The sequence below is a fragment of the Quercus robur genome, chromosome 5 (assembly GCF_932294415.1).
Source record: "Quercus robur chromosome 5, dhQueRobu3.1, whole genome shotgun sequence".
NCBI lineage: Eukaryota > Viridiplantae > Streptophyta > Magnoliopsida > Fagales > Fagaceae > Quercus > Quercus robur.
This window is the reverse complement of record NC_065538.1, coordinates 10,067,540-10,139,628: the sequence shown is the minus strand read 5'-3', so window position 1 is coordinate 10,139,628 and position 72,089 is coordinate 10,067,540. Positions and strand designations below refer to the sequence as shown.

Genomic DNA, 72,089 nt, shown 5'->3' with positions numbered 1-72,089 from the left:
CATCGGGCATCCTTGGATCTTTTTCTTTGAAATTCCTGCGGCTTACAAGGCGCTCAACGGAATGAGGTTTACAGAAGTACCTATATCCACCAGGGCCCTCTTGATGGGGATTTGATTTATAGATGCTGCTAAATAGAGAGGCCTCCTATGATCTGGGTGCCCCACTTCCATATCTTCACTGCTAAACGTGATTTCTATTGATTCCTACAGGAGGGCCCTGTCTTCTGGCATCTCTGCTGACAGGCATTCCACCCTTGCCCCGGAGGCGATGCTTACCAAAGCCTCCGTGGCTATTTTTCTTTCTTTTGCTGTAAGTCCCAACTGGTCAAATAGATTTTTAAACTTGGCACTCTGCTAAAGAGTGGTAATTGCCGCGGCAGGCAGGGCCAAGTTTTATTCCTCGTCTTCTCCCGGGTCTGCACATATCACCATTGCTGCTACACCCTTTCCCTTGTGGTTTGGGAGTGGGTTTCTTTGGACTTCCTGCTGGGTCAACTCTAATGTGCCTTCTTTAATCTTGCGATGCACTAGCCTGCGGAGCGCCCAGCATTCTGCGGTGGGATGTTGTACATATTTGTGCAAGCGGCAGAAGCGATGATCCCTCCTTTCTTCCTCCGTAGGCTCTCTAGAAACCTGGTTGGGTTTAAAGATCCCATCCACTATCCATTTGTCAAGTAGCACATCCAGCTCCTTAGGAGTACTCGGTAAGGGTGGGGGCATATCATACTCCCTCCCCTCTGTTTTCCTTCTCTGGTTTCCAGTGGACACTGCCATAGCCTGCGGTGCGTTTCTCTTGTCTGAACTGGGTTTCACGAACTGAGCCGTCTTTCTAGTTTTCTGCAATAGCTGTGCATACTGGGAAATCTCCAGATTCTCCAGGACAGCTCTGAACTCCCAAATCATATTGGTCATGCACATTTCTACTAACGTCCTTTCTTCACAGTGGTCATAGCAATCAAGTGCTATGTCCTTGAACCGTTTGATGTATTCCATCAGATCCTCTCTATTCCTTTACTTGGTCGCTTGCAGAGTTGCAAGCGTTACCGTTTCTTCCCCGTGAAAGTATTTAGTGCAAAATACATCCACCATGTCATCCCAGGTTGGGATTGATCCTGGTTTTAAGCCAAAGTACCAGGTGTATGCCCGGTCGCACAGTGACTTTGAAAACTCCCGCAGACATAAGTCTTCGTCTGCTGCGTAAGGGCCAAGGGTGTCAATAAATTTGCTCACGTGCTCTACTGCACTTCCCTTCCTGCCATTGTACTGGGCGAAGGCCCTTGGTTCATACCTCTCGGGATACAGTTTGCTGAGTACTTTTAGAGGATAGGGAGGTCTTCGTGTGTAAAACCTCTCCTTTTGTGCTCTGGCTCTCTCTTGCTCCAAGAGAGCCGCTACCTCAGCCATGGTAATGAAACGCTGTTCTGCGTTTCGTGGGACACCTCCTGCCAATGTCTCTTCTCTGTCTACCACATAATCCAGGTCGTGCTGGCTGCCTTTCTCTTTTGTTTTGTCTGCCTTCAGTTGACGAATCTCTTCCATCATTTGTTGCTGCGAGTGTTGTAATGATTGCAATACTTCGATGAAGGTGATGACATTGTCCGCGGGGACTCTTGTCTGAGGCTGAGGATCAGCCCCCGTTCTGTTGGCACCTTTTGTTTGGTTAAGTTGCTGTTGGTAAGGCGTTGTTGGCCTGGATTCTGCTTGTGAAGGTACGGCACTTATATTCCATGTCGTCCTGGACTTTGGTGGCATCGTTTGCGAGGGGCTCTACTTTCTTTTCTTTTCCTTTGCCCTTGTCTGCTTCCCAACTCCCTAGTGAAGTTGCCAATTTAATGTAGGGGCCTTTTTTGTGTATGGTGTGTTGGGCTGGGTTGCCTCCTGCAGTAATGGGCCATAATGTTTCTGAGTAAGGGAGTTGGGGCCGGTCCAATTGTGACTCAACTTGGGCCGGTTTGTGTACAAACTTATGCCTCGTCTGCCAGGAGTAAGCTTATGGCAAGCAGAACTGTTTCAGACGAGTTACGGCAGACATATATAATAATAATAACCAAAACAGAATATTCTGTCTATTTAAATAAATAGCTATGTAATCCCTACTTATAATGCACGATTACAATTATGATAATGTTATTGCACAGAGGAAAAGTAAAGGGGAAAGAAAATAACATAAACTAATCCAGAAGGGGCATAAATCAAGTTTTTTAATTTAGTTTGCCGAAGCAAGGCCAAAGAGGGGAGAATGCTTCTTCTCAATGCAAATAATCTCCCAGGAAAAAGATCCTACTGTGGGGATTAATGGCTTTGAGGGAGTCGGACTTGAATGGTTATTGCCTAAAAAAAAGGAGTCCTTGTTTACGTTTTGGAAGAGAGCAAGATTTGAAGGGGGAGAGAGGGAAACCGATTTACCGGTGCATGCCTACTATATTACCTCTCATTCTTCCTTAATTTTCTCTCTTTTCTTCTCTGTTTTCTTTCTTCTCTTTTTTTTCTCTTCTTTTTACTATGTTTTTCTTTCTACTTCGTAAATGCTCTGTTTTCGATCCCTTTTTTCAAGGCATGGCAAGGGCCCTTTTATAGTGCCTGCCGTGACCAATGTTTTACCGTTTTGCCCCTTAACCGCCTTTGGCTGGTCTGGGCGTACTTACCGACCACTAAGTCTGTGTGACATTCACTCTTGCCAAACAAAGGTACGTTTGTTTCGTTCCTCAGTCTACCGTAACACTTCGTTCCTGCCACGGTATAAATGTTCTCTCTTTCTACTCTCAAGGCATGCACACAATGGTTCCCCCTCAAACTTGCCTCTTTTGGGTGGTCTGTCATCCCAGCAGGACGTACCTCCCAAAAGGGCTTGAGCATGAGCCGCAAAATAGATCTTTTCTCCTCTCCCCACCACCAAACCATACCCCTTTTACCTCTTACCTCTGGCCCATGGCCCCACCACGTCCTATATTGGCTGGGTATAGGCTGGTGGTGCCTGGGCCTTGCGCGTGCTTCCCTTTCAGATATGTCCAAGAGTCTGCCTGCTACTCATGCGTCTGCTGTGATATGGAGGCTCTCCGTCTGTATTTTCTGACCTTTCATATGGGCTTTTCTTTGGTTTCCCTCTCCATTCAGGAGCTGGGCTTTGTATAATGATGGGCCTTACATTTCTTTGACCCACTCTTGATTTTCCTGCAACGTTGAACTGTTATTCTTGCCGTAATAACTTAATCCTGCTGTACCTCTTTTTGGGCTAGCCGTTTATCCCTTTTCTCAATGGCTTGTCATGGGCACTGTTTTGCTTTTACTCATGGGCTCCTATGTCCCTTTGGGCTTTCCTTTGGGCATCCACGGCCCGATTGCTTTCTTTGGGCTTCCTTGGCCCGTTTGCTAATTCTACACTCCCATGAGCTTTTTACTAACTTCATTGGGCTTCCCCGACCCAATAACCTTATTCTTATCTTTGGGGTTCATGGACCTGCCATAAACCCCTTACTTTCTTAGTTTGCATTGCCTTGGGCCTGCGGTGGCCCTTTCTCACTTTTCTACTTCATACACTGCCCATAGGATGCTATTTCTTTCTTTCCTGGCTTCTTTGAGCCCGCTTGCCACTTTAAGACCCATTTATTTATTTGTTGAGCCTGTGATCCATTATTCCTGCCGCTTGGGCCTAATGGGTTTTTGCTATCTATTTTGTCAATTCTTTGTTGCCCTCATTATTGGGCTTTTTTCTATTTGCCTGGGCTTCTACAAATGGCCCTCAACATGAAGAGGATGAAGATGATTGAAACATAAGGAAATCCCTCATCTCTCTCCTTAATTCTCAAATCTCTTAAGTCTCTGCCACCATTGGGTTTGTATTTGATTTTGATTTTGGGTTTGGGTTATGGGTTTTCAGTTAATGGTTTAATTTTGAGTTGATTTTCTGTGGATTTTGGGTTTGATTTTGAGTTGATTTTGTTTTGGGTTGATTTTGAGTCGAGTTTGGGTTGAGTTTTCTAATGGGATTTGAGTTGATTTTAAGTTGTTTTGTGTTGATTTTGAGTTATTTTTGGTTTGATTTTGTTGATTTTGTGTTTGGATTATCAAATGTTGAAATGGGTTGTGGCGGTAGACCGGTGATAGCTGGGTGGTATTATGTTTGTAGCAGCACGGAGAGGGCAGACCAGAGAGAAGAGATGAGAGGCGTGAGTGAGCTTTATTGAAAGGTAATTTGGTAATTGCATGAAGAGTCCAACGGATAGCTGAGAACACGCATGAAATTTTTCTAAAATGGACCTCCAGAGCTCCATAACGGTTTGCGCATTCTCAACCTTCGCCAAAATGCAACTTTTTGCAAAAAGTTGCGTTTTATGCTGAACCAAACGGGCTTTCCACTCCAGCTTTCTTCAAAACGGGCTTTTTGGGTCCAAAACGTTGAAACAAACGGGCACTGAGATCTCGCCAGGGCCTGGCTGAGGTTTTTCATCATAATTGATATTTCTTAATTTGATATATTTTTATATGTTATGCAAAATTTTCCATCATAAGTGATATCTTTAAAATTTCCTCCCTTTTCATATACATTTTTAATAATATCTATATAATCATTTGTGTCAAACCTATATTTCAATTTTTTTTTTAATAATTAGGCTGATATATCTTGATATTTGAACAAATGACCAATATTTTAAGATTGTGAGATCTTGTGAGATTTAAAACCATCTACCCAAGTTTTATTCAACCTAAAGTGAACCATATTATTGATGGTCTAAGTTTAGGATTGTAAATGAATCAAGTTGTCCAAATAGCTCAGGCTTGCCTTGGGGGTAAGAAAAAAAATTGTTTATATTTGTTTAGTTAGCAAATAACACAAACTCAAGCTTAGGTTTAGGCTCAACTATTAAACAAGCTAAATTCAAACTTAATTATGCAATTATTAACAAGTTTGTGAGTATGAGACTCAATTAAAGTATATATAATATTATGTGTTTATATCTTTAAATGTTTAAATATATTTATATGGACTTGAGATTTGATTTTGTGAGTTTGTGTGAGAGACTACACCCCTGGCCCGTTTTTATGATGTCGGGCTAAACCCACGTGAATGGGTGGAGTCGTGTTATTACTTCTCAAAATGGAGGTTCGACTAGTTATATTTTCCCCTTTAGATTAAGGGTTTTACAATGGAGTCGCCACTTATTTAATTATTGGAATAAATAAGAAAACCAAAATTGAAAAATTCCTCATTTTATTAATTTGTAATTGAATTTACATTGATCATAGGAAAATTACATGACTTTGGTCCTAGATACAATCTAAGATAAAGTACATGGCTTTGTTTCCTAGTTACAATCTAAAAATCGAAAATTATATGGATAAGCATTTGGTCTACTAACCTTTGATCTAAGCTTGGAAGCTATGTTACAAGGTGGGAAGGTGTTAGGCACTCACCTTGCCCAGTGAAACCGGTCTTCTAGACTACGGTGGCCAACATTCATATCACATCATCCAATATGTTATCAATCAATTTACATGTTAAATTTAATGTATGTGCATGTGATAAACCCTAATTTAATTTATTAAGCATGACATTTGGATTGAAAAATAAACTCTAGTGAATGTGTGTGGATGGTGATATCCTAGATTCAAGAATTTTAAAAAATTATTAAACAAACATCTTTTTCATGTTTTTTTGTGGATTTAAGATCGAAACTAGTGTTATACATGAACATGTGATGAACAACCAAGAACATATGAAGAACACATAAGAACATTTAAGAGCATTCAAACATATTTAAGAGAATTAAATAGTTACTATCATGCTTTAATCTTAAATTCTAATCATGGCAACACAAAAAAACAAGTTAGGGAAATGGATTATACCTTCATGCAAGATCCATATGGTGGAGGAGGAGACTCTTGGTAGAGGTTCTAAGGGTGGAGAAAAAGAAGAGTTAGGAGAGGAAGAGTGAGTCTTACTCAATACCTTGAATCTTAGGAAGACCAAGATATGACAAAACTACTTAACTTCACTAGCCCTCAAGAGAGGGAAGAGAGGAGTTTTTTTTTTTTTTTTTTTTTTTTTTTTTTTTTTTTTTTTTTTTTTTTTTTTTTTTTTTTCGTGTCTTGGAATGAAGGAGATTTGGGGTTTATATAGTAGTGGTAAAGAAAATATGAATGGAAGGCCATTTAATGAGGATTGACATAAAATCATGAACCTAGACCTCATTTTAGTCTTGGGAGAAATTTGGTGGATTAAATAGAAAGATTGGTGGGAGTGAGGAGCAAGCCAAAATTCGGTTTTCAGGTAGCTGCTGTAACAGACTGTAGAGCCAACTTCGAATAATCATATCTGACTCATTTTGATTGGAATTGTCTCATTCTTGTGCTCAAATTGAATCCCCGAATGTCTAGTTTCTGGGAAAATTAACGTCATTCACAGATTCAAAATATTCTGAGAGATATCGATGAAATGGTGAGCAGAGGTCATTTGTTAGAAAATGATTTCAACACAATTAACATTAATAGGTCCCAAATTAGCTCCCAATTAATATTAAATGGCTCCAATCACTCACATTTCAAACTTAATTGGTTCCAAATTTACCCTAATTAAAAGATAATTGCACAAATTACTCATTGAATAATTAATGTTTAACTATCTAGTTAATTAGATGTGTGCAACCCTACCATAAAATGTAGTCCTAACCAATCAAATTATGACACATCATCATTCTCAAATTGATTATACTTATAACCAATTGAAATAAATTTTTCATAATCACATATAGTCGGACTCAATTTGTGATAGTGCATCTCGGTCATTAGAACTTGATTTGATGATAACTTTCAATCTGATGGTCCGATTAAGGCTTATGACCAGTCGATTTGATCCTTACAACATCAAGATCATTTTGGTGAAATGAGATTAAGGATCTAGTGACTAGAATCAAGATGCATATTTTCAAGGTGAAATTATCCTTTTACCCTCTATGTGAGGTTAAATGCGGGTTGCAAAATGGGGTGTCAACAGTTTGTAAATAAGTTTATAAGATATCAAATTATTATTCATAATTTTTTGATGATATAGATAAACAATTTTATAGTAAAATTAATTACAATTGTAGGGATGTTAGGCCCAGTAGAATATATTGGGCTTGGGGCCCAATCCAAGGACATGAAGTAGTCCAAGAAGGGGTGAACATTATCAGAGGAGTCTGTGTTAGTAAGTGAGTAGGTTAATTTTGATCATAAGGGTCCATAAGAGCGGTCCGAGGATGAATGCCTCCTCGGCTAATCAGAGCCAAGGTCCGAGGTGGTGGTCTACCATCTAGGACAGTGTTCCAGGAGATTCTATTGATATGGATAAGCACCACAGAAGCACAGAATAGAAGGAAGTCCAAAAATATCTAAAGAGAAAGCTGTTATCACCGCATTTAATGCTCTGCACCTAACCAACTGGCCGCATTAATGTGGAGGTGATACTTGAACAGTAATTTTCAGTCTTACAGCTACTACTAGAAACTTCAGGAAGATGCTGATAGGACAAGGATCAATATTAGCAATCTACCCTACACGTGGAGGGTAAAGAGGAACGAATGAAGATAGTATAAAACAAAAAGAAGATCCTGAGAAGAGGAGATCGAGAAATTAAGAGAGAAACACTGTAGCAATCAAGAATTGAACTTGTAATCAAACTTGAGAAGAAATTTATAAGAACTGATCTCCTCGGATTGTGCCGAGGACGATTTTAAACCAGTCTATCTTCATTTTCTTGTCTTCTGGATTCACTTTAATTGTTGACTGACTCATTAAAACCCAATTTTCCAACCCACTCTCTACAAATTCATTGTATTGGGCTCTTTGAGTCTAAGTTCATCCATCCTTTGGGCTTGTTAGCCAAATTGTGTCCTTACAATTGATACCGTTTGTGGGAATTTTTGATGTTGTAGTGATTTTTACGTCCAACCATGGTAGGTTCAGGTCCGAATTTGGAGGAATCTATGGGGTTCCAACGTCAAGATCACTTTGTTAATCTTGAGCGCAGAAGGGACTAGGAGGTTAGTGTGCATACCACCTATACTAGCAGGAGCCAGTCTCGAAGCGAGAGCCACCTTTCTCATGAGGAAAATACCAAAGCCATGCAACTGGAGATTGATCACTTGAAGAGGAAGTTGCGCCACGAACGGCGAAGGCGAACTCCTTCCAATTCTGACTTCTTTTCTGACGATGATGAGGATAGTAGTTATAGACCCAGATCAAGGACTCCTCCTAGTGAGTCTTTCTCATATAATGAGGACTACCATCATGAGCGCAGAAACAAGAATCCATCTTCCAAAGGCTTGGGAAATGACGTGATGAGCAGAGCGCTCAACCAAATTTCGAGATCACCTTTCACATGCAGAGTTGAGGAAGGGAGACTTCCTCAGCAGTTCACCCAACCCACGTTCACCATGTACAATGGTCGAATAGACCCTGTGGAGCACGTGAGACACTTCAACTAGAGAATGGCTGTGCACTCCAAGAATGAGGCTTTAATGTGTAAGGTATTCTTGTCCAGCTTGGGGCCTATGGCAATAAGGTGGTTTGATGGCTTAGGTGCAAATTCTGTTAATTCCTTTAAGGAGCTCACCCGGGCATTTGGATCCCATTTTATTATGTGTAATAGGGTTCCTCGGCCCTTGAATTCCCTATTATCCATGTCCATGCGAGAAGGGGAGACCCTGAAAATGTACTCAGACAAATACTAAAAGATGTTCAATGAGATCGATAGGGACATTGATGACGTGGCTATAAGGACTTTTAAGGTCAGCCTGCTTGCCGAGCATGATTTGAGAAAGTCTTTGACCAAGAAGCTGGTAAGGAGTGTGCGTTGGCTTATAGATCGTATTGACGAATACAAGCGGGTTGAGGAAGACCAGCAGCAAAGGAAGGGAAAGGCTAAGGTTATCCCTCAGGATAAGAGGGATTTCAGGTCGGAAAGATATAATAATAACAGGCCTCGAAGGGATTTTGCTGGGCAATCTAGGCCTATGGCTCCTCAAGCAGTTAATATGGTGTTCCGAGAGCCAGTACATCAAGTTTTGGAGAAGATCAAGAATGAGTCATACTTCAAATAGCAAAATAAGATGTACTTCAAATAGCAAAATAAGATGGAAGGAGACCCCATGAGGCGCAACCAAAGTCTTCATTGCTAATACCACCAGGAGTAAGGGCATACCACTGAGGATTGCAAAACTCCGTGGAACCATCTAGAGCAACTAGTCAAAGATGGAAGATTACAACAGTTTTTGTATCAGCCTAATGGGCAAGGAAACCAGGCAAGGTCAGGGGCTCAAAGGAATGCTTCTTCAAGGCCCCTTTTGGGCATAATTAATGTCATCTTTGCTGCTCTTGGGAGAAATGGTTCTCATCCTTCCAGGGTGACGTCTGTAGCTCAGCTTCCCGCCGAGGACTCTAATTCTGAGCCAAAGAGGGCTAGAGTGGAGATCCGACCGGCGCTAAGTTTTTCAGACGAGGACAAAATTGGAACCATACAGCCATAAGATGATGCTTTAGTAGTCACCCTTAGGATATGAGAGTATGATGTGAAGAAGGTGCTGGTTGACCAGGACAGTGGTGTAGAGATTATGTACCCTAACCTGTATAAAGGGTTGAACTTGAAGTATGAGGATTTGATAACCTATGATTCACCTTTGGTAAGTTTTGATGGGAAAGTTGTCATCCTAAGGGGTCAGATTAGATTGCCCGTGCAAGAAGGTTCAGAGGTAGTGGAAATAGACTTCATTGTGGTGGATGCTTATTCCTCCTACATTGCCATTGTGGCAAGGCCCTAACTCCATGCCAGATGGGCCATTCAACTCTGCACTTGAAGGTGAAATACCCCTCGGGGGACCAAATTGAAGAGCTTGTGAGGAGTCAATCCATGGCTAGGTAATGTCTCATGGCAGTAATTATGCATCAGCTTAAAGTTAAGTCCTCGGCCTCTGCTGAGGGGGGCTCATAGCAATCAAGGGTTTCGGTCCTATCTATGGATGCGGTGTCGAAAGAGGCAAAGTGTGAGAGGTTAGAGGAAATTGCTATAGATGGTGATCTAGAGAAGTTTTTTCAAGTTCGAGCTCAGTTGCCTCCTCGAGAAAAAGAAGAACTATTAGCATTTCTAATGAGAAATATCGATGTGTTCACATGGAATGCTTATGAAGCTCCTGTGGTGGATCTAGACTTCATTTGCCATCATCTGAATGTCAACCTAGCTGTCCTCCCTAAGAAGCAACCACCTCAGCACTCATCTAAAAAGCATTCTAATGCTGTCAGGGATGAGGTGAATGAGCTTAAGCAGGCTGGGGCTATTAAGGAAGTTTTTTACCCTGAGTGGTTGGCCAATACAGTGGTAGTGAAGAAGAAGAATGGGAAGTAGCGGGTATGTGTGGATTTCACAGATCTGAATAAAACTTGCCCCAAGGACCTTTTTCCCATGCCTCGAATAGACCAGTTGGTGGATGCCACTGTGTGCCATCCTCAAATGAGCTTCCTAGACGCCTTTCAAGGGTACTATCAAATACCTTTAGCTTTGTGTGATCAGGTGAAGACAGCTTTTATCACCCCTACTAGGAATTACCACTACAACGTGATGTCATTTGGTCTAAAGAATGCAGGGTCTACTTATCAGAGGGTGATGATTAGGATGTTTGAATCACAATTAGTAAAAAACATTGAGATTTATATAGATGATATGATGGTTAAGAGTAGGTTGGAATCTGAGCATGTTAACAATCTCGGGAATATCTTTGAGATATTGAGGAGACACAAGCTGCGACTTAATACTTCTAAGTGCTCTTTTGGTGTCAGATCAGGGAAGTTCTTGGGGTACATGGTTACACACCACGGAATTGAAGTCAACCTTGACCAAATTAAAGCAATTAACAATTTACAACCACCTCGGAATCCCAAAGAGGTCCAGAAGTTGAAAGGGATGACTGTTGCTCTAAACCAATTCATCTCTCGATCAACAGACAGGTGTAGATCTTTCTTCTAGTTATTGAACAAGTGGAAAGGATTTAAATGGACCGAGGAGTATGTCCTAACCTTTCAATAGTTGAAGGAATACCTATCTTGGCCTCCCATTATGTCCAAGCCGGAAGTGGATGAGGTTTTGTTTTCTTACATCGCAGTGGCTTCCCATGCGGTGAGTTTTGTGCTAGTATGGGTTGATGGTGGTGTGCAGAGGCCAGTTTACTATGTGAGCAAATCACTGCATGAGGCTGAGGTGCGTTACCTATTGCTGGAAAAGGCCATTTTGGCAATGGTGCCTGCTATGCGTAAACTCCCCCTCTACTTCCAATCACACACAGTTGTTATCCTAACCCAACTCCTGCTTAAATCTCTACTTTGAAGTACTGATTACACAGGGAGGATTGCCAAGTGGGATACGATCCTAGGGGCTTTTGATATAAAGTACATGGCTTACACCTCAGTCAAGGGTTAGGTCCTTGCTGATCTGGTGGCTGAGTTTACTGAAACCCCATTTGAAGAAAAAGTTGAGAAACAGAACATGAATGGAAAATCAGTTCGCATGGTCTCCCTGCAAGAGCCTTTACCCTGGAGAGTAGACATTGATGGGGCAGCAAATCAAAGAGAATCTAGAATGGGGCTAGTTATAATTTCTCCTGAGAAGATCATTATTGAAAAATCCTTAAGGTTGGGCTTCTCGACCACCAATAATGAGGCTGAGTATGAGGCTCTATTGGTAGGAATGACTATGGTTCAGAGAATGGGTGGAAAGGCAGTGGATATGTTTTCAGATTCGAGATTGATTGTAGGCCAGGTAAGGGGAGAGTTGGAAGCCAGAGATCTCAGAATGCAAGAATATTTGAACTAGGTTAGACACTTACAGTCAGGACTTGAGTCTTTTAATTTATCATAAATCCCTAGAAGTAGAAATACATATGTCGACTCTCTTGTCACCTGGCAACCTCCTCGGCACAAAGTTTACCTCGGGTGATCCTTATGGAAGACTTGTGTAAACCTACTGAAGTAGGGAGAAGTGTTGTTCATATTCATTATATAAAGGTGGGTCTTAGCTGGATGGATTCTATTATGCTATTCCTTAAGGAAGACATCTTGCTTGAGAGTAAGTCCGAGGCTGATAAGGTACAGAGAAAGGCTCCTCGGTTTTGGTTGTCCGAGAACCAAAAGTTGTACAAGCGCTTTTTTTTTTTTTTTTTTTTTTTTTTGGACCATATTTGCTATGCATACACCTTGAAGTAGTTGAACTACTCTTGGAAGAGTTACATGAAAGGATTTGTGGAAGCCATACAAGAGACATATCTTTGTCTCATAGGGCCCTCACTCAGGGATATTGGTGGCTATATGTAGAGGGAATCACAAAAGTATGTGAAGAAATGCGACCAATACCAGAGATTTGCCCCAAACATTCACCAACCAGGAGGCGTCCTTAATCCTCTGTCCAGCCCTTAGCCTTTTGCTTAATGGGGCTTGGATATTATAGGGCCCTTTCCTAAGGTAGCAAGGAATAAAAAATGGTTGCTGGTTGGCATGGATTACTTCACCAAATGGGTTAAAGCTAAACCATTAGCAAATATCAGGGACATGGATGCCAAGAGATTCATCTAGAAAAATATCGTCACTCCGTTTGGAATCCCTTGTACACTTATCTTGGACAATGGTCTCCAGTTTGACAGCAAAGCCTTCAGGAGGTATTGCTATGACCTAGGCATAACAAATAGATATTCCACCCCGGCATATCCTCAGGAAAATGGACAGGCCAAGGCTGTCAATAAGGTCATAGTGAGTGGGCTAAAAAAGAAGCTGGATAACGCAAAGAGAAAATGGGTGGAAGAGTTGTCACACGTCCTTTCGACATATTGAACTACACCTCGTAAGTCCGCTGGGGAAACACCCTTTTCAATGACTTATGGGGCCAAGGCTGTGATTCCTCTGGAGACGGGATTTCCAACGTTGAGAACAAGCTCTTTTGCTCTTAGCAGCAATGATGGGCTATTGGAGAAGAGTTTAAATTTAATTGAAAAGCGAAGAGAAAATGCTATGGTTCAACTGACATACTATTAGCACAAGCTCAAGCAGGGGTACGACTCAAATGTAAGGTCAAGGCCACTAGCGCCTGGAGACCTGGTATTAAGAAAAGTTTTGGGTATTGACAAGAACCCAGCTTGGGGAAAGTTAGGGCCTAACTGGGAAGGCCCATATCACATCACATCAGTGGCTGGAATAGATGCATATTATCTTGAAGATCTGGATGAAAATGTTGTATCATGCCCCTAGAATGTAAACAACATGAAAAGGTATTATTATTAATGAAAGCTTTCTTTACCATATTTTGGGTTATTACATTATGCGTCATGCATTCTATCATTTTCCTAAGTGTCAAATAGAACCTTAGTCATGTTTGGTTCCTTGGACCATATACCTTGGGTAAATTGATACTTTAAACTATTTTCCTAAATATCAAACAGAACCTTGGTCATGTTTGGGTCCTCGGACCACATACCTTGGGTAAATTGATACTTTAAGTTATTTTTCTAAGTGTTAAACAGAATTTTAGCTATGCCTGGCTCCTCAGACCACATGCTTTGGGTAAATTAATACTTCCTGACATCTATTTAAGTGTCAAACAGAACCTTGGTTATGTCTGGCTCCTTGAACCATGTACCTTGGGTAAATTGATACTTTAAGCTATTTTTCTAAATGTTAAACAGAACCTTAACTTAAGCTATTTTTCTAAATGTTAAACAGAACCTTAACTATGCCTGGCTCCTCGAACCACATGCTTTGGGTAAATTAATATTTCCTGACATCTATCTAAGTGTTAAACAGAACCTTAGCTATGCCTGGCTCCTCGGACCACATGTTTTGGGTAAATTAATATTTCCTATCATTTTCCTAAGTATCAAACAAAACATTGGTCATGCTTGGCTCCTCAGACCACATACCTTGGGTAAATTGATACTTTAAGCTATTTTTCTAAGTGTTAAACAGAACCTTAGCTATGCCTGGCTCCTCGGACCACATGCTTTGGGTAAATTATTACTTCCTAACATCTATCTAAGTGTTAAACAAAACCTTAATTATGCCTGGCTCCTCGTACCACATGCTTTGGGTAAATTAATACTTCCTATCATTTTCTTCCTAAGTATCAAACAGAACCTTGGTCATGCTTGACTCCTTAGACCATATACCTTGGATAAATTGATACTTTAAGCTATTTTCCTAAGTATTAAACAGAACCTTGGTCATGCCTGTCTCCTCGGACCACATACGTTGGGTAAATTGATACTTTAAACTATTTTTCTAAGTGTTAAACAGAACCCTAGTTATACTTGGTTCCTCGAACCACATGCATTGGGCAAGTTCATACTTTCTGTTATTTATCTAAGTATCAAGTAGAATCGGCCATGCTAAGTGGCAAAAATCTTTGTTATAATAACATGATCAAATGAACACTCATAAGCATCACTTAAAACATTTGAAAGTATGTCCATGATTCAGTTTGAAAATTGATTATCATCCTCAGTTCCTTAGACTTACTGATAAGTGGAAAACTAAGTCGAGCTTGATGTGAATAGATGCTCTACAATTATGTATGTTCTTGAGATTAAGGTTACACTTTGCTGGGATTATGGACTTAGCAGGTTTAACTTGTTTTGTTGCTAATCATGTGGGATGTGATAACTATGCTACCACTTTTGCAAATAAGTGAATGGGGTCGTGTCTCATTGTCATGGTCATTAAGTGTTAAATAAGATAGAAACTATATCAACACTTGTATGAGAATCATAGGAAGAAAGAAAATGTTCATAACTTTCATTAATTAGAGCCTTAGAAAGAGGCAGATTGGATACAAAGGGGTAACTTAATTACAAACTTTGAAAATAAAAACAGTAGTTAAGAAAGAAAAAGAAAAAGAAAAAAGAAGCTACTCTAAACTACTTTTTCTTTATTACAATCTTTTCCTTTGGTGGGGCCTTGGAAGATTAGGAGAAGGCTGCCTCTGAGGATCCTTGGTCTTTACCCTTGGGGTCACCTTTAGTAGGCATTGGAAGTGTTGCAAGAACAATTTCCATCCTGGGAGGTACCTCTTTCTCTTTGGAGGGATCCTGAGGAGCAATTGGGGGTTTGATGGCATTAGGGGCCACTCCCTTGGTTGTGTCTACCTCTTTTTCAGCAACCCCGAGCTGCTCGGCCTCTTTTGGAGGGTTGCCAGAGGGGAGAGGGACCTTTTCTAGGCTATCTTTCTCAAGCTCTGCCACCTCGGAAGGGGTGTCTGCCTTAGAGCTAGCAAAGGCTGGTGCACGGATGGCAGGGGGGTAGCATACAAACTCTGCCCTCCTAAGTTTGGAAGAGGCCTTAACCCCAGCTTGGTTAAGGGCCTCATTCCACACCTGGAGGCAATAATTTCTACATACCCCTGAGACCTCAACTCTAAGAGCCTCCTCGGTCTCTGCCACCCTTACATCATAGTTGTCCTGCTCGACTTGATCTCTGGCCTTCTCAGCCTCTTCCAACTTCTTCTTTAGGGCGATAATTTGCTCTTTAGAGGTGGCCAGCTGGTCCTTAGCCTAGCGAAGGAGCATTCGTTGACCTTCAGCCTGCCTCTCAACGCTGTCCAAGGTAGCTTTAGCACTTTTTCTATGCCTCTCCACCTCTATTAGCTTACTCTTGAGCTCTTGATTACTTTTTTCGGCCACGTGGAAGGCCTCTATGGCCACTATTCATCTCCCTTCTTCTTCCTTCATCTACCGATGGCAGAAATTTGTTATCTCCTCTGCTCGGAATGTGACTTGAATAGCTTGCCAAGGAAAGAAACACAGTAAAGGTGAAAAGAGGGAAATAGTAAAGGGAAGAAAGGGGAGGAAACTTGCAAAAAAAAAGGGGTTAATTGAAAGAATTACCATCATAAGGTCCCTCTTTAGACTAAGGAAGACCTCGTGCCTCCTTAGGGACCTTAGGTCGGCCATATCTTCAGGGAGTAGTAGTGCTTGCTCCACTGCGTCGGCCACATTACCGACCTTCCCTTGTTGGAAGTCCTTGATAGAGGCATTGGCGGGCAGAAGAGCTCCATCCAGCATCGAGGTGGGGGTTCAGGATGGAGATCCGACCTGGGAATCACTCCTTTTGTCAGCCCCCGTTTGCCCCACCTTAGCTTGTTTGGCCCCTTTTTAGGCCTCACCCTCTTAAGAAGGGTGGGCTTTTCCTCCTTCCATCACTTCCTTACCTTTCTGCTTCATTTTCCTTTTGAGGTCGGCGGGCTCAAGTCGAAGAGGTTGGGTGGGTGGAGGGGTGGGAAGCCTAGTCTGGGCTGTCTTCCCAAGTGCGTTTCCCCTTGGTTAGGACTCTAGTAGTTCTTATAGGGTGGACCTCGGCTTGTGTTGGATCCCCATATCATCTAGTATGGAAGTAACTCTTTCCTCCTTCCACCACCTCCTTACCCTTCTGCTCCCTTTTCCTTTTGAGGTAGGCGGGCTCAAGTCGGAGAGGTTGGGTGGGTGGAGGGGTGGGAAGCCTAGTCTGGGCTGCCTTCCCAGGCACGTTTCCCTTTGGTTCGGACTCCAGTAGTTCTTGCAGGGTGGACCTCGGCTTGCGTTGGATCCCCATATTGTTTAGTATGGAAGTAACTCCTCGGTGGTGACTGGATTAGGCCGGGAAAGGATGGTCGAGGTCACCAGTTGAGGCTTTTAGGGACAAAGGCTGATTAAAGACTTCGAACTTGTCCTTAGAGTCAGACACTTCAACGACCTCTTCTTCTTTTTCTTCTTCTTCCTTTGTGATGGCAGGATGAGAAGAAGTGGCCTCTTCAGTTGTATACTATGGTGGCAGGGCTACCTTTGGTATGCCTTCTGGTATAGGATCAGTGGTAAGCACGCCTTTTGGGATAGGACTGGTGGTGAGAAAGCCCGAAGTGGCAACACTGATTCGATGTAGGTGAGGGTCCTTTGCTTTGATGACGCACTTCGACACTTGGTAGCTCTTGGAGATGGGGGTGTAACCGAGAATTAAATGTGTTGCTCTTAGCTGACCGTCACTATGGATGAACACCTTGGCCTTTAGTATTTTGTCTAGGCTCATCTAATTGACAAGGTTGAAGTTGGGTACAACAGCGTTTTTATCTGCAAAACCATTGGGAAAAAACAGAAAAACATCGTTAGCAAAAAACAGAGCGATTTAAAGGAAAACTCATATACAAATACGAACAAAAGAAAAGGGGAAGGAAATCACTTTGAAATAATCAACCTAGACCTAAAGTCTCACTTGGTGTCCCCTCTTTCGTTGAGCAGGGGAGACCATCGTGCCACTCCCCTGAAACAATCAAGAAGTCCTTGTTTAGACCTTTGTTGGAATCAGGGAGGCATTGGATGAGCCTAACCTCAAGGTACCTAGACTTTAAGTAATAACCCTGCCCCTTTGGGTGGTGGAGGTTATAAACCCAATTAACATCATGGTGGGTAAGCCCTAAGCCCATTTTCTCATTAAGGGCGCCTATACTCCCTAAAATCCTAAACATGTTCGGGGCACATTGGGTGAGAGCTAACCTGTGAGTCCTAAAGTAATCCCTAATGACGGTGCCCATAGGGATTCTCATCCCTCCCTCTATAAAGGCAAGCATTGGGATTACCACCTCCCCCTCTTGCCTTTTCATGTGCCATTCCCCTTCCTTACAATACCTAATTGACACTCTTGGCGGAATCCTATACTGAGCTCTAAAGTTCTCTATACCTTTCTCGGAGTCTACCAGATAAACAAATCTACCCATATTTAGAGAAGGATTAGAGGTGCTAAGACAGTAAAGGAGAAACTGAGAAGGCTGAGGAGGAATAGACACAAAAAAAAAGAAAAAGAAAAAAAGAAAAAAAGAAAAGTAGCTAGAAAGAATAAATGGAAAGATTTATGAAGACTTACACGAAGAAGAGAACTCTCCTCGGACTGGCTCTTAGTAGGTGTGAGGGCACAAATGAAGTGGGTAAGTTTGCAAGTTCAGTGTATAAGCACAAAAGTGAGATGAATGATTGATTCGAGCAGTATTTATATCAAAAATAGAGTTACAAGCGGGAAAATTCCTACCCAAGTTCCAACAAAATCTCCAGCCGTTGGATTCGCATCGTGCTGTAGAATGTGGGGAACATGGAGCCGCAAAAATTTAATGAAAGCGCGTCTCAGATGCCAAAGCGTCAAGAGCGTGCGTTGGGCTACTAAAAAGGCATTTACGTAGACAGAGGTGATGTATGGTAAGAGCAGAATGGTTGTGGCGATATCGAAATCCGTTTTTTTGCTTGAGGAGCAAAATAGGGGAATTTCGAGGGGCTATTGTAGGGATGTTAGGCCTAGTAGAATATATTGGGCCTGGAGCCCAATCCGAGAATATGAAGTAGTCCGAGGAGGGGTAAACATTATCAAATGAGTCCGTGTTAGTAAGTGAGTAGGTTAATTTTGATTATAATGGTCCATAAGAGCGGTTCGAGGATGAATGCCTCCTCAGCTAATTAGAGCTGAGGTCCGAGATGGTGGTCTACTATCTCGGACAGCGTTCCAGGAGATTCTATTGATATGGACAAGCACCACAGAAGCACAGAATAGAGGGAAGTCCTAAATATCTAAAGAGAAAACTGCTATCACCGCATTTAATGCTTTGCACCTAACCAACTAGTCGCATTAATGTGAAGGTGATACCTAAACAGTAATTTTCAGTCTTACAGTTACTACTGAAACTTCAGGAAGGTGCTGATGGAACAGGGATCAATACTAGCAATCTGCCCTACATGTGGAGGGTAAAGAGGAAAGAATGAAGATAGTATAAAACAAAAAGAAGATCCTAAGGAAAGGAGATCGAGAAATTGAGAGAGAAACACTGTAGTAATCAAGAATTGAACTTGTAATCAAACTTGAGAAGAAATATGTAAGAACTGATCTCCTTGGATTGTGCCGAGGACGATTTCATTTAGTTTAAACTAGTCTATCTTCATTTTCTTGTCTTCTGGATCCACTTTAATTGTTGACTGACTCATTAAAGCCTAGTTTACCAACCCACTCTCTACAAATTCATTGTATTGGGCTCTTTGGGCCTAAGTTCATCTATCCTTTGGGCTTGGGAGCCAAATTGTGTCTTTAGGAGCCAAATTGTGTCCTTACAACAATTTTTTAACAATACCAAGTTGATGAATCTAATTTTTATAATTTCATAAAATAAGATCATTCTATCTAATTAACTCAAAAAATATAATTTTAACTATAATTTAATTATTGATTATTCGCATAGATTTGTAAATGGGTAAACAAAAATTTAGTCGCATTGCTTATTATATAGGAAAGAATAAGTTAATTAAGTAACTCCTGAACATCTTATCAAATTCGATAATAAGTTTGAACTCAAATAGCTCAAGCTTACTTTAATTCAACTTGGCTTAGATCATTTAGGCTATATAACTTAGTTTTCGAGATTCGGAAGGGAGGAAAAAAAAAGATTTACTTGAATATAACTATTGTATTTTTGTATAGGGTAAAATCTAGGTGCACTACATTAGGTTACCCAATACAATTAAGATACATAACTATAACGTATTAATTATTCATGAAAAAAATAGCATTTTTTTGAACTTCATTGGTCAATACAACCATGCATTTTAATTGGGAAACTTATTATACTGCATTTAAGGTGTTGTACTTAAGTTTTACTATTTTGTTCGATATCTTCTTCCTCGACAATAAAAATATTTGAATTAATAAAAAAAAAATACAATTTGGTGCCAATACTTTGTAATGTATGTATTGAGTATTATACCATACTGAAAATGTATTTGGTAGTTTTATTTATACTAAAGACAGTCTATAAGTTTACAAAACCAGTATGTGCCTATTTGAAGATCTTCCCCAAGGCCCTAAGAGCATTTACATCAATTAATACAAAATAGAAAGAGAAATCAATTTTACAAATTTAACCTCCAAAATCACTCATATCAATCAAGCTAAAAAATGAGTAAATTTGCAAAATTGCTACAGTATCTATATAAATTTACAAATACACTATTCATTTTGCATATAATTTTTTTATTCTTCCTCTACGTATTTAGAGGCTAATGAAAGAGAGTGTATGGTGGTTATTATGTGTGAAAAAAGATAAAACAAAATCAATAAAAATTGATATTTTAATGTAATGTAGTATAAAATAGATAATCTCATTGTTTTAAAAACTGGACAGGACCATCTGATCTGACCAATTGAACTGAAAACCAACCATCATTCTAAACCCAAAAAAACCCCCAATAACCAGTCAAAATCGATCAAAAACCGAGTTAAATCGAAAATCAGAGGCAAATCTAGTTTTGCTCTAGCCTAGTTTTTAAAACCATGAATAATCTAATGTGGGGTGTTTTGAAAAATAAGTTTGTAAAATAGAAAAAGTAAACTCTTTTTTATTTTATTTGAGAAAACAATTAATAATGTATTATTAAGGAAGGCTATTCAAATCAGCAGGTCATTGGCGCCGTTTGGTCACATCATCAATGATATTATTCTTCTTGCTTCGTGCTTCACTTGCTTTAGAGCTACACACGTCAGAATACATTGTAATAAGTTGCCCATTCACTACCTAGAAAAGCAATCTCATCCTCCCCTTTGCCCTTCTCATATACAAAATCAGGGGCATGACTAATGAGACATACAAAAATTCTGTCGTGTCGCAAGCTTCTATTTTTTTGGCCAACCCATCTTCTATCTCATTGGTTTCATGCTAGGCGTGTAGTGGAAGGACGATCGATGAAGCACCTGAAATCGTCAATTAATAAAAGAAACAAGATTCTACCGTACCCAATAATTAATAATGAGAGACATTGGGAAAGCAAGTAAACTGGCATGAATGAAGACTTCGAACCTAACTACAACACATCACTCATCAATATCATCATATGCATTAAAGTTAACCAAGTTTTCCAAATCAGTGGGGATCAGAACCTTGCACGTGCAAAAACGACTGGGGCAAAACTACCTAGAGTTGATTATAGCCCATGGTTTTTATTTCGTAGACACAAGATTGAAAAAAAAAAAAAAAAATCCTCATTGCTTTTGCCTTTAATTAAGTTAATAAATTTTAAAATATTACTAGTTATTAATACTTTTTTTTTTATGAAAAATTTATTTTTAAAGAGATTTTCAATTTATGATGTCTGCTTCTAATAATAACTCTTTATCATCAGACAAAGATACAAATCAATTTTTGATATAAGTGAGTTAATTGGAACCTACTATTTATTTATTTATTTTTTTGGTGAAAACTAGTTGTTAATACTTAATTAATACGTACAATTTTTAAGTTTAAACCAATCTTAAAATACTATAGGCTGGTCTGTACCACATGTGCACCTAAAGGCTTAATGTTTATGGAGAATTATTTATATTTAAATACTTATTAAGGAATAAAAAGCTATTCATATCTATAAAAAAATCCAAATCAACGAATGGGTAGAAAATAAATATAGAAGTCTAACATAATTAAATTAGAATTTATTTAAAAATAAATTAATAATACCTAATTTAATTAGGATTTTTTAGTGCTTGATTGCTTTATTTTAATAAAACAGTTATTTTTAATTAGCTTTAATTAATAGTAAATTAACAAAAATTAAAAACATGTATTATATTGACAATAAGAAAATATATGGACCTTCAAAAACTTAAATGACAGCATAAAATCAACCAAAAAAAAAATCAAAGACGTTTATTTTATTATAATAATAATAACAATATTATTATTATGAGGCATTACTTTGTGAGAAATATGAGCTACCCTCTTTTGTTTTTTAAAGTAAGAGTTTATTTATTTATTTATTAAGGTAAGAGGTAAGAGTTTATTAAGGTAAGAGTTTAACTAGTTAAACAATAACATGATAACGCTTTTTAAGGTTGTACGAATAACGTGATCCAGTTAATTCTCAATTTGATTCAATATTAAATTATGGGTAGTATTTGTTACATATACCCTGTTACACACGTATTGTTATATACCAATTTTTTAAAATTGTGTTAAAATATGAGTGCGTAACTAGGTAGGTGTGTATCCATTTTTTAAATATAAAAGTAAGCCAAAGTATGAAGGAAATGACAGAGAACATGCATGCAAAGACAATTACAGAGAGGTTGAGAAAGTTAAATACTTTTAATATAGTTTAGTTGTATATTAATTATAAGAGAAGTCACTCAAACTTCATGGAAATTGCCATTTTTTACGATAGATTAATGAAGAAGACAGCTAGATTCTCCAAGGTTAAGTTGACTGTTGACCAAGCTACAGTAAAATTAGATTATTAATTTTTCTTTAAAGTATTTATAATGGTGAAAATCAACTTGTTAAGGCGATTGTTTCACTAAGGATTTTTTATTTTTTATTTTTATTTTTATTTTTGGGGTAATGACTTTTGAAAAGAGATAGCGTTCCAAAACCAATTTCTTTTATGACGACTTTGCCTGACGAAAGGTTGACAGTTATTACTATATTACTTTTTGACTCCCAAATTTTGTTACCTTGAGTCAAAACACACCCAAAAAAGAAAAACTTTGAAATCTCATAAAGGAAAGAAAATATTTATAATTTTTCCCTTTGTTAAAAAATTAGTGCTCTGTTGTTTTTAAGCAAAATATTTTTTGGAAAATTATTTTCCATTTCAAGTGGTTTTTTTTTTTTTTTTTTTTTTTTTTTTTTTTTTTTTCAGGTAAAATATAGTCAAATTTATTAAATATTTTCTATTGATCATAAAATCCTTTATAAATAGTAAAAAATGTTTTGCTTCTGAAAAAATTTGGTAAAACAAGAGACGCAACAAATTTTACACTGTTAATAACACGTTATTAATAGTAAGAAAAAAGTTGTGTTAGTTGTGAATCCAATAGAAGACAAACTTCTTTTAGGAAAAAAAAAAAGAAAAGAAAAAAAAAAGATTAGTAATTTCAAGTGCACAAAAGATGTAAAACTCAAATGAAAAATTATTAGGTACTCCCGGAGTACCATAAATGCGTACTCCCTCCTCTCACATGAATGGTGGGTCCCACCATGAATTTAATTCCATGAATTTAATTAGTGGGACTCACCATTCATATGAGAGGAGGGAGTATGTATTTATGATATTCCGGGAGTATACAATAATTTCCCAACTCAAATATGTTTGAATGTGATCTTTTGGCTCTTCTTTATTCTCTATTGACATAATATGCTTGTAAGAAATATCAAAAGTCTTATAATTTAATGATACAATTTATCTCTTTTATTAGGAGGAAAAAAAATCTATCTCTTTTATTTGAAGAATCACATAAAAAATTAAATAAATAAAAATAAGACTTTTGATAATTCAGGGTCATCGATGCTACAAGCCTACGAATACAAACTCACCGATAACATTGACTAATGACCATGGGTCTATGAAGGAGATAAGCCTTTTTTATTTATTAATTCAAACGTACCTTTCTCCACCTAACAAGAGCATCAATTTCTGAGAGTTGTAAAACTCTGAATATGCTAAATTTTAGCATCAAATCAATAAAAACATGCATTACCAATTTGTAATTGTAAAAAAAAAAAAAAAAAAAAAAATTACAATTGAGCTCCGATATCATCCTAAATTTACTATAATACTGTAGCAATCTTAAACTTAAAACTGAGTTGCGGTGGCGTGGTTGTTGCTAAGCTGTGGAGTGGTCCTGTGATGGAGGCGCGGTGGTGGATACCATTGTCGTTCCTATAATCAGATCTCTTTGTGGGTGCATTGTCTCATATTTGTTCGGGTTCTAGAGAAGTAATATTGTCTTGAGTTCGCAGCTGCCAGTGCCAGCTGGGTGGTTGTCGGTGTAGTTGTGTTTTCCATACAAGTATAAACATCAATGTAAATATGGTTACGGTCTTTTGGGATCACTACATCTCCATTGGCAATGACATTTGAGACCTTGGTCTTAACAATCTGATTTTATTCTTTTACAGTTTTGGTTTTTTTTTTTTTTTGGGGCCCTCAAAAGTACCTTAGCATATTGAAAAGCATATCAGTTGTCTCTATTTGGTAGTCGACATTACTGATCAGAAAGGACTTTTCATCAACTTTCTATTAACCTTTTGTACTGGAAAATTTTCTATGCAGAGATCTTGAAGAAGTTTGTCATTTTTGCTGTCTGCCTTGATTTAATAGAAAATTAAATTTGTTGAAGGCGGTTTGGGTTTTGAGTTTTATTTGAGATTTGGGATTTATTTGGGTACTGGCTTTGAGTTTCTGTTTGGGTAATTGGGTTTTGCTTTAGTATTATCTCTGGGTTTGAGTCGGTAATTGTGCCGGTGGGTGGTGCTAGATTGTTGAGAGTAAGAAAGAGAGAGACAGAGGAAGAGAGACAAAAATGAGAGAGGGAAGAGAAATGGAAGAGAATAAAGATGGTTTTGTGTTATATTATTTTATAATGTATATATATTATTTTAATGTGTTGTGTGGTAAAATAAAACTTGAGATGTCAGGTGTATTGTAAAATAATATGGTATAAAAGATAAATTAATTTTTGATAAGGTAAAATGTGATATTTTTTAGAAGTCGAATCACGGATGCTAATCCTCTAACAACTGCACACACACATGTAAAGCTTAGCTTCCAACAATGAATAATATGTGTTGCATTTCTTAAGATGCTTCTTGTCCTCATTTTTTTTTTTTAATTGAAGCAACATTAATCAATTTAATAATTAGAAAACTAGTGTTGACTTTTTGGCACTTTCGACGCAAAGTCTATAAACGTATTTTCCTCGATATACCCTCTCTCCTAAGAATATTATGCTTTCTCTTTGAACCTTTCACGTCTTACTTTGTCCGATATCGATGAATATTATACAGTATGTTGAATCTCATCAGAAGTTGACCAAGATATCTAGGGGTCAAGTTTTGCAATGCCAATCATATTATGCTTTGAATCTCATCAAATTAAACTCTTGCTTAAACGCCACCATGTATAGTTGGTTTCCTCTTATCTAAGTAGTCAGCTTTCTATCTATATCCTCATTCCCAAGAAATCCACCATGGCTGTATCTTCTAAATGTCTGTTGCTCTTCATCTCCCTCCTTCTTGGCTATGGTGTTCTTCAGCTTGAGGCTACTGCAGATAATCAACCTTACAGAACTTCTTATCACTTTCAACCTCCCAAAAATTGGATGAATGGTATGATTTGTTGATTTTCTTTATTGAATTTTGTCATTATTTGTTATTTTATATTAGCTCTAACGGTGTATTTTTTGTTTTTGCATCTTTGATTTTATCAATGTGACCTGTTGTGATGGTGAATTGGACAAATGGGTATCTTTGGATGCACAGATCCTAATGGTATGTTCTTTCTAGTCATGTTCTCATTTTACAATTACCATGTTTCCGGCTTCATTAGTTTCTTTCATTTCTTTTTATTTTTTATTTTTTCATCTTTTTATATTCAACTTTGAAAGTAGTAATGTCAAGAGTTATAGTTTGATTGGCTGACCCTTTCTAGTTTTTTCCCATAGGAATACCAATGATTCAGATCTTTCCACCACTCTTCATCCAAAAAAAAAAAAAAAATTGAAAATAGTGACAGATCAAGTATAACTTTTCATTAAATGTTACAAAACTTTTACCCTATACGTCTCACTTTATTTGTCCTTTATTCCATTTTGGAATATCCCAAAATATTGTCCTGTTTCTAAAAATAAAAATTATTAGTTTACTAATATTCCTATTATACCACTAAGCCTCATTAAAAATAACTCTTTTTAAAAAAAACTGATAAATTTATTTAAGGGTAGTTTTGTAAACTTATACATTTTTATAAGGCAAACAAGACAATAAATGATGTTCCCTTAAAATGTTTGATTTTTTAAACATGACAAATAAAATGGGACGGAGGGAATAACTTTTTATGTAATTCATGTTTTATGAATTTTATGGTTTTTTTAATTTTAATTTTTTTTATATAAGATAGAAATTCTACTCTAGTATAAACTAAGTATTTATATGTGTGAAACTCCCTTTTAGAGACTTGAATCCTGACCCTTACTCCTCACACCCCACAAGCACTTTACTTTTTTTTTTTTTTTTGAGAAATAATTACAACATGATGCTAACCCTGCAATTCGAACATTTTCCCCCTAGACCCCCAAACAATTTGTACATGGGGAGATGCCAATTCAGCTACAAGGCCTTTGGCCACAAGCGCTCTACTTCTATGCATGTTATATTTCATATTAATCGGACTTTATTTATTATTTGAATGAAAAAATTATTGAGCTTTGATTATTTTGAAATTTTGCAAGTATGAAGAGTATAACGATAAAATATAAATAAGAATTGATTTATCAAAATACACATCTAATAAAAACATATTGATTGATGTAAAATTAACAAAGACAAAGTTTACTATGAACTCAATTTATTAGAGGTGAATTTTGACAAATTCATTATTGAATTACATCCTTCATACTTGTAAAATTTCTAGAAGATTAAAGACCAATAACTATGTTATTAATCAAATATTTAAATTTTAAATTTTTGTAGTCTAAAATTACTTATAAAAAATAAGTTTATGCACCTAATAACATTTGATTGACACTAAATTTGACATGCATGATAAGAATATAAAAAACATGTAATTCAATGGTTAGATTTTCAAAATATGTAGTAATATTAATTTTTTTAGTAGAAGTTGTAGCCATAAGCTATAGCCAAGTTCATATCCAAACTTTTTTTAACTAACAAAAATGATCCCAAATGAATCTTGAATCCATCTCTAAAAAGTAGTAGATTTTTTTTTTTTAGTAAGAAAACTTAGAAAATAATACAGGCGAATTAAACATGGGGCAGAATCCAATCTGAAATGGTTAAACTTCGTATTTCAACAATATTAATAGGATTAAAAAAAGCGTACAACATCACAGAAATGGATGTATTGGACACAGTTTCTTTTTTTTTTCTTTCTTCTTCTTCTTCTTGTATGTGTGTGGGAGAAGTAGAGTAAATGTTTCAAGGGCTACCTGCAATTCATCCTTTTAGATTATAATCAACTAAATCAAGGAAAAAAAATAATCCAAAAGGGTGAGTTAGGTCTAAATCTCAAGGGAATGTAATTTATAAATCTCAATCATATAAACACAAGGATTAATTGATACTTTAGGTCATTATTGTTACCGATTATGTAATCTACCTAGTATGGTAGTGTGTTAATGTGTTATATGTGGATCTTTTTGCAGGGCCAATGTTATATAAGGGAATTTACCATCTATTCTTTCAATATAATCCCAAAGGTGCAATTTGGGGCAACATTGTTTGGGGCCACTCTACGTCAACAGATCTTGTGAATTGGACCCCACATGAAGCTGCCATCTATCCATCACAACCGTCTGATATCAACGGCTGCTGGTCGGGTTCTGCCACGATCCTCCCCGAGGGTCGACCGGTCATTCTCTACACTGGAATAGACCCTAACAACCACCAAGTCCAAAACTTGGCCATGCCCAAAAACCTTTCTGATCCATTCCTTAGGGAATGGGTTAAGTCCCACGATAACCCACTAATGGCCCCTAATTTCTATAACAAAATCAATTCATCCTCATTCAGAGACCCAACCACTGGTTGGCTAGGCCGTGATGGGTATTGGAGAGTAATCATTGGGAACAAAATTAACCAAAAAGGATTAGCAATTCTTTATAAGAGCAAAGATTTTGTTCATTGGGAAGAAGCTAAAAATCCACTTTACTCATCCAAAAAATCAGGTATGTGGGAGTGTCCAGATTTTTATCCAGTTTTGATCAAAAGCAAACTTGGTATTGACACATCAATTGATGGTCCTAATACTAAACACGTGCTCAAGGTGAGCTTAGATGATACAAAACATGATTACTACAAGATTGGAAGTTATAACCAGGATAAGGATATCTTTATTCCGGATAACGGACCGTTCCATAAAAACTCTAGATTGAGATATGATTATGGAAAATTTTATGCCTCAAAGACTTTCTTTGAAGGAAACTCAAAGCACAGAAGAATCTTATGGGGCTGGGTTAATGAATCTTCGAGTGTAGAGAATGACATCAAGAAGGGATGGTCTGGAGTTCAGGTAATTTTAGCTTTACATAATTGCTTTATTAAATTTTAAGTTCCATTAGAAAAATAATTCAATTAAGTCAATTTGGATTTTTTTTTCCCAAATAGTTTATTAACTTATTTTTTAATTTACAACTTTTTAAAGTTTTACATTTTTTATAAGTGTAATTTTACTCTTAACAACTTTAAACAAATAGGTTTTTTCCAGCAAGAAATCAATCCAAACCATGCATAGTTTAAAGAAATGTTTGAATTAAACTCGCTAATTTTGAAATAACACTAAAATAATTTAATGGAGTGTGTTATTTTTCACTTTTAAGTAATACAACAAGTTTTCCTCAAAAAAAAAAAAAAAGGAAAAAAAAGAAAAAAGAAAAAAGAAGAAGAAAGTAATACGACAAGTTTTGTCTATTAACGGGTCCATTGGACTTTAGGGTTTAGGCCCACTTTTCGTTTTTTTTTTTTTTTCTTTTTAAAATTTTTAATTTTATTATTATTATTATTTTTTGAATAAGTCTACTTTAGGCTTTTGGGCCGCACACACATATGCTTCTTGTGGGGGTAAAAGACCAGTAGGCCCGCGTCGATGTCTCTATTGGGCCAAAGGCCCAGCCCAAGGGAAAAATCTCTCCTCGGTCGCGGGGAGAAAGAGCCCTTCCTCGGCCACGGGGAGAGCCCTCCTTAGCACAGTGTAGCCGAGGATGGAGGAGGTAACCTGCCACCGGTAGTGACACTCCCTATCATCCCACGGAGTGGGAAAAGTACTAAAGCAGAAAAGGACAACGAAAGTGTTGAAAGGAAAGGCTGCCATTATTGCATTTAGTGCCTTGTGCCTGACACGGCCATACTTCTCTGTCCTTACAACCACTCCCAACAACTGGAGGGAATGGCTGATGGGACAAGTACCTATCCTAGGGACCCCATTCATGAGGAAGAAAAACTGCTATAAAAGGGGAGTAAAGAAAGAGGAGAGAGGTGGGGCGGAGACCCCCCCAACACACCAGAGGCATCAAAGAAGGCTCCCCAGACTGTGGCGAGGACCAACCCTCTCTGAGGAATTTGATCCGCCTCAATTTGATCGTAAAGAGCACCATGATGACCGTTGTTCATATGCTAAAACCTAGCTCTTTGACCCATTCTCTACAAATTTATTGTAAAGGGCTCAAGGTCTAAGGTCCCATTCATTTTGGGCTTGGCCTGAAAAACGTGAGCCTACACTTCTTATATAAAGGCATTTCTGGATAATTCATTCTCAAGAAAAATAATAAACTTCCTCAAAAAAAAAAAAAATATATATATATATATATATATAATTATTCAGTATTTTGAACATTCTTTAAAAAACAAAGAAGAATTTAAACAAATTATCTCTGTCACACATTTTGCAGGCAATTCCAAGGAGTATTTGGCTCGATAATTCTGGAAAACAATTGGTGCAGTGGCCAATAAAAGAAATCGAAACGCTGCGTTTAAAAGAAATCAACTTGCCTAAGCAAGTGCTTAAGGGAGGATCAGTCCTTGAAGTTTCTGGTGTCACTGCAGCTCAGGTGATTTAAAAAAAAAAAAAAAAAAAAAATTAGTAGTGGGATTTTGCCACATGTCATGGTACAAAGCAAAATTAAATTGTTAAAATAGCTTATATGTTCTAAAACAAGTAATTTGTTTTTTCATAATATTTTACAGGCAGATGTGATTATTACATTTGAGATAAGCGAGCTCAGTAAAGCTGAAGTGCTGGATCCAAGTTGGACCGACCCACAATTGCTTTGTAGCCGAAAGGGTGTATCAGTTAAAAGTGGTATTGGGCCATTTGGGCTACTAGTATTGGCTTCAAAGGGCCTACAAGAATATACAGCAGTGTTTTATAGAATTTTTAAAAGCCACAGCAAATATGTGGTGCTTATGTGCAGTGACCAAAGCAGGTCTCTCTCTCTTGCCAAACTTCGAACTCTTTTTTTTTTTTTAACTCATTTTTTTTGGTTCTTATGGGGTGTTAATTGTTGACAGGTCTTCCTTCAATCATGAAAATGATGAGACCACATATGGGGCTTTTGTGGATGTGGACCCTGTTCATGAGAAGCTGTCACTCAGAAGCTTGGTGAGTTGCTATATATAAAACCAAAGAAAACGCTTTAAAAACACAAAGTTATATAATCATGTTGTCTTCTTTTGTTGGTGGCAAAAATAATCACGTTGTCTACACATTGCACATTTGCATTCATGGGAAACCTAAGAACTGCAGCATGTTTCAGTGTCTAGCCTATCACAATTTACATCAAACACTTTAGAATCTTTCCTTTTTTTGGATGTCTTACCTACTCCATACCTGCCTAGGAATGGAAAGTAAATCAGATTACATTGCATTCATGGTTTACTTAAGAAGTGCGAGATGTTTCTATAGCTCATCATAATTTCCATCAAAACACTTTAACAATCTTTCTTTTGGGCCAGGGCAAGACTTCCATTTAGTGCTCCAATAAATTAGACCAGATATGAGACTGACATGTAATCATTGTTAGTTATATAGTGCATCCGTGTGATATCCAATACATTGAATGTAAGCCAAGCAACTTCTATTTTTTGATATTGCACCTATTCAGGCCTTGCCTATGGATGATAGTGAATAAGATTTGGTAGGTTTTTCAATTCTACTAAATCCTAATAAGGGGAGTTTGGGGTTTTTTTAATGGGTATGAAATAGGTTTGGGTTTTCAATCTTGAATCCAATACAATACAATCATATATGCATTTAAATTATTAAAATGTTCCTATCATTTATTTTATTTGTAAGACAAGTCTCTCTAGTAATGTACTAATGCTTGAATTTAATTCAATAACATTATATATATATATATATATATATATTTATATATATTTAGGAAATTTACTAATTTGGTCCTCCAATTATAGGTTAAAGTTCAATTTGATATCTCAATTATTAATTGGGTCAATTCAGTCCTTCAACTATTGATTATGCGAATTTAGTTTTATAACTATCAAAATTAAGTCAAATCTCTAAATCATCTCTATATTTAAATTTTAACAAAACTAATTAATGTGGAAAATGAAGCATAAGTTAAAAAGTTAGTATTGAAAGTATAAAGTTTTCAAAATCAATTCAGTTTTAACTATTAATTCCATTATATTTAAATGGAAATGGGACCAATGGATGAAATTGATTTGATTTTGAAAGTTGAGGGACTAAATTGACATAATTAATAGTTGATGGACCAATTTGAACTTTAACTAATAGTTGAAGGACTAAATAACCTTTTTATTTAAGGTTAAACTGACCCACCTGTTTTACGCAATTCATGGTTTGATGAGTGTGATATGGAATTTCTAACATTTAATAAATTTTTGGAAAGATTTAGCATATAAAATATTTAACAGATTTGAGTTTTAAAAGGGGGTTTTTCCCCTTAAACCCGATCCGTTGTTCCTGTCATACTTTGGATTTATACATTTAATATATTGTATTTTATTTTTATTAAAAATAAAAACTCTTTTGGACTCTTATTTATTTATTTCGGATGAATAATCAAGGCCGAGGATAATTTTATCTATTCTTCTGCCAAATCAAAACTAAATGGAAGCACCACTAAAGCACCACTAAGTACAAAAGCTTAACATTCTTTTTTAAGGTTTGAGAAGATGTCCTTTAGGTATTTAATGATTACTATACATTATCATGTGTATTATTAGATCTTTAATAATGTATGAATTTGAAACACACACATTTGTTTTGATAGTTTATGTTCTTTTCAAATTCAATATTTTACGTGGTTGTATGTTTTCTAATGGAAGATACCTACTTAAAATGAATACCAATTGTATACAACCAAATAAAATGGAGGCCACCAGTCTAATATTGTTTAATTAAAAGATTCTTTAATTTTCATTCATACAATGATTATACCTACATAAATTTACACATCGACAACAAGCCTGCCTATAGAATTTGACCACCTTTTTGCTGAATTTGTGTTTGCATGCTTAAGACTATGATTTTTTTTTTCTTTCATTTACCCATTTAGCCATTTTGCCTTAATGCATTCGAGGTTTTATTTCTTTTTACAGATTGATCACTCTATAGTGGAGAGCTTTGGTGGAGAAGGAAAAGCTTGCATCACAGCTAGAGTTTATCCCACATTGGCTACGGATGCTGAGGCCCACTTATATGCTTTCAATAATGGAACTGGGAACGTTGGGATCACAACATTGAGTGCTTGGAGTATGAAGAAAGCTCAAATCAATTGAAACTATACTTAGAATTTATGGTGTTCATATGTTTTTATTTGACTATGCAGTATGCACCAATTAAAAAAAAAAATGATAATGCACCCATTTGAGCATAGTCAATGAATTGGTGCTTACTGGTTAATCCTGATATTAATCATCAATCAGTTGAAACTATTATATGTTTTCAATAATGCACCATTTTTTTCAATTGTGCACAGTTCGATAAATTCAATTAGTGCATAGAAAATTGATTGTCAATGGAAAAAATTTCAAATGCACCGGGCGCATGAGATAACGTCTCTTGTCAATGATGATTTAGCATAAGCACAAGAATTTTTTTCACCGTTAAAAAAATTTAAGATTTCAATTGGGTTAGGGAGGAAACGGTGCATATCCAACCCATTTGTTTTTTACAATAAAACCAAACATCAAAGCATGATTTGATGCATGCTTTTTCTAAATAGAACCCTAGACAATAGCTGAAGTGGGCTAGTGGGCATAAGATGCATGCATGATTGTCCTTCAAATGTAGACAAGATTTTGCTGCTTATATTCAAGCTCAAACATCATCCATAAAATTCATCAAGTAGACTGTACCATGTACACTTGCTGTGTTCCTTCATTTTCATCATGTTAAACATCATTCTCTAAACTAATTACATCTTAATAACAAGCTAGTCTAGTGCTAGTTTTTAAGTAATTTATGTATCAAAACAAGTGTTACTAATGGCTGTATTTAAATAGTTTGGTCCTGACTAAGTTGAATCTAATCAGTCAAGAAGCAAGAAATCAAGCCTAGAAGATTGGCTCAAGTCAACTCATGACAGAAATTTTGTGTGACCCACGCTCGACTAAAACTCAAACAACACATTTGCTTGATCAAGAATGCAGCAAACAGTAAACTAACTTTGCTTGTCTTTGTTGGGCTTTGTGAAGCCTAGTTATATTTAATCCAAATTATGATCCAACCTAATATAAAAGTGTTATGGTTTTTACTGAGATTTTTTTTTTAGGCTTAGTCCATGGAACAAAGCGGGCCAAGCTGTATAGAAAATCTATTGTTTGGAGATTAGGGTTTGATGTGTTGTTTTAAGAGAGAAAACTGTACTGCTGAATCTTGTATTTTTTTCCCTGTGAATAGTGAAATCATTGCAATTCCATGGACGTAGGCAAATTGCCGAACCACGTAAATATTGTCTTGTGTAATTGTTTTCTTTGACGCATATTTTTTCTCTATTTTTCCATCTTACAAATTTGAGAATTTCGTATATATTCTCTACAGCCTAATGTTTCAAACCAAAATTATCCCATATAAGTAGTTAAGCACAGTCCAGTGACACAATTTTAGGGAGGTTGCCATATCAAAAGTGTTGGGGATATTATACAAAGTAATAATGAAAGAACAAGGTTAACACAAAAGACAAATAGAAAATAGAAAACTTGGAGGCACAATATCGTTTTCCTTAGACAATATTTGCCCACACACTTTTGTTGCTAAAGGGTTATCGCAAATTTTCCCCAGGATACAATCAAGATGCTGGGTTTTACAAATAGCAATTCTGAGAATGGCTACAAGATTTCTTACATTATTTTGCAAGTGAACATAAGCCTTTATTTATACCCATAGGGTTATATTTCATCAAAAGGCACATATGGAGAGTTAAAATATTTCATAAAACCATTTCCAAGGCTTGAAACCTCTTCAAACTCTCTGAATAGTTACTAGAAAAATCCTGATATTTGACTTTTAATCAGTCGAAAATTCTTTTCGATTGGTTGAGTGATCTTTTTGATTAGTCGAACAGGAATCGAGCGGTGATCGAGACATCTAGAGACTCTAGAATTTTTTTCTTTACCATTTCGATTGATCGAGTCAAAGCTCCGATCGATCGAAAATGCCTAATTTCAAATTTTCACTTAGAAAATTACAGAATTTGAATTTTCACTTTAACAACTTTATGAAACAATATTCTCCAAACTCAAATATCATTATTACAACCTATCCATGTATATACCTATATATACAATAAAAAGTACTCTAAAAACCAAACCAATTTAAGTCTAAACAGCTAGTTTCTCCCAAAGTAACTCCTAGTGAGTTGTTTGCTCAAACCAAAGAACAACAAAAGAGTTAATTGTTGTTTCCCTCAAAAGAGTTCTTAATTTGCACAACCAAAGCTCTGATGGTTACAGAAAAATTCGTTCCTTTAACCTTATGACCTTGAATTTAGGTGCAACTTAAGCATTAATTAATTGTACATTCATCACACAACAATAATTCCCAAGTTATGTCGATTACCACATTATTCCATTTTGAATTATGAAGATCTTTTCTGACTTTGGTTTCTATGTAAGTGCGCCACAGTGACACTTCGTCACAATGTCAAGAGTCTTGCAAGTTGCAACTCAACCAGCACTTCCTTGTGTTTCAAACCAAAAAAAAAAAAAAAAAAAAGTTGGAGACATCTAAGAAAAATGATAATTAGATTGATTTCTTTCCTTGTCCTCTAAATAGATAGACAATATTACTATATTTAAAAAAAATTTTAGGGTGCAAAGATAATTTTATTGGTGGAATCTTTTTAAGTTACCAAGGTGCATGACACAACATGGTAATTTTAATAAGTGGTGGGATTTAATTAGATTAATCTATTTCCTTGTTTTATGAGTAGATTAACATATTGTCTATACTATTATTTAAACGACTTTCAACCTGCATGCGGACTCTAAAGCTGGATGTCCCAAAATATTCCCAAATTGACTTCTATAGAAATTTTAAATAATACAGTTAAATAAGTAAAATTATTAGTTTTTTTTAATAGAAAGAAAACTACATTCTGAGATCTGTTGGCCACTTTTTGCTCATTTTTAAGCTTTCAGGGATTTTATAGCTGTAGACTAACATAATTCAGGGGTCATATCAAGATCCAAATCCAATTTTCACCCATTTAAATTGATTTGAAACCAAGCAATGAAAAAATGATTCAAATATGGTTTTTAATGCACCAGCACCTCAACTTCTTACATCTAATCAAACAAAATTTGACATCCTAGCGCAAAAGAACATTTCAGAATCATACTAAGCAGGGTGTTATTGATACTTTGGTAGAAAAATGAGCCAAACATTATTGGAGTGCATTCCTATCTCTTTAGATTGTGTAAAAATTAAACTCCACTTTTGTCTAGCTTATTTTTTAAGCCAACAAACAATTAGCAGTCCTAAATGAGAACTTGGTTGATTTGGGAAAATATTACACTACATGTATGGAAATTTTTTTTTTTTTTTTTGAGAAACTTATGTATGGAAATATTGGGTGTTCATGGTCTCTTTGTTTTGTATCTAATAGGCTGAATAATAATTTACAATTTGATTTCCTCTTGGTGAAGTAATGTCAGCAGCAGGGAATTAAGGAAGCTACTAGTATTAGTGTATTACTATATTTAAATAATTTTTACATGTTCTCAATAGTATATAATATAAAAAAAAAAAAAAAAAATTCAAAAACATAACTCAATGTACTACATTGGAAAATATATTTCTTTATATATTAAGTTAGCAAGGCCGCATGACACAACATGGTACTTTTAATTAGTGTTGGGTCTTAATTAGATTGATCTTACAGTGTTTAAAAGCTTTGTAATTCAATTGTCATGTCTTGAAGTTTCCAATCAAAACATTTAAAATTCAAATTTCCGGTCCCAGTTTTAACAATCAAATTATAATTTTTTTTTAAATATTGATTTATTTCTTGTTCTCTGGGTAGATAACCAAAATTACTATATATATTTAATAAATTTCACAGTGCAAAGATAATTTTTATTGGTGGGATATTTTTTAAGTTAGCAAGGACACATCACACAGCTTAATTAGATTGATTTCTTTCCTTATCCTCTAAGTAGATTAACAATATTACTTATTTAAATAATTTTCATAGTGCAAAAATAATTTTAAATGTTTTTTTTTTGAGAAAAAATAATTTTAAATGTAATAGTTGTAAAGCCCTTATTTTGTATAGTGATATTGTTAGACTGGGAATTACTAACACATACAGAAAAAATAAAATTATGTAACGCAACAATAAAAGAGAAGTCCTAGTATTTATAGACTTCTCATGTCTCTTGGGAAAAGATATGTCTATTTACCAAGAGATGCATCTTATCTAAAAGACACACAACTTCTGTAAATAACTAATTTTAACACTTAATTAATTCTCTACTATTGGTTGGGAAAGCAACACCATCCACCAAGTGGGTGTTATTATATAGGTGAGGGTGCACTATATTTTGCTGTAATCACTTATCACTATTATATACTACAATAATTATACATAACATCATTACTTTTCTCTTTTAATTTTTTAGAGAAAAACACCATTATTATCATTATAAAAAAATTGCTTTAGAGTAAGTATTATACTTTATAATTACAATGGAATTGGAATATACAATGCCCCTCAATAATAATTATTTTTTTATCAATAAGTAAAAACAGTAATTGGCTTTTAGTGTAAGCAAGACTCAAACTAGGGATGACAATTTTTCCCCGTCTCGCTTAACCTGCCCCTCCCCGCTTCGTGCCATGCGGGTTTTCTCTGCCCCGCAAAGGTCGTGGGGCGGGGATGGTGCGAGATTTTAGCTCCGCACCATGGGGCGCGACAAGGATGGGTTTAGACGTTTTAGAACCACCCCGCCCTGCGTTGCTAAGGGATATAATTGTAAATTTTTTATATCCTAAAACCCTACTATTTAAACAAACATATCAATATTAGCTTATTTTATTTTACCTAATATGGTTCTCTGCCTTTATTTTGTTATGTGTTATACTATGAGATTTTATTTTTTATTTTTTTATGATTGTCTTGTTAAACAATTGGCTATATTATTCAATTTTTTCTAAAAATTGATTTGATTTGATTTGATGGGATAATTTAGTTGTAATTTTAAATATATTTTTATCAATGAAATAGGTTTCATTAAAAAAATTGTACTAGTTGTAGGGCAAATTAACAAAAAGTAAAGTTTTACGAGACAGGGTGGGGTGGGGCTTCGCGGGGCTCCAAGGGGCGGGGATGGGGTGAGAAAGTTTTCCCCGTCATGCGGGGCGGGAATGGGGCAAGACAAAACAATATAGGACGGGGACGAAGATCCCATCATTCGGCCCTGCCCCGCCCTATTGCCATCCCTTACTCAAACTCAAATCCCTTTTTTTTTTTTTTTTTTGGAGAGAGTTTCATCTTAAGGTGCCTGCTCCTGATGATAGCTTTTTATCATCAAACTAAGACACCAATCAGTTTTTGGTGTAGGCAGGGATTGAACCCTGGATCTCTTATACAACCATCAGACACTTTACCAGTTGAGTTAATTAGAACTCACCAAACTCAAATCCCTTATTCAAAGATAAATAATTTTATCTATTGATTTAACCGAAACCCATGTCTCACCAAATTTATAATCAACTAATAAAATAAAATATATCAAATTGACATCAAATATATATAGGTAATTTTTTTCTCAAAAAAAAAAAATAAATATATATATATATATATATATAGATAATTTAATACAAACCCTGAGGCCAGAGCCCAATGAATTAATATGTAGATAATTTAATACAAACCCTAAGCCCAACAACATCATATGGTACAAAGGAAATATAGACTATTTCGGAGTAACCCAAGGAGATTGAGATCTCACCAAGGCCCAGCTGAGGTTTTTCATGATAAATGATATTTCTTAATTTGATATATTTTTATATTTTATGCAAATTTTTCCATCATAAGTGATATCTTTAAAATTTTCCCCCCCTTTTCATATATATTTTTAATAATATCTATATAATCATTTGTGTTAAACCTATATTTAAGATTATATATATATATATATATATATATTGTAATAATTAGGCTAATATATCTTGATATTTGAACAAATGACCAATATTTTAAGATTGTGAGATCTTGTGAGATTTAATACCATGTATTTATATGGACTTGAGATTTGATTTTGTGAGTTTGTAAATAAGTTTATAAGATATCAAATTGTTATTCATAATTTTTTGATAATATATATAAGCAACTTTGTAGTAAAATTAAATACAATTTTTTAACAATACCAAGTTGATGAATCCAATTTTTATAATTTCATAAAATAAGACCATTCTATCTAATTAACTCAAAAAATTTAATTTTAACTATAATTTAATTATTGATTATTCGCATAGATTTGTAAATGGGTAAACAAAAATTTAGTCACACTACTTATTATATAAGAAAGAATAAGTTAATTAAGTAATTCGTGAACATCTTATCAAATTTGGTAATGAGCTTGAACTCAAATAGCTCAGGCTTACTTTAATTCAACTTGGCTTAGATCATTTAGGTTATATAAATTAGTTTTCAAGATTCAGAAGGGAGAAAAAAAAAGATTTACTTGAATATAACTATTGTATTTTTGTATAGGGTAAAATCTAGGTGCACTACATTAGGTTACCCAATACAATTAAGATACATAACTATAACGGATTAATTATTCTTGAAAAAAAATAGCATTTTTTGTACTTCATTGGTCAATACGACCATGCATTTTAATTGGGAAACTTATTATACTGCATATAAGGGATTGTGCTTAAGTTTTATTATTTTTTACGATATCTTCTTCCTTGACAATGAAAATATTTGAATTAATAAAAAAAAATACAATTTGGTGCCAATCACTTTTGTAATGTATGTAGTGAGTATTGTACCATACCCATAATGTTTTTGGTAGTTTTATTTATACTAAAGACAGTCTATAAGTTTACAAAACCAGTATGTGCCTATTTGAAGATTATCCCCAAGACCCTAAGAGCATTTACATCAATCAATACAAAATAGAAAAAGATATCAATTTTACAAATTTAACCTCCAAAATCACTCATATCAGTCAAGCTAAAAAATGTGTAAATTTGCAAAGTTGCTACAGTAACTTTATAAATTTACAAAGATACTATTCACTTTGCATATAGTTTTTTTATTCTTTGTTTACGTATCTAGAGACTGAAGAAAGAAAGTGTATGGTGGCTATTGTGTGTGGAAAAAGATAATAAAATATCATTAAAAATTAATTTTTTAATGTAATGTAGTGTAAAATAGATAATCTCATGGTTTAAAAAATCGAACCAAACTGACTAGTTTAACTAGTTGAACAAGAAACCAGCCACCACTCCAGTGGCGGAGCCACATGCATCCTTGGGGGGGCCTTGGCCCCTCCAAAATTTTTAATTTTTTTTTTACAATTTAAGTATATTTTATAAATATATAAAGGTCATATGAAAAAAAATAGGAGTTGGCCCCTCCAAAAGAAAGCATTGATCAAATAATTTAGTAATTTTTCCTAAAAAAAGAGAGTTTAGAGTTGATATACAATTACAATAGAATGAAATAGTTAGGTAGTAAGTTTTGTGAGTAAATAGTGGAAGTGTAGAACCCCTAATTTTTAGCTCAATTTCAATTCCAATTAATACGTTCAAATCATTCAACATTAATAATATATGCAATTTGGTTGAAATTTCCTATTTTCAAGATTTTATCAAAAAAATAAAAAAGCTCATATGATACTTCAATTATAACATTATGATATTGATTTGTTAAACATAGATGAAGTTTTGCAAACAATTTATATATTTTATATTTACACATACACATACATATATTATGTGGATATTTTTAGAGGAGTGTCTATTTTTTATTTGAGTTTATCTTAACAGAATATATAGTTCAGCTCCCTCAACTCAAGATTCCTGGCTTCACCACTGCACCACTTAGGTCCAAACAAAACCCCAATAACGGTCAAAATCGGTTAAAAACTGGGTTAAATCGAGAACTAGAGGCAAATATAGTTTTACCCCAGTCTAGTTTTTAAAACCATGGATAATTTAATGTAGGATTTTTTGAAAAATAAATTTATAAAATAGAAAAAGAAAATTCTGGTTCTAAAATAAACGATTTTTTTTTTTGCATGAGGTGAATGCTTTTAACATCGTTTTCATATAAAAAAATAGGGGCGTGACTTATGACTCATGAGACATACAAAAAATGTCTTGTTGCAAGCTTCTATTTTTTTGGCCAACCCATCTTCGATCTCATTGGCTTCATGGTAGGCGTGAAGTGGAAGGACGATCGGTAAAGCACCCGAAATTGTCAATTAATAAAGAAACAAGATTCTACCATACCCAACAATTAATAATGAGAGACATTGGGAAAGCAAGCAGGCATGAATGAAGACTTCGAATCTAACTGCAACACATCACTCATCAATATCATCATATGCGTTAAAGTTAACCGTGTTTTCCAAATCAGTGGGGATCAATTCAGCGAAAAAAAATAAAGGCAGTGGGGATCAGAACCGTGTACGTGCAAAAACGACTGGGGCAAAACTACCCAGAGTTGATTAGCCCATGGTTTTTATTTTGTAGTCACAAGATTGAAAAAAAAAAAAAAAAAAAAAAAAATCCTCATTGCTTTTGTCTTTAAGTTTATAAATTTTAAAATATTATTGGTTGTTAATATTTATTTTGAGAGTTTTAACTTATGACGTTTATTCCTGATGATAGTTTTTTATTAGAGATGACAAAATATGCCCGACTTGCACGTACCCAATCTGACCCGACTCTAATGGGGCGGGTTTTACCTGATCCGTGAAGCAAATGGGCAAGTTTGGGTTTTAATAAAAAAAACCCGAAACGGGTTCGGGTTGGGTTTGGGTATTATGCAAACTCAGCCCGAACCTGACCTGTATACATATATAATATTTAAAAAAAAAATTTTAAACCCTTAACCATAGATATAAATATCTTCTAAACTCTCTGTTTATCTCTCAACTCTCTCACTCATACACTGGCTTAGCTCTCTCACTCACATGGCCACAAGTAGTCAAGCATAGCTCTTTGACTCTCTCATCTCTGTTTCGTCCTCATTGAGCTCGCACAACCCTCTCATCTCCCTAGCCCATTTGTCGTATCCCTCACCCATCTCGCATCAATACCTTGCCAGTCAGCCACCTTCTCACGGCCTCGCTCAACCTCCCCCCTCACGGCCTCGCTCAGCTTCCTTCTCATGGCCTCACAGCCTCACTCCACCTCATTCTCTATTTTTTTTTTTTTTTTGGTTCAGTTCGTCTCAATCATGTGAGTTTGTGTTTGTGTTTATAATTTTTGTGTTTATGTTTGTGTTAGGATTTGTGATTGTGTTTGTGATTTTAAGCTGGAAAATGATAAATATGAGATTTGTGTTTTTGATTTTGGGCTGGGCATGACAGGATAAGGCCCACAGGGGCCTGATGGGGCGGGTTTAGGGAGAAAAAAAAACCTATTTATTAAACGGGCCGGGTTCGGGTCACGGGGACAGGCCCGCGAGTCGGGTTCAGGCATAGAAAAACACGCCTTGAACCCGACCTGTTGCCATTCCTACTCTTTATCATCTAATCAAGACACCAATCCGTTTTTGGCATAGGCGAGGATTGAATCTCAGATGTCTTATTCAACCATCAAAAACTTTACCAGTTGAGTTAACTGGAACTCACTACTAGTTGTTAATACTTAATTAATACGTACAGTTTTTAAGTTTAAACCAATCTTAAAATACTATTAGCTGGTCCATACCACATGTGCACCTAAAGGCTTAATGTTTACGGAGAATTTTTTATATCTAAATACTTATTAAGGAATAAAAAGCTATTCATATCTATATAAAAAAAAAAAAAAAAAAAAAAATCCAAATCAACGATTTGGTAGAAATAATTATAGAAGTCTAACATAATTAAATTAGAATTTATTTAGAAATAAATTAATAATACATAATTTAATTAGGATTTGTTTAGTGCTTGGTTGCTTTATTTTAATTATAGGGTGTTTGAGGACCAAGGAGGGTTGAATACGAAGTAACACACATGATTCCGCCCAAAAAGCATATCCGACCGGAAGACTTCATCAATCCAAGAAGGGAAGGAGATTTGAGATAATGTTGTATGAGGGCCCGCTTAGAGGAAGAAGTATCTTGGAAAGGGGCCAAGGCGGTGGGAGGGAGCTTCTTGTAAAGGTTTACCTTCTACCTTCACATTGAATGCATTGCAACAACCTTATCAGCTGCATTAATGAGGAAATGACACCTGAACAGTAGTTTCACAACTAAACAACTCCTTCTACCACCTTCAGTAGAACTTTGATGGGACAAGTGTCCTAAGAAAAGCCTTGAAGCATGCAGGTGGAGAGTTAGGATGCAAAGAAGAAGAGTATATAAGGAATGGAAACCTCCCAATTAAAGGGGATTATTTTTCTAGAAGAATTAAGTAGACAAGAAAGTGAATAGGGCGTGATTTGAATTAGAACTTGTAACGAACTTATATAAGAACCAATCCTTGGACTTGCCCGAGGACAACATTATTCTCAATTAGTCTTTGAGCTGTTCTTCTCTATTTAGTTTTGATTCTTTGACCTTAGACCTAAACTTAATCTAACTTACATCAAAATTGTTTTCTCACTTTCTATACAAATTCTATTGTTTTGGCTTAATTTGAAGGACAGGATACCACTATTCTCAGTGGACTTGGACCATCAATTTTCCAGCACTTACATTAATAAAAAAATTATTTTTAATTAGCTTTAATTAATAGTGTGGGGGCCGTTCGATCAATAGGCCCATTAAGTTCAGGATTGTTGGGCCTGTGTCCCATCCGAGGATGCATATCCGTCCGAGGAGGCCAAGTCAGGTCATAAGGTAATTACTAAAGAGAGTGGTAGTCAATATCACGAGGGTAGAGTTCTGTATCCGTCCGAGGACGCCATACTCCTCGGCAGTATGTGTCCGAGGACGATCAGAACGCGGTCTTGTTGCAACCAGACCTCAGAACTAAGTCACCATTAAAGATAGAATAACCGACCAAGGATGAAAGAGATAAGATAAACAAATATCTATAACTACAGCTGCCTCCGCATTAATGACCTCTCAACCAACTCTCTGGCCGCATTAATGTGAAGGTGATACCTGAACAGTAAGGGAGCAGCCTTACAGCTGCCCATAGGAAGTTCCAGGAGGTGCTAGATGGGACAGAAAGAAATCCTCCGAACCCAACCTACACGTGTGCGGTTAGGATGGAACACAAAGGGGGGTATATAAACTGAAAGAAGAACATGCAAAAGAGGGAGGATCGGAAGAGAAAAGAAAAAAAAGAAAAACACAGAGAAAAGAAGAATAACAAAAGGAGAGAAAAAGAACGGTATTGATTACCAAAGAAAAGGATCGTTGTGCCAACTCTAAACTTTCAATATACGTGAGAGTGAATCTTTTCGTGATACAAAAGTTAACCTAGTTCTTTACACCCACGCTCTACAAATTATATTATTTGGGCCTTTTTACGTGCGAACCCAACACTATTACGGGTCGTTACAAATCGTGTCCTTACAATTGGCGCCGTCTGTAGGATGATGAGAAGAGTCCTTACAAATCGTGTCCTTACACCAGGAGCCACTCTCGGGGGAAGAGTCACGTCTCCCACATGAAGCATGATGAGAATCTGCAACGTGAGGTTGCAGGTTTGAAGAGAGAGTTGCGCCATGCACGGCGGGAACGTTCCCCACCTTGCTCCGAACCATCATCTGGGGAGTCAGATGGAACTAATTATAGGCGGCGATTGAGAACTCCGCAAAGCGAGACTTTCTCCTATGAAAAGGAGCACTGCCATCGACGTAGGCGTAGAAGCCCAACTAGCAGGGGCTTGGGAAACGATGCCATGAACAAAGCCTTGAGTCAAATTTCCAAGTCACCCTTTACGAGAAACATGGACGATGCTACCCATCCTCGGCGGTTCCATCAGCCTACGTTCTCTCTGTATGATGGCCATTTAGATCCGGTGGTACATGTAAGCTATTACAGCCAGAAGATGGCTATTTACTCCAGGGATGATGCTTTGATGTGCAAGATTTTTCCATCGAGTTTGGGTCCAACGGCGATGAGGTGGTTCAATGGCTTAAGGGCCAATTCTGTTGGATCTTTCAAAACACTGACTCGGGCTTTTGGTGCTCGTTTTATTACATGCAGCAGGACTCCTCGGCCTTTGGGATCCTTGTTGACTTTGTCTATGCGAGAGGGCGAGACTCTCAAGAGTTACTCAGATAGGTACTGGGAAATGTTTAACGAAATAGAGGGAAAGAATGATCCTGTGGCTATAACCACTTTCAAAGCTGGTCTCCCAGCTAATCACGATTTGAGGAAATCCTTGACGGGTAAACCTGTCACTAGTGTGCGCCAGCTGATGGACAGAATAGATAAGTACAGAAGGGTAGAGGAAGATCAACTTCAGGGGAAAGAAAAGGCCAAGGTGATCCCTCAGGAGAGGAGGGATTTCAGGTCGAACCGTTATAATAACAGCCGACCACGGAGGGATTTTGTTGGGCAGTCGGGCTCGGCGGACGCCTAGGTTGTTAATGCAGTATTTCGGGAGCCCGTTCAGCAGGTTTTGGAGAAGATAAAGAACGAGCCATTCTTCAAATGGCCGAACAAGATGGCGGGAGAGCCTAGAAAACGCAACCCGAGTTTGTATTGCCATTATCATTAGGATCATGGGCACACGACGGACAACTGCAGGAATTTATGGAACCACTTGGAACAGTTGGTCCGTGAAGGGAAATCAAAGCAACTCTTGCATCACTCCAGTGGAAGGGCGAGCCAAGCAGGTTCTGAGGTTCGTGGGGACGCTTCATCAAGGCTCCCCCTGGGTATGATTAACGTTATCTTTGCGGCCCTGGGAAGGACTGGATCTTGCCCCTCCAGAGTGTTGTCGGTGTCCCGATCCCCAGCCAAGGATCATTCTCAAGCATTGAAGAGAGCCAAGAGGCGTGTCCCCCTGATTTTGGGTTTTTCAGATGAGGATATGGCTGGGACCATACAGCCCCATGAGGATGCTTTGGTGGTAACGTTGAGGATTAGCGGGTACGATGTCAGAAGAGTGATGGTTGATCAAGGAAGCGTTGTGGATGTGATGTATCCAGACTTGTACAGGGGGCTAGGTTTGAAGCCAGAGGACTTAACAGCCTATAATTCTCCTCTAGTAAGCTTTGAGGGAAGGTTGGTCACTCCCAAGGGGCTAATCAGGCTGCCCGTGCAGTCAGGTATGGATGTGGTGGAGGTGGACTTTATTGTTGTAGATGTTTTTTCTCCATACACGGCTATTGTGGGCAGACCTTGGCTTCACACCCTTAAAGCGGTTTCGTCCACTCTACATCAGAAGGTTAAGTACCCATTCGGAGACCAAGTGTTGGAAATAGTAGGGAGTCAGGCGGCTGCTCGGCAGTGCCTAGTAGTGGCTATACAGCATCGGCCAGAAGCAGAAACCTCGGCTACGGCTGACAATGAGTTATAGCAATTAAAGTCCCTAGTATCAGGCTTAGACATGCCAGCCAATGGGATAGAGTGTGAAGATCTGGAGAAGGTAGTTGTTGCTGATGATCCAGAAAAATTCTTCCAAGTTGGGGCCAAATTGCCTTTGCAAGAGAAAGCGAGTTTGCTTGAATTCCTCCGAGCTAATGTGGACGTTTTTGCATGGGACCCATATGAAGCCCCAGGTGTGGACCCGAATTTCATTTGTCACCGACTCAACGTGAACCCTGCCGTTATGCCCAGGAGACAACCTCCTCGACGACCATCGAAGGAACATGCCAAGGCGGTTAGAAGCGAAGTTGCCAAGCTCAAACAGGTTGGGGCTATCAAGGATGTTTTTTACCCTCAATGGTTGGCCAATACGGTGGTAGTAAAAAAGAAGACTGGAAAATGGTGGGTGTGCGTGGACTTCACGGATCTTAATAAGGCCTGCCCCAAGGATCCATTTCCTATGCCGAAGATCGACCAGTTGGTGGATGTGACCGTGGGTCACCCCAGGATGAGTTTCTTGGATGCCTTTCAAGGGTATCACCAAATACCGCTGGTCACCGACGATCAGGAAAAGACTGCTTTTGTGACCCCGATTGGGAATTACCATTACAAGGTGATGCCCTTCGGCTTGAAAAACGCTGGATCTACCTATCAACGCATGATGACGAAAATGTTTGAACTGCAACTGGGTAGAAGTATTGAAGTTTATATCGATGATATGGTTGTGAAAAGTAAAGTAGTGTCCGAACACGTGGAAGACCTCACAAGTATCTTCAGGATACTGAGAAAACACAAGTTGCGCTTGAATGCTTCGAAGTGCTCCTTTGGTGTAGGTTCCGGGAAATTCTTGGGGTACATGGTGACTCATAGAGGAATTAAGGTGAATCCAGACAAGATTAGGGCCATTAACGATTTGCAAGCACCTCGGAATCCAAAAGAGGTGCAGAAACTGACTGGGATGACTGCTGCGTTGAATCAGTTCATCTCCAGGTCGGCTGAGAGGTGTCGTCCTTTTTTCCGCCTATTACATAAGTGGCAAGGATTTGAATGGACCGCGGAGTGTGCTGAAGCGTTCCAGCAGTTGAAAGATTATTTGTCCAGGCCGCCTATCATGTCTAGCCCTGAGGTGGATGAGGTGTTGTATGCTTATTTGGCGGTAGCCCCTCATGCAGTTAGTTTCGTCTTGATACGAGAAGACAATGGCGTCCAAAGGCCAGTTTATTATGTAAGTAAATCCCTCCATGAAGCCGAGGTGAGATATCTGTCATTAGAAAAGGCCATACTGGCAGTGGTCCATGCAACACGCAAACTTCCGCACTATTTTCAAGCCCACACTGTGGTTATCTTGACCCAACTGCCTCTCAAGTCCATACTCAGAAGTGTTGACTACACCGGAAGAATTTCCAAGTGGGGCACGATTCTGGGTGCTATTGATATCAAATACATGCCTCGCACCTCTGTAAAAGGTCAAGTCCTTGCCGATCTGGTGGCTGAATTCGCTTTGTGCCCAGAGGAAGTTAATATGAATCAAGATCACATGGATGAAAAATCGGTTGGCCTAATATCCGCACAAGGAGAGTCTTTATGGAAAGTGTACATGGATGGGGCCACAAACCAACGGGGAGCAGGATTGGGATTGGTGTTGATATCCCCCGAAGAGGTCATCATTGAGAAGTCGTTAAGACTAGGGTTCTCGGCTACTAACAATGAATCAGAATACGAAGCTTTGATAATGGGAATGAGTATGGTCCATAAAATGGGTGGAAAGGCAGTGAAGTTATTCTCGGACTCGAGATTGGTAGTCGGCCAGGTGAGAGGAGAGTTGGAGGCCCGAGACCCGAGGATGCAAGGGTATCTGGACCGGGTTAGGCGTCTACGAACGAATTTCGAGTCTTTTGACTTGTTGCGTATTCCTCGAGGTGAAAATACCCACGCTGATTCCTTGGCGACCCTTGCCACCTCCTCAGTACGAAATTTTCCTCGGATGATTATCGTCGAAGACCGGTGTACCCCTACCTCACCAGAAAAGGAGGTTTGCCAAATCAGACAAACCAATCCGTCGTCAAGCTGGATGGATCCCATATTAAAATTCCTTGAAAGTGACGTATTGCCTGACGATAAGGTGGAAGCTGAGAAAATACGAAGGAGAGCTCCTCGGTACTGGTTATCCGAGGATAAAAAGTTATACAAACGGTCCTTCTCTGGGCCATACCTGTTCTGTGTGCCTCCTGAGACAGCAGAGTTGATACTAGAGGAATTGCATGAGGGCATTTGTGGGAGCCATACAAGAGGAAGGTCTCTAGCATGTCGAGCCCTCACATAAGGATATTAGTGGCCAAATATGCGAAATGAAGCGCAGGAGTACGTTAGGAAGTGCGGGAGTACGTTAGGAAGTGCGATCAGTGTCAAAGATATGCTCCAAATATCCATCAACCGGGAGGGGCTCTTAACCCTCTCTCTAGCCCTTGGCCTTTTGCCCAGTAGGGGCTAGAAATTGTCGGCCCTTTTCCTAAAGCCATAGGAAACAAGAAGTACTTGTTGGTCGGCACAGACTACTTCACTAAATGGGTCGAGGCTGAGCCCCTGGCGAACATCAGAGACGTAGATGTGAAGAAGTTTGTTTGGAGAAACATTGTTACGCGATTTGGAGTTCCCCGCGCTCTTGTCTCGGATAATGGGCTCCAATTTGATAGCAATGCCTTCAGGGAATATTGCTCAGAACTGGGTATAAGAAACAGATATTCCACTCCGGCTTATCCACAAGGCAATGGGCAGGCTGAGGCTGTTAACAAAGTGATAGTCAATGGGCTTAAGAAGAGGCTGGATGACGCTAAAGGAAAGTGGGTGGAAGAATTGCCACATGTGCTTTGGACGTATCGAACAACACCCCGACGCTCAACGGGGGAAACTCCCTTTTCCATGACCTATGGGGCCGAGGCCGTCATTCCCCTGGAAACTGGATTCCCAACGTTAAGGACTAGTACATTCTCTTCAGAAAGTAATGACGCGAAGTTGGGGAAAAGTTTGGACCTCATTGAAGAGCGGAGGGAGAGCGCGATGGTTCAACTAGCTTACTACCAACATAAGCTCAAGTAGGGCTATGATAGTAATGTGAAGATGAGGCCACTAGCGGTAGGAGATTTGGTGCTGAGGAAAGTTCTAGGGGCCACCAAGAATCCAAATTGGGGAAAATTGAGACCTAATTGGGAGGGGCCATATCGGATCACTTCTGTAGCAGGAATAGGAGCCTACTATCTAGAAGACCTAGATGAAAAGTCTGTACTCCATCCTTGGAATGTAAATAATCTCAAGAGGTATTATTATTAATAAAAGTGTTTCAATTCAAATATTTCTTTTAATTTACGTCAACCATACATCCTGTACTCCTACATCCTATGATTTATATTGAAACGTTAAACAGAAACTAAGTTATGTCAGGTCTTCGGATTGCAAACTTGGTGGAAATTAACGTCCTATGATTTATATTGAAATGTTAAACAGAAACTAAGTTATGCCAGGTCCTCAAATTGCAAACTTGGTGGAAATTAATATCCCATACTGTATATTAAAATGTTAAACAGAAACTAAGTTATGCCAGGTCTTCGGATCGCAAACTTGGTGGAAATTAACGTCCCGTATTGTACATTGAAATGTTAAACAGAAACTAAGTTATACCAGGTCCTCGGATCGCAAACTTGGTGGAAATTAACATCTCATATTGTGTATTGAGATTATAAGCAGTAGCTGAGTTGTGATGGATCTTCTAATCACCAACCTAACGAGAAATAACGCCTTGTAACACTCATTGGGGAATCAAATAGAGATCTCTGGATGTAAGTTGGCGTACAATCAAGGTACTGAAGGCATGATTTTATTTAATTTATGAACTTTTGTAAAAAAAAAAAGGCAACTAATTGGAAAGGGTACATGCATCTCTAAAACGTTTCCCTAAGACCCTGTTGTATTAACGCTTATTACATATTGCTAATTATCGATTGACGATATATATGAGTAAAAATGCTGCATACGAGCAAAAGATAGTTGAAATGAACCTCTCCAAATTACGATAACATAGTGAATGATTACAAAAGTAACATAAAGTAGTAAAAGCGGTAAGAAAATGAGCAAGGAGGCCCCCTACTAGATATCTAATTAAGTTGCAAAACAAGTTCTACTTTTTTAACTTCAACTGGTTATGTGGGTTTTAGACAGCGGGTAGGTCTGCCTCCGAAGTTGTGATTCCCTCTTTGGCTTGGGTAACGTCCCCAGTTGGTAGAACTGTGGAGTCCAAATCCCGTTGAAAACCTTGGGAGGCCGTCTCTGCCTCCGAAGCGGAGGTGGTCTTGTCTGGGGAAGCTCCTGGAGGGGCAAGTCCCTCTTTTACTGATTCCGGTTGGCCACAGGGAGGAGAATTGCAAGGCAAAACCTCCTCGTTGAGATTAATAACTGAAGAAGGAGCGTCAGCCTGGTGGGGTAGAAGAACTGAGGGGCGGATCGCCTTGGGATAGAATATGTTCTCTGGCTTACGTAACTCAGATGAGGCTTCAACCCCAGCATGGTTAAGAGCCTCGTTCCAAGTCCTTACGTAGTAGATACGGCATACCTCCGGATCCTCGGCTCTCAAAGCCTTCTCAGTTTCAGCTATACCAATTTCGTAGCCTCTCTGCTCCGCTTCGTTCATTGTCTGTTCAGCCTTGATTTTTGCCTTCTCGGCTTGCTCTTTGAACTTTTCAGCTCGCTCCCGTAGCTTTTGAGTTTCCTCCAAGTGCTTCCTGAGAACTAGAGCTTGCTCTTGAGTCTTCTTTAGCTCGGCATTTGCCTCACGCAGAAGTCTCCCTTGGTCCTCGGCCTGCTTCTGGTAGCCTTCTAATGCCGACTCGGCACTTTTGCGAGCTTGCTCTTCGACCTGTAGCTTCTTCTTCCCATCGGCCAAGTCCTGTTCAAATTTGGACAAGGTCTATACAGCCGTTGCCCGTCTTTTTCTTTCGTCATCTAGCTAATCGGAACAGGCGTTGAGCATCTCATCTAGCTTGAAAGTATTTTGGATGATCTATAGGAAAAAAGTTAACAATACAGTCAATGAAAAGTGCATATTGGTGAATAACAGTTACGAAATAAAAAAAAAAAGGATAAAAGGCAGCTTCTTACCATGCCCAAATATCGTTTGTTGTCGAGGACGAGTTCATTCTTCCTCATATTCTTTATTTTGGCCATATCTTTTAGGAGCAATAAGGCTTCCTCTATGGCCGAAGCTACGTGACACCCTATGCCGCCGTTAAAGTCCCTTATAGATGCATCATCTCGCAGGGGCTCCCCACCGTGCATGGGTGCTGGCAACCATGCTTGGGGTTCAGGATGTTGGGAGTCAGATTTCTCCTGGCTCCGCGTGGCCTGGTGCTTGGTTTTCTGCTACTTTACAGCTCGTTGGGCATCCTCCTCTCGAGTTGGACGAGACTTGCTCGTGTCTGCCACATCCTTGCCTTTTTGTTCCCTGCGCCTTTTCTGCTCAGCAACGTTAGAAAGCGCTGGTTGTGATGGTGGCCAAGGAAGTTGGCAAGGGGCAGGAGGAGGAGACCTAGCTGGAAGAGATGAAGCCTGGGATGGTATTGTATTCGTAGGCGTACTCTTTCCCGGCTGACCTTCCATCAGCTCCAGCAGGCTTTTTTGGGGTTTTCTTTGTATCCCCATCTCGTCAGGATCTTCCTCGAGGCTTGTGGGTTGATCAAAAATCCCGAAATCGTTCGAGGACTCAGATACCGCTACAACCGTTTCCTCGCTTTTCTCCTTTTTCTTTCTCCCTTTTATTTCCTTTTCCCTGAGGAGAGGTAAGGATGAGGAAGTTCCCGCCGAGACGCTGGCTACGAAAAGAGGCTCTATGCGAGGTGTGTACTGGGGAAGCGAAATACCCTCTGGAACAATGAACCCTTCGTAGGCAACACTGATACGGTGAAGCCGAGGGTCGCGTGCTTTAATCACACACTTCGGCGCCTGAAAGGCAACAGAGAGGGGGTTATAGTCGAGAATTAAGTGTGCTGCCCGGAGCTGACCGTCAGACTCATTCACGTATATTTCGGCCTTCAATAATTTATCCAGGCTCGCCTTATTGACTAACCTGAGATTGGGTTTCGTGTAGCGTCTATCTGCAAAACCGTTGAGTCAAGAGTGAAAATCGTAGGAGACAAAAAAAAGAAAAAAAAAAAAAGTAAACGAAATGTGTTCGCAGATTAAGTAGTATAGATCTATGACTGCGCACCCACCTGGTGTTCCCTCTACGGTCGGGCAAGGTAAACCATCGTGCCATTCCCCAGAGAAAATGAGGAAATCCTCATTTAGATTCTTGTTTGAAGTGGGAAGGCACTGAATTAGCCTTACCTCAGGATATCTCGACTTGAGATAATATCCCTGGCCGGTTAAGTGATGGAGGTTGTACACCCAATTCACATCATGATGGGTTAGCTTTAAGTCCATTCTCTTGTTCAGAGCGTCTATACTTCCCAGGACCCTAAACATGTTTGGAGCACACTGGGTGGGGGATAGCCTAAAGAAATTGAGATAACTCCTAGTGATACTACCCATGGGGATAGTCATCCCACCCTCTATAAAGGCAATCATGGGAATAACTACTTCCCCAGTTTGTCTGGCATCAACCCATTCCCCTTGGGCTGCGTATCTCATCCCCACCGTTGGGGGGATTTTGTACTTAGAGCGAAAGTTTCTAATACCTTCCTCGGACTCAACGAGACATCGAAAGGGATTCTTTTGTTTCCCCATTTTTCTAAAAAGACTTAGTAGAAAAAACTGTTGGGTTTGAAATAAAAGTGGTAGAAACTTCGAGAGGACTTACAGGTTCAAAGGAAGGACCTCGGACAAAGTACGATTATTTGTAGTCGCCAGGAGAGTAACGAAGGATGAAGAAAGGCAGGTTCAATGTATGAGCTCTGGAACCACGTAATCGTCGAAGGTAAAGTACAGGGTCAATTAGAGAACGCCTTTATAGTCATGTGAGGATTGTGAACGGTGAAATTCCCGCTCACAAAACAAGGGAAGCCTTCTGCCATTGGATTTAGATCTCACCGTCGAACGTGGGAGACAAGGGCGTTGTCGAAATTTAATGCTGCCAAAATCGGGATACTAAAGCGTCAGGGGCATGCCCCAAAACACGCATAGGTACGGGCTTATGACGTCAAAATCCACCTTCTCTCCTGAGGAGTCGAAAAGTAGGATTTTGAGGGGCTATTGTGGGGGTCGTTCGATCAATAGGCCCATTAAGTTCAGGATTGTTGGGCCTGTGTCCCATTTGAGGATGCATATCCGTCCGAGGAGGCCAAGTCAGGTCATAAGGTAATTACTAAAGGGAGTGGTAGTCAATATTACGAGGGTAGAGTTCTGTATCCGTTCGAGGACGCCATACTCCTCGGCAGTATGTGTCCGAGGACGATCAGAACGCGGTCTTGTTGCAACCAGACCTCAGAATTAAGTCACCATTAAAGATAGAATAACCGACCAAGGATGAAAGAGATAAGACAAACAAATATCTATATAACTACAGCTGCCTCCGCATTAATGACCTCTCATCCAACTCTCTGACCGCATTAATGTAGAGGTGATACCTGAACAGTAAGGGAGCAGTCTTACAGCTGCCCATAGGAAGTTCCAGGAGGTGCTAGATGGGACAGAAAGAAATCCTCCGAACCCAACCTACACGTGTGCGGTTAGGATGGAACACAAAGGGGGGTATATAAACTGAAAGAAGAACAAGCAAAAGAGGGAGGTTCGGAAGATAAAAGAAAAGAAAGAAAAACACAGAGAAAAGAAGAAGAACAAAAGGAGAGAAAAAGAACGGTATTGATTACCAAAGAAAAGGATCGTTGTGCCAACTCTAAACTTTCAATATACGTGAGAGTGAATCTTTTCGTGATACAAAAGTTAACCTAGTTCTTTACACCCACGCTCTACAAATTATATTGTTTGGGCCTTTTTACGTGCGAACCCAACACTATTACGGGTCGTTACAAATCGTGTCCTTACAAATAGTAAATTAACAAAAATTAAAAACATGTATTATAATGACAGTAAGGAAATATATGGACCTTCAAAAATTTAAATGACGGCATGAAATCAACCAAAAATTCAAAGACGTTTATTTTATTATTATAATAATAACAATATTATTATTATGAGGCATTCCTTTGTGAGAAATATGAGCCACCCTCTTCTGTGTTTTTTTTTTTTTCTTTGGTAAGAGTATAACTAATTAAACAATAACATGATAACGCTTTTTAAGGTTGAACGAATTACGTGGTCCGGTTAATTCTCAATTTTATTCAATATTAAATTAAAAGTAGTATTTATTATATATACCTCATTACACGCGTATTGTTACCCACCCATTTTTTGAAATTGTGTCAAAATATGAGTGTGTAACTAGGTAGGTGTGTGCAACCATTTTTTAAATATAAAGATAAGCTAAAGCTTGAAGGAACTGACAAAGAACATGCATGGAAAGACAATTACAGAGAGGTTGAGAAAGTTAAATACTTTTAATATAGGTTAGTTGTATATTAATTATAAGAGAAGTCACTAAAACTTCATGGAAATTGCCTTTTTTCATGATAGATCAATGAAGAAGACAGCTAGATTCTCCAAGGTTAAGTTGACTGTTGACCAACCTACAGTAAAATTAGATTATTAATTTTTCTTTAAAGTATTTTTATAGCGATGAAAATCAACTTGTTAAGGCGATTGTTTCACTGTAAGGATTTTGTTTTTGTTTGTTTTTTTATTGGGTAACGACTTTTGAAAAGAGATAGCGTTCCAAAACCAATTTCTTTTACGACGTCTTTGGCTGAGGAAAGGTTGACAATTATTGCCTTGATAAGTCTTATTATGAGTATATTAACTTTTGACTCCTAAATTTTGTTACCTTGGAGTCAAAACACAGACAAAAAAGAAAAACTTTGAAATATCATAAAGGAAAGAAAATATTTATAATTTTTCCCTTTCTTAAAAGATTAGTGCTCCGTTTATTTTTAAGCAAAATATTTTCTGAAAAATTATTTTCCATTTCAAGTGGTTTTTTTTTTTTTAATAATTTTTTTCGGGTAAAATATAGTCAAACTTATTAAATATTTTCTGTTGATCATAAAATCTTTTATAAAAAGTTGAAAATGTTTTGCTTTTGAAAAAATTTGGTAAAACAAGATGCAACAAATTTTGCACTGTCAATAACACGTTATTAATAGTAAGAAAAAAGTTGTGTTAGTTGTGAACCCAGTAGAAGACAAACTTCTTTTAGGAAAAAAAGAAAAGAAAAGAAAAAAGGTTAGTAATTTGAAGTGCAAAAAAGATGTAAAATTCAAATGTGTTTGAATGTGATCTTTTGGCTCTTTTTTATACTCTATTGACATAATATGCTTGTAAGAAATATCAAAAGTCTTATAATTTAATGATACAGGAGAATAAAAAAAAAAAAATCTATCTCTTTTATTTGAAGAATCACATAAAAAATTAAATAAATAAAAATAAAACTTTTGATAATTCAAGGTCATCGATGCTACAAGCCTACGAATACAATCTCACCCATAACATTGACTAATGACCATGGGTCTATGAAGGAGATATACCTTTTTTATTTATTAATTCAACCGTACCTTTCTCCACCTAATAAGAGCATCAATTTCCGAGAGTTGTAAAACTCTGAATATGCTAAATTTTAGCATCAAATCAATAAAAACATGCATTACCAAGTTGTAATTGTTAAAAAAAAAAAATTACAATTGAGCTACTATATCATCCTATTGGTGAAAAGAGCCAAATAGCATATTTTCGTAAACTATATTGCAATCTACCTTTGTTTCAGAAATATATAAGAGTATATCACTTTTTGAGTACTCGAGTTTGGCGAAATCGAGTTTTCCATGGTACTCGAGTATCATGAAAAAATTTTGAAAATTTTTTATGGTGTACTACAAAAAGTTTTCAAAATTTTTCAAAGTATATTTTTTCAAAGAACTCAAGTTTTGGAACTCGAATTTTACGGCAAATTCGAGTTTCAAAAAAGTGGTAGATCTATACATATTTCCAAAATAGTGATAGATTGCTAAATTTACTATAATACTGTAGCAGCCTTAAACTTATAACTGAGTTGCGGTGGCGTGGTCCTGTGATGGAGGCGAGGTGGTGTAGTTCTGTTTGGATACCATTGTCGTTCCTATAATCAAATCTCTTAATTTGTGCGTGCGTTGTCTCATATTTGTTCGGGTTCTAGAGAAGTAATATTGTCTTGAGTTCGCAGCTGCCAGCTGGGTGGTTGTCGGTGTAGTTGTGTTTTCCAAACAAGTATAAACATCAATGTAAATATGGTTACGGTCTTTTGGGATCACAACATCTCCATTGGCAATGACATTTGAGACCTTGGTCTTAACAATCTGATTTTATTCTTTTACATTTTCTTTTTCTTTTTCTGGTTTTCCCTGATTTTGGGCCCTCAAAAGTACCTTAGCATATTGAAAAGCATATCAATTGTCTCTATTTGCTGGTTGACATTACTGATGATCAGAAAGGACTTTTCATCAGCTTTCTATTAACCTTTTGTATTGGAAATTTTTCTATGCAGAGATCTTGAAGAAGTTTGTCATTTATGCTGTCTGCCTTGATTTAATAGAAAATTAAATTTGTTGAAGGCGGTTTGGGTTTTGAGTTTGATTTGAGATTTGGGATTTATTTGGGTATTGGCTTTGAGTTGCTGTTTGGGTAATTGGGTTTTGCTTGAGTATTATGTCTGGGTTTGAGTCGGTAATTGTGCCGGTGGGTGGTGCTAGATTGTTGAGAGAAAGAAAGAGAGAGACAGAGGAAGAGAGACAAAAATTAGCTATGAAGCAAGGGTGCGTTTTGGGACTCGGCAATTTTTGAAAAAGGTGGATGCGGATGCGGCGGGACTTAAAGATTAAAAAAATATTAAAAAAATATTTATTTATATTTTTAATATATTGCTAAGCATACTTGTAGGGACAAGATTTTTAACGACCCAAGGATGGTGTTGGGCTCGTATGTAAAGGGCCCGAACAATACGATTTGTAGAGAGTGGGTTTGAAAAGGCTGGACCTTGGTCGTTGGGCAACGGTTAGTCAGGATTTTCATGGATGCCCATACGAAGGTGGATTTGGCCTGTATAGCTAAGCCTTACGTTGATATGGTTCAAAAGGTTTGACTCCTCGGAATTAGTCCGAGGAGCATTACCTTCTCACCATTCTTCCTCCCTTTTTCTCCAGGATCCCCTCCTTCCTCGCTCTCTTTCCCTTTTATACTAGTATTTACCTCTTGTTCTTCATCTACGTGTCAGTTTCTCCTTGTTTGGGGCAATTACTCGTCCTATCAATCTTCACGTCAGAGTGGTTGGGAAAAGCTGGATAGCATGGTATAGGGTATGGGCTTGTCAGGTGCTGGGCTCCACGTTATGGTGTTGGCAGCTTTCTCGCTTGTACTGCTCTTGTACTGAGTTTGTCCTTTTCTTCAGGCGTTTTGTGAGGTGTTGAGTGTGAGATCGTCCTCGGCTACATTCTTGGGCCATTAAGGGGTTCTCATCATACCTTCTCGGCAGGAGGGCTCCTCGGCTTGGGTTTTGGGCCCTTAATGTGAAGTGGGCCGGGATTTCAAATTTCAGGCCCCACAATACTATTTTATATAATAATAATAATAATAATAATAATAATAAAGTTTTTGACACTTGAATTATTGACAAAGGTATTAAAATAGATGAAGCTTCTCATAAATAATAAATAAATAAAAAAGATGTGACTTAGCTCAAAAATAAAATAAAGGATATATGTAGTAAGTATTAAAATAGGTGTAGTTTCCTATTAAAAAAGAAAGAAAAAAAAAAAAGAAAAAAGAAGAAGAAGGTAGATGTGGCTCTCACGTGTTTGGTCAAAGAGATGTGAGAGCCACAAAGAACAAAATAAAGCTTTTAAGCTTTTAAAGTTGTTCTTATCAAAAGAAATAGAACTCTTCAAAAAATAAAAGAAAAAAAGAAAGAGAACAGAACTCACTCAAGAAGACGAAGCGAAGAAGAAGAAGTAGAAAGGGGTTAAGGCCGGTGAAGAAGAAGACGAAGAAGCAAAGAAGAAGAAGACGAAGAACAGTGAGTTACAGAATAGAATAGAATGGCAACATTGCAAAAAAAAAAAAAAAAAAAGGAAGAAGAAGACGAAGAAGCAAAAAAGAAGAAGAAGAAGAAGAAGAAAGGGGTTAAGTCGGTGAAGACGGCGACAACAGCGTATCAAATCCACCGGTATTTTCGGTTCTAAGTTTTTTTTTTTTTCCTTACCTGCCGATTTCATTTTTCTGGCCGAAACACACCGATATTTGGCCGATACGATTCAATTCGGCTCGAATCGGCCCGAGTTTGAGCCGCGTCGGCGCGAGTTGGGGAAAAAAAAAACACGTGGCAGGATGCGGCTCGACACGGCATTGACGTGCGGTCAGCGGTGTCCCTCACGCGTCATTGCGTCACGCTGCGTCGGACGTGGGAGCGGCTCCTCTGGCATCGTGTCCGTGCATCCCTTCTAGAGAGGGAAGAGAAATGGAAGAGAATAGAGATAATTTTGAGATATATTATTTTATTATGTAGATATATTATTTTAATGCATCGTATGATAAAATAAAAGTTAAGATGTCAAATGTATTATAAAATAGTATGGTATAATAGATAAAATAGCTTTTGAGCCTGTAAAATGTGATATTTTTTAGAAACTGGATGCTAATCCTCTAACAACTATTATGTAGATATATTATTTTAATGTGTTGTATACTTGTATGGTAAAATAAAAGTTGAGATGTTAGGTGTATTATAAAATAATATAGTACAATAGATAAAGTAACTTTTGAGACGGTAAAATGTGATATTTTGTAGAAATCAAATGCTAATTCTCTAACAACTACGTGCATATATATATATATATATATTTTATAGAATCAAGCTACAGTATATATATTGCTTATAATAAATAAATTAAAAAAAAAAAAAAAAAAAAAAAAAAAAAAAAAAAAAAACTGCATTTAGCTTCCAACAATGAATAATATATGTTGCATTTTTAACCTCGAGATGCTTCTTGTCCTCATTTTTTTGATTGAAGCAACATTAATCAATTTAACTATTATTGACTTTTTGGCTCCTTCGATGCAAAGTCTATAAACGTATTTTCCTTGATATACCCTCTCTCCTAGGAATATTATGCTTTCTCTTTCTCAAAAAAAAAAAAAAAAAAACCTTTCACGTCTTACTTTGCCCGATCTCGATGAATAAGACAGTATGTTGAATCTCATCAGAAGTTGACTAAGATATTTAGGGGTCAAGTTTTGCAATGCCAATCACATTATGCTCTGAATCTCATCAAAACTCTTGCTTAAACGCCACCATGTATAGTCGGTTTCCTCTTATCTAAGTAGTCAGCTTTCTATCTATATCCTTGTTCCCAAGAAATCCACCATGGCTGTATCTTCTAAATGTCTGTTGCTCTTCATCTCCCTCCTCCTTGGCTATGGTGTTCTTCAGCTTGAGGCTACTGCAGATAATCAACCTTACAGAACTTCTTATCACTTTCAACCTCCCAAAAATTGGATGAATGGTATGATTTGTTGATTTTCTTTATTGAATTTTGTCATTATTTGTTATTTTATATTAGCTCTAACGGTGTATTTTTTGTTTTTGCATCTTTGATTTTTTCAATGTGACCTGTTGTGATGGTGAATTGGACAAATGGGTGTCTTTGGATGCACAGATCCTAATGGTACGTTCTTTCTAGTCATGTTCTCATTTTACAATTACAATGTTTCCAGCTTCATTAGTTTCTTTCATTTATTTTTATTTTTATTTTTATCTTTTTATATTCAACTTTGAAATTAGTGATGTCAAGAGTTATAGTTTGATTGGCTGACACTTTCTAGTTTTTTCCCTTAGACCAACAATTCAAATCTTTCCACCACTTGTCATCAAATTTTCAAAAAAAATAACTTTGAAAGTAGTGATAGATCAAGCATAACTTTTCATTAAATGTTACTCTCTTCGTCTCATTTTGTTTGTCCTATTTAGAAAGTCAAACTTTTTAAGGAAACATCATTTATAAAATAGGGGTATAATAGGAACATTAATAAATTAATAAATTTTATTTTTATAAACAGGACAATATTTTGGGATATCCCAAAATGGAATAGAGGATAAACAAAGTGAGATGAAGGGAGTACAAAACTTGTAACTTTTTATGTGATTCATGTTTTATGAATTTTATGGTTTTTTTTTTAATTTTTTTTTTAATTTTTTATATAAGATAGAAATTATATTCTAGCATAATCTAAATGTATATGTGTGTGAAACTTCCTTTTAGAGACTTGAACCCTATCCCTTACTCCTCACACCCCACGAGCACTTTACTTGTATGTATGTTATATTTCATATTAATTAGACTTTATTTATTATTTGAATGAAACAGTTATTGATTTCTGATAATTTTGAAATTTTGCAAGTATGAAGAGTATAATGATAAAATATAAATAAGAATTGTTTTATCAAAATACACATCTAATAAAAACATATTGATTGATGTAAAATTAACAAAGAAAGCTTGACTATGAACTCAATTTATTAAATGTGAATTTTGACAAATTCACTATTGAATTACATTCTTCATGCTTGTAAAATTTCTAGAAGATTAAAGATCAATAACTATATCATTAATTAAATATTTAAATTTTAAGTTTTTGTAGTCTAAAATTACTTATAAAAATAAGTTTATGCACCTAATAGTAAATAATATTTGATTTATACGAAATTTGACATGTATGATAAGAATATAAAAAACATATAATTTAATGGTTAGATTTTCAAAATATATAGCAATATTAATTTTTTTAGTAGGAGTTGTAGCCATAAGCTATAGCCAAGTTTATATCCAAACTTTTATTAATCAACAAAAATGACAGCAAATGAATCTTGAATCCATCTCTAAAAAGTAGAAGATTTTTTATTTTTAGTAAGAAAACTTAGAAAATAATATAGGCGAATTAAACATGAGGCAGAATCCAATCTGAAATTGTTAAACTTCATATTTCAACAATATTAATAGGATTATAAAAAGTGTACAAAATCATAGAAATGGATGTATTGGACACAATTTCTTTTCTTCTTCTTCTTCATCTTGCATGTGTGGGGGATAAGTAGAGTCTAAATGTTTCAAGGGCTGCCTGCAATTCATTTTTTTAGATTATCAACTAAATCAAGGAAAAAAAAAATCCAAAAGGGTGAGGCAGGTCTCAATCTCAAGGGAATGTAATTTATAAATCTCAGTCATACAAACACAAGGATTAATTAATAGTTTAGGTCATTATGGTTACCGATTATGTAATCTACCTAGTAGGGTAGTATGTTAATGTGTTATATGTGGATCTTCTTGCAGGGCCAATGTTATATAAGGGAATATACCATCTATTCTTTCAATATAATCCCAAAGGCGCAGTTTGGGGGAACATCGTTTAGGGCCACTCTACATCAATGGATCTTGTGAATTGGACCCCACATGAAGCTGCCATCTATCCATCACAACCGTCTGATATCAACAGCTGCTAGTCGGGTTCCGTCACGATCTTCCTCGAGGGTCGACCGGTCATTCTCTACACCGGAATAAACCTTAACAACCACCAAGTCCAGAACTTGGCCATGCCTAAAAACCTTTCTAATCCATTCCTTAGGGAATGGGTTAAGTCCTAAGATAACCCACTAATGGCCCCAAATTCCTATAACAAAATCAATTCATCCTCATTCAGAGACCTAACCACTAGTTGGTTGGGCTGTGATGGGTATTGGAGAGTAATCATTGGGAACAAAATTAACCCAAAAGGATTATCAATTCTTTATAAGAGCAAAGATTTTGTTCATTGGGAAGAAGCTAAAAATCCACTTTACTCATCCAAAAAATCAGGTATGTGGGAGTGCCTAGATTTTTATCCAGTTTTGATCAAAAGCCCACTTGGTATTGACACATCAATTGATGGTCCCAATACTAAACACGTGCTCAAGGTGAGCTTAGATGATACAAAACATGATTACTACGAGATGAGATTGGAGGTTATAACTAGGATAAGGATATCTTTATTTTGGATAATGGACCGTTCCATAAAAACTCTAGATTGAGATATGATTATGGAAAATTTTATGCCTCAAAGACTTTCTTTGAAGGAAACTCAAAGTATAGAAGAATCTTATGGGGCTGGGTTAATGAATCTTTGAGTGTAGAGGATGACATCAAGAAGGGATGGTTTGGAGTTCAAGTAATTTTAGCTTTACATAATTGCTTTATTAAATTTTAAGTTCCATTAGAAAAATAATTCAATTAAGTTAGTTTGGATTTTTTTTTCCCAATTAGTTTATTAACTTATTTTTTAATTTACAACTTTTTAAAGTTTTACATTTTTTATAAGTGTAATTTCACTTTTAACAACTTTAAACAAATAGGGTTTTTATTTTTTATTATTTTTTTTTTGTGTGCAAGAAATCAATCCAAACCATGCATAGTTTAAAGAAATGTTTGAATTAAACTTGCTAGTTTTGAAATAACACTAAAATAATTTAATGGGGTGTGTTATTTTTCACTTTTAAGTAATACAACAAGTTTTGCTCGTTAACGGGTACATTGGACTTTGGAGTTTAGGTCCACTTTTGATTTTTGGGCCTCATACATATGCCTCTTATATAAAGATATTTCATGGATAATTCATTCTCAAGAAAAATAATATAATTATTCAATATTTTGAACATTCTTTAAAAAACGAAGAAGAATTTAAACAAATTATCTCTGTGACACATTTTGCAGGCAATTCCAAGGAGTATTTGGCTCGATAATTCTAGAAAACAATTGGCGCAATGGCCAATAAAAGAAATCGAAACGCTGCGTTTAAAAGAAGTCAACTTGCCTAAGTAAGTGCTTAAGGGAGGATCAGTCCTTGAAGTTTCTGGTGTCACTGGCAGTGACTCACTGCAGCCCAGGTGATTTATTAAAAAAAAAAAAAAAATCAGTAGTGGGATTTTGCCACATGTCATAGTACAAAGCAGAATTAAATTGTTAAAATATCTTATACTAGTATTATGTCCGTGCGATGCACGGCTTAATAAAAAATATTTTGATAATATAATTAAATTTAATAAAAAATAAAATGAAAAAATAATTAATTCAAAATTTAAGATTAAAAAATAAATTGTACTTATTCACTCAAAAGAAATTTAATTTTTATTTCTTATTCATATGTATCCATATGTAACATTCTAAATTAATAATAAATAAAAATATAATACTCTAACTTAATGTAACACTCTAACTTACTAATAAATAAATATAACACCCTAACTTAAAGTAATGTTTGCAATTGTATTGTGTTTTAACCTTTAAGAACACATATATTATTTTTTTATCATAAAAAAAACACAGATATTAATATTACACATGAAATAATAATGAATTCAATAATTGAAATGGTTGAAAAAAAAATTAAACCAAAACCTCAATTCATTAATGAAAAAATATCAAAATTTTTTAACTTTTAAAAAAATGGAGTTAAGTAAATATAGACTTACATAGAAATGTGGACGAATGGATTCTCTTGTATCCAATTCATGTTTGACAGTAAATTTTGCTTTTAATTAAAGAATATAGATTACATAGAACAAAGCACCAAACAAAAGCCATAAAAAATTAAATCCATTATAAAATATTGATGTCAACAACAAATAATCATGTAATAAGAAATTAAAAAAATACAAATATATTGCTTGTTATATTGACTTCTAAAAAAAAAACACTAAAAGGTGTGATCAAACATATAATTTGAACCTATTTATAAAACTTGTTGATAAAAATCATATTATATATAATAAAAAGGCAACAAATACACAAAATCTATTCAATTTGATGAAAGGAAAAAAAAAATTACCTGCAAGGTTGTAGGTAGGGTAGAGAGGAGAAAGGAAGAATATAGCAAATAATTGTAAAGTATGTAGCAGAAATAATGAAACACCAAAAAACTCTGTGTATAAATAGTGAGAATTTTAGATTGTGAAGAAGATGATATAAATAAAAAGAAGTAGTTTAGGTGAAACTTAAATTCTTTCTTTTTTATTTAAATTCTATCCTTTGATAATTCTATTCTATTCAAAAAGTAGTAGTTTATGATATATATATATATATATATTTATTTATTTGAGGATAAAGTCTTGGCAGTTGGAAAAGGATAAAGTCATGCTTTGCCGAGAGAGAGAGAGAGAGAGAGCGTTGTTAATCTGTGTTTAAAAAGAAAAAAAAAAAAAAGTGGCGGGTGAGAGAGTATGGTAGAGTGGCGGGTGAGAGAGTATGGTAGTGAGACTGCGTTGTTAATCTGTGTTTAAAAAGAAAAAAAAAAGTGGCGGGTGGGACTGAATATTAATACTGTAAAATGCAAATTGTATCTTTTTTTTTTCCTTTTACATTTTTTAAAGAAACGTAAGAAAAAAAAATGCAAATTTGTTCTTTTTTTTTTTTTTTTTTCTTTTACGTTTTTTTTATCTCTCTTTTTTTATTTAAATTCTATCCTTAGTTAGTTCTATTTTATTGATTTTAGGTTTTGTTGATAACATTTTAGATAGACATAACTGTTATAGTTGTAAATGAAATACTATTTTCTTCCATTACTTGATTTGTCATATTTATCCAAAAAATATGTATATATCTATTCTTGAATATAGCAAATAATTGTAAAGTATGTAGCAGAAATAATGAAACACAAAAAAACTCTGTGTATATATAGTGGGAATTTTAGATTGTGAAGAATATGATATGAACAAAAAGAAGTAGTTTAGGTGAAACTTAAATTCTCTCTTTTTTATTTAAATTTTATCCTTTGATAATTCTATTCTGTTGAAAAAGTAGTAGTTTATGTGATATATATATATATATATATATAATATGATTTTAGGATAAAGTCTTGGCCAGGAAAAAGGCATGCTTTGCCGAAATAGATAGAGAGAGTCCGAGTATGGTAGTGAGACTGTGTTGTTAATCTTTGTTTAAAAAAAAAAAAAAAAAAAAAAAAAGTGGCGGGTGGGACTGAATATTAATACTGTAAAATGCAAATTGTATCTTTTTTTTTTTTTTTTTTCCTTTTATATTTTTTAAAGAAACGTAAGAAAAAAAATGCAAATTTGTTCCTTTTTTTTTTCTTTTACGTTTTTTTTATCTCTGTTTTTTATTTAAATTCTATCCTTAGTTAGTTCTATTTTATTGATTTTAGGTTTTGTTGATAATATTTTAGATAAACATAACTGTTATAGTTGTAAATGAAATACTACTTTATTCTGATTTGTCATATTTATCCAAAAAATATGTATATATTTATTCCTAAAATCTAAAAATTTATTAAAATTTCTACAATTTGGTGAAACCACATGGCGCAATCACGGCCTCTAAGCCTAACTTTTATTATATATAATATAATATGATATAATATGATGTTCAAAAACAAGTACTTTGCTTTTTCATAATATTTTACACGCAGATGTGATTTTTACATTTGAGATAAGTGAGCTCAGTAAAGCTGAAGCGCTGGATCCAAGTTGGACCGACCCACAATTGCTTTGTAGCCGAAAGGGTGCATCAGTTAAAGGTGGTATTGGGCTATTTGGGCTACTAGTATTGGCTTCAAAGGGCCTACAAGAATATACAGCAGTGTTTTATAAAAATTTTAAAAGCCACAGCAAATATGTGGTGCTTATGTGCAGTGACCAAAGCAGGTCTCTCTCTTGTCATCAATTGTTGACAGATCTTCCTTCAATCATGAAAATGATGAGACCACATATGGGGCTTTTGTGGATGTGGACCCTGCTCATGGGAAGCTGTCACTCAGAAGTTTGATGAGTTGCTATATATAAAACCAAAGAGAACGCTTTAAAAACACAAAGTTAGATAATCATGTTGTCTTTTTTTTGTTGGTGGCAAAAATAATCACGTTGTCTACACATTGCACATTTGCATTCATGGGAAACCTAAGAACTGCAGCAAGTTTCAGTGTCTAGCCTATCACTATTTATATCAAACACTTTAGAATCTTTCCCTTTTTTGGATGTCTTACCAACCCCATACCTGCCAAGGGATGGAAAGTAAATCAGATTACATTGCATTCATGGTTTACTTAAGAAGGGCAAGATGTTTCTATAGCTCATCATAATTTCCATCAAAACACTTTTAACAATCTTTCTTTTAGGGTAGGGCAAGACTTCCGTCTAGTGCTCCAATACATTAGACCAAATATGAGACTGACATATAATCATTATTAGATATATAGTGCATCCGTGTGATATCCAATACTTTGAATGTAAGCCAAGCAACTTCTATTTTTTGATATTGTACCTATTCAGGCCTTGCCTATGGATGATAGTGAATAAGATTTGGTAGGTTTACTTAAGAAGGGCAAGATTTGGTAGGTTTACTTAAGAAGGGCAAGATGTTTCTATAGCTCATCATAATTTCCATCAAAACACTTTTAACAATCTTTTTTTTGGGGTAGGGCAAGACTTCCGTCTAGTGCTCCAATACATTAGACCAAATATGAGACTGACATATAATTATTATTAGATATATAGTGCATCCTTCTGATATCCAATACATTGAATGTAAGCCAAGCAACTTCTATTTTTTGATATTGTACCTATTCAGGCCTTGCCTATGGATGATAGTGAATAAGATTTGGTAGGTTTTTCAATTCTACTAAATCCTAATAAGGTGAGTTTGGGGTTTTTTTAATGGGTATGAAATAGGTTTGGGTTTTAAATCTTGGGTTCTTGAATCCAATACAATTATATATGCATTTAAATGATTAAAATGTTCCTATCATTTATTTTATTTGTAAGAAAAGTCTCTCTAGTAATGTACTAATGCTTGAATTTAATTCAATAACATTTTATATATATATTTTTGGGTAATTTACTAATTTGGTTCTCCAATTATAGGTTAAAGTTCAATTTGATATCTCAATTATTAATTGTGTCAATTCAGTCCTTCAACTATTGATTATGCGAATTTAGTCACATAACTTTCAAAATTAAGCCAAATTCATCTCTAAATCATCTCTATATTTAAATTTTAACAAAACTAATTAACATGGAAAATGAAGCATAAGTTAAAAGGTTAGTATTGAAAGTATAAAGTTTTCAAAATCAATTTAGTTTTAACTATTAATTCCATTATATTTAAATGGAAATGGGACCAATGGATGAAATTGATTTGATTTTGAAAGTTGAGGGCCTAAATTGACATAATTAATAGTTGATGGACCAATTTGAACTTTACCCAATAGTTGAAGGACTAAATAACCTTTTTGTTTAAGGTTAAACTGACCCACCTGTTTTACGCGATTCATGGTTTGATGAGTGTGATATGGAATTTCTAACATTTAATAAAGTTTTGGAAAGATTTAGCATATAAAATATTTAACAGATTTGAGTTTTAAAAGGGGGTTTTTCCCCCTTAAACCCGATCCGTTGTTCCTGTCATACTTTGGATTTATACATTTAATATATTGTATTTTATTTTTATTAAAAATAAAAAACTCTTTTGGACTCTTATTTATTTATTTCGGATGGATAATCAAGGCCGAGGATAATTTTATCTATTCTTCTGCCAAGTCAAAACTAAATAGAAGCACCACTAAGTACAAAAGCTTAGCATTCTTTTTTAAGGTTTGAGTAGATGTCCTTTAGGTGTTTAATGATTACTATACATTATCATGTGTATTCTTAGATCTTTAATAATGTATGAATTTGAAACACACACATTTGTTTTGATAGTTTATGTTCTTTTAAAATTCAGTATTTTACGTGGTTGTATGTTTTCTAATGGAAGATACCTACTTAAAATGAATACCAATTGCATACAACCAAATAAAATGGAGGCCACCAGTCTAATATTGTCTAATTAAAAGATTCTTTAATTTTCATTCATACAATGATTATACCTGCATAAAAGAATTTGACTACCTTTTAGCTGAATTTGTGTTTGCATGATTAAGATTATGAATTTTTTTTTTCATTTACCCATTTAGTGTCCTAATGGACAAAATGGTCTTATGCCATTTTCACCCAAATTATATAGCCTTATACCCCACTTCCCAAACTAATTAGGGTAATGCCTCTCTTTTATATCTCGATTTTCTCAAAATCGAGTTAAAAAAAAATAATAATAATAATTCTGGAGCTCTATAGTAACGTTTTTAAGAACTTATAATGACGTTTTGTAACTCGATCTCCATGAAATCGAGTTATAGACAAGTTATAAAACGTAATTATAGTTCTTTAAAAACGTCACTATAAATTCTTAAAAACATCACTATAGGGCTTACCTCGATTTTGAGAAAGTCGAGTTTCAAAAGAGGGACATTTCCCTAATTTGTTTGGGAATAAGGGCATAAGGCTATATAATTTGGATGAAAAGGGCATAAGACAATTTTGTCCGTGTCCTAATGCATTCGAGGTTTTATTTCATTTTACAGATTGATCACTTTATAGTGGAGAGCTTTGGTGGAGAAGGAAATGCTTGCATCACAGCTACAGTTTATCCCACATTGGCTACGGATGCTGAGGCCCACTTATATGCTTTCAATAATGGAACTGGGAACATTGGGATCACAACATTGAGTGGTTGGAGTATGAAGAAAGCTCAAATCAATTGAAACTATACTTAGAATTTATGGTGTTCATATGTTTTTATTTGACCATAGAGTATGCACCAATTAAAAAATAATAATAATGATAACGCACCCATTTGAGCATAGTCAACGAATTGGTGCTTACTGGTTAATCCTGATATTAATCATCAATCAGTTGAAACTATTATATGTTTTAAAAAATGCACCAATTTTTTCAATTGTGCACAGTTTGATAAATTCAATTAGTGCATAGAAAATTGATTATCAATGGAAAAAATTTCAAATACACATGGCAAATGAGATAACGTCTCTTGTCAATGATGATTTAGCATAAGCACAAGGTTTTTCTTCACCGTTAAAATGATTTAAGATTTCCATTGGGTTAGGGGAGGAAACAGTGCAAACCCAACCCTTTTATTTTTTACAATAAAACCAAACATCAAAGCATGATTTGATGCATGCTTTTTCTAAATAGAACCCTTGGGTTAGGGGAGGAAACAGTGCATATCCAACCCTTTTGTTTTTTACAATAAAACCAAACATCTAATGATCTGATGCACGTTTTTTCTAAATAGAACCTAGACAATAGCCTAAGTGGGCATAAGATGCATGCATGATTGTCCTTCAAATGTAGACAAGATTTTGCTACGTATATTCAAGCTCAAACATCATCCATAAAATTCATCAAGTAGACTACACCATGTACACTTGCTCTGTTCCTTCATTTTCATCATTTTAAACATCATTCTCTAAACTAATTAAATCTTAATAACAAGCTAGTCTAGTGCTAGTTTTTAAGTAATTTATGTATCAAAACAAGTGTTACTGCTGGATGTTGTACGTTTTTAGACCCCCTGTAAACTAAATTGTTTAACCTAATTAATTAACCAAGTGAATACTTAGGTTTATTATTCAGATCTAGGTTAAAACAATAACAATCATATCATGTAAAGTAGCGAAAAATAAATAACACAATGATATGATAACCTAGGAAAACCAAACTGGTAAAAACCCTAGGGAGGATTTAACCTAGCTATCCTCAATGTAAAATAAATCCACCATGAAAGAATTGAAATTTACACAATAACGACTTAGACCACTGACATCCTATTGCTACCTTGAATAGGAAACTTACTACCACAACCATGTGATAGCTCCGAGCCCACAGACTACTTCTTTCTTGGATTCACAGCAAGCACAAGCACTTCCGCTTGTATATCTTTAAGCTTTTGAAACAGCAATTGAATTCATCACCAAGCTCTTGACATCAATTTAAAGATTGGAAATCCTAAGTGTGTATGAAGACAAACATCTCTAGATCTCACAGGAGATTCACACACACAGCATAAGGAGCAACCTCAAAACGTGGCTAGGGTTTTCCTTTTTATACTTAAGGCAAAACATAAAACCTTACACGTCAAACGGGCTTAGGGTGAGTTGGAAAATTTTGCAAAAAAATAATCTGCACGAGTTTCGATCGATCGAGCCAGGCAGATTTACACACTAAATCTTGCAGTACACTCGATTCTTACTTTACACATAAACATACTTTTAGCAAGCCTAAAACAAGACTAAAATGTTTTGATCATGGTTTGCCAACATTACAAAATGAAGTTCTAATACATTAGTTCCTAATTCCTTAGAACCTAACATACTCCCCCTTTGGCAATCCGTGACAAAACACAAAACAAAAAAAATGCTCAAAGTTTAAAAAAATAGCCCTTTACAATAACATTGCCCAACAAAAACAAATCCAACCTAACTACTATCTATCAGTTGCAAGTGTAGACAGCAACACGACTGAATCAACTTGTATATACCTATAACACTTAACAAACACATAAGCGCATGTATGGAAAATACAAGTAAAACAAAATAAATTCTTGATTTCACATAAGCATAAACTACAAGACATATATCTTGAATAACCTCATAAATCAATGTAGCACAATGTGAAACAAGAAACATATATAAATACATCAATGTATCTCCCCCTATCAAAGACAACTCAAATAAAACAAAATACATCATGAGCCAAAAAAAAATACAAGATGATGCACCTAGATACAATCTAAAGCTCCACAACTCCAAAACACAAAATCTCCCCCTATCAACAAAAATCTCCTCTACAAATGTACTCCTCATTTTTGTGACAAATTGCTAAAGGGCAATCGTGACTCATCATCAAAAGGAGGTGGCAAAGGTGAACGGTGAAGACCGTCCAAATCTGCTCTCAAGGACCGAAGCTCATCAAGAATGTCCACCAAAAGCTAACCATAAGTCGTCTGAATGGTTATGATAGTCTCTAACATACGTTGAATGCTCGAATCATTCGAAGTAGAAGGTGAAGGAACAGCAGCAGCAGCAGTCGGATCAACAGATGCCTTAGTAGAAGTATCACTTGTAGTAGAAAGAGGAGGAGGTGCGACACCAAAAGACTAAACCTAGGGCGTTTAGAGCTTGCTTTCATTAGAGCAGCCCTCTACCCAAGAAAGGTGGCACCTATAGGAGCAACCATATGAATAGGCTTAGATGCCGAAAATTGCTCTAACCCTAAATGTAGCAAAATCCGATGAATAAAAACCAGAAGGAAAAGAGCATGAGAAGAACTACTCCTAGGAACCTCAATCAAAGAACAAATGAAAAGATAAGGAAAACTCATAGGAGCGTCTGTGATAAGGGCATACAAAAATGCACATTTCTCTATAGGAATGGTGTGCAAATGAGAGATGGGCCAAATAGAATGGCAAGCAATTCGAAAGAAAAGATAATGAATCTCGGTTAACTTAGCAGATGTGATCCGAGGATCATAACCCCATTGGATAGAAGTACTAGTAATATATGACATAATGTCATCTAGGGGAGGAGACTTATTGTAAGGATAGATGGGATGATGGACCAGTGGCCCCCAAAAGCATCGGCCACTACAGTAGGAGTAATGGTGTACTCTTCATCTCGTATCCAACTCTTCAACTGAGTGTTAGAATCATAGGAGTGGACAAAGAGGTTTGAGTAGAACTCTCTAATTAAGGTAGCCGGAGGTGGATGATCAATATCCATCAATGGTAACTAGCCCCTACGTTTAAAGTTTCTCCTAATCTCCAAATTAAACTCATCTAAAAGAACCTTTCTCTCAACCCATACAGATCGAAGAAGGTTCAACTTCTCAAAAGTTTCCTGGTTTTTCTCACTCAGAAACCTATCACTCTCAAAGGTGTGGGTAGAAGAAGAGGAGGCTTTCCTATTTGTTCTAGTCTTCCTAATCATGATGCTAAGGAAGGACAGGACAGACACAAAAGAGACAAAGAAGGAAAAACAAGAAAAAACCAAGGGCAAACTGTAAGTTAACACAAAAATTATAGAAAATAACAATCTATATGATGCATGAACAATATCAACACATGATGCATGCTCTAATGTAGTGAGAATGAGTTCAATTTGACTCTGAAATTACAAAATTGGCTTGAGCATAGAGTTTATACCAAAAACCCCAAATTGTGAAAACCCACTTTCAAAAAACTCAACAATTTAATCAATTGATCATTACACAAGTTATATCACAGAATATAATGATCAAATCAATCAACCCAACAAGTCAATTTCATCACAATATGCTCAATTGAACAAATCCCCAATTCGGGTAGTTTCAAGCCCTAAAAAATTCA

The 72,089-nt window shown here is 36.3% G+C and overlaps 2 protein-coding genes and 1 pseudogene across 2 annotated transcripts; all 3 read left to right on the top strand.

Moving 5' to 3' along the window:
• Nucleotides 1-24,814: 24,814 nt before the first annotated feature.
• Nucleotides 24,815-32,516, top strand: LOC126725095 (beta-fructofuranosidase, insoluble isoenzyme CWINV1-like). The gene is made up of 7 exons (XM_050429608.1): nucleotides 24,815-25,159; nucleotides 25,313-25,321; nucleotides 27,214-28,079; nucleotides 29,455-29,613; nucleotides 29,750-29,988; nucleotides 30,074-30,164; nucleotides 32,147-32,516. The coding sequence occupies exons 1-7, from the start codon at nucleotides 25,021-25,023 to the stop codon at nucleotides 32,324-32,326; spliced, it is 1,683 nt and encodes a 560-aa protein (XP_050285565.1). The 5' UTR covers nucleotides 24,815-25,020; the 3' UTR covers nucleotides 32,327-32,516.
• LOC126727772 (beta-fructofuranosidase, insoluble isoenzyme CWINV1-like) lies at nucleotides 27,213-68,448 on the top strand (annotated as a pseudogene).
• Nucleotides 43,838-45,700, top strand: LOC126727773 (uncharacterized). The gene is made up of 2 exons (XM_050433690.1): nucleotides 43,838-44,659; nucleotides 44,897-45,700. Exons 1-2 carry the CDS (start codon nucleotides 43,838-43,840, stop codon nucleotides 45,698-45,700), a joined length of 1,626 nt encoding a protein of 541 aa, XP_050289647.1.
• Nucleotides 68,449-72,089: the final 3,641 nt, after the last annotated feature.

Coding starts and splice junctions, on each gene's coding strand:
- LOC126725095 (XM_050429608.1), top strand. CDS start 25,021: ATGGCTGTATCTTCTAAATGTCTGTTGCTCTTCATCTCCCTCCTTCTT. Junction 28,080..29,454: donor AGGGATGGTCTGGAGTTCAG/GTAATTTTAGCT, acceptor CACATTTTGCAG/GCAATTCCAAGGAGTATTTG. Junction 29,989..30,073: donor ATGTGCAGTGACCAAAGCAG/GTCTCTCTCTCT, acceptor AATTGTTGACAG/GTCTTCCTTCAATCATGAAA.
- LOC126727773 (XM_050433690.1), top strand. CDS start 43,838: ATGAAGCATGATGAGAATCTGCAACGTGAGGTTGCAGGTTTGAAGAGA. Junction 44,660..44,896: donor AGGGGAAAGAAAAGGCCAAG/GTGATCCCTCAG, acceptor CATTATCATTAG/GATCATGGGCACACGACGGA.